Source organism: Balaenoptera musculus, chromosome X (genome assembly GCF_009873245.2).
Source record: "Balaenoptera musculus isolate JJ_BM4_2016_0621 chromosome X, mBalMus1.pri.v3, whole genome shotgun sequence".
Classification (NCBI taxonomy): domain Eukaryota; kingdom Metazoa; phylum Chordata; class Mammalia; order Artiodactyla; family Balaenopteridae; genus Balaenoptera; species Balaenoptera musculus.
The window spans coordinates 39341661-39413749 of NC_045806.1; the positions used below are offsets into that span (position 1 = coordinate 39341661).

The 72089-nt window shown below is 44.1% G+C and overlaps 1 protein-coding gene across 1 annotated transcript; it reads right to left on the reverse strand.

Annotated features, from left to right (window-relative positions):
- Positions 1-4391: 4391 nt before the first annotated feature.
- DIPK2B (divergent protein kinase domain 2B) lies at positions 4392-53218 on the reverse strand. Its single transcript, XM_036840940.1, has 5 exons — positions 52861-53218; positions 44613-44877; positions 12791-12964; positions 9346-9634; positions 4392-8213 (listed from the first exon to the last, which is right to left on the reverse strand). Exons 1-5 carry the CDS (start codon positions 53094-53096, stop codon positions 7873-7875), a joined length of 1305 nt encoding a protein of 434 aa, XP_036696835.1. The 5' UTR covers positions 53097-53218; the 3' UTR covers positions 4392-7872.
- Positions 53219-72089: the final 18871 nt, after the last annotated feature.

Consider the following 72089-nt stretch of genomic DNA (forward strand, 5'->3'; position numbering starts at 1 on the left):
CAAATTGTATACAGAGTTCCTCCATCCAACTTCCCCTAACGTTAACATCTTACATAACCATAGTACAATTGCTGCAGCTAAGAAATTAACATTGATAAAATACTACGTACTGATCTAATAGACCTTATTGGAATTTCAACAGTTGTCCCACTGAGAAAGAGAAACGTGGACCACTGTAGCTGGGAACTGGCCTGGCATCGTCAGGCCTTCCTCTTGGTGTTGCTCAGAGCTGGCCTGGGTCTCACAGCTGGGCCTTTGTGTTCTCCTTGAACCTAAACAATTTCTCAGATCGCTAACGCTAAACAAGGCCACTCTGTGACCACGATGAATCAAGACAAAAGAAGTCTACTAAGGTCTGAACACAAACAATGACATGAACATTGTTTAAACAAAAATGACCAAACATCCCCCTATCCTGGCTACTGTGAGTGACTGCTGCTTTCCTAACTATGGCATTACACTGCTTCATTCCTCCTGCTTTATAGATAAGATTTATTGAGATGTGCAATCATGGATTTACCCCTCTTCCTGATAGCATTCAATCTAGAGCAAAGCCCTGCTTCCTTGAACCCTCCCCCAAATCACCTAAAGAGCCCCAATCTTCTACGAAGTCCTTTCTAACCCCCTCTTACTGAGACACCTCATGTTGCTCCATGATGTGCGCTCTCCCTTGTTTTGATGAGCAATAACTCCATCTTGTCCAACTACAGCAGTGTTGCTGGTGAGTTTGGGCTGGTGGGTATCAACACCACTGATATCCTTTTTCTGCTCCAGGATCCAACTGAAGACCCCACATTGTATGTAGTTCTCACGTCTCCTTAGTCTCCTCCGATCTGTGACAATTCCTTAGTCTTTCTTGGTCTCTCATGGCTAGTGGTAGGTTGTCCCTCAATATGTCTGATGTTATCTCATGATTCAATTGAGGTTTTGCCTTTGGGGCAAGAATACCACCAAAGTGAAGCGGTGCCCTTCTCAGTGCATCATATCAGAGGGTACCTGATGTCTATGTGACTTATGACTAGTGACGTTGACCTTGATCACTTGGTAGAAGTTATGTCTGCCAGGTGTCTTCAGCATAAATTTACTATTTTTCCCTTTGTAATTATGAGTGTGTTGTGGCGAGATAACTTTCAGACGATGCAAACATCCTGCTTCTCATACTATGATCTACTAGTTTTAGCCTCACTGGTGATACTTGCCTGCAAGAATTATTACTGTGGTGTCTGCCAAGTGGTGATTTTCCATTCCCATCATTTCTTCTACATTTATTAATTAGAATTCTACCATAAGGAAGAGCTCTTGCCTCCTCCATTGATTTACTTATCTGTTTATTTATTTATATCAGTATGGTCTCATAAGAATTGATTTTATTCTATGTGTTATCACTATCATTATTTATTTGATACACAAATTGTCCCAAATTTGCCTCCTGGGAGCCCCTTCCTTTCTGGCAACACAAGAGTATTCCAGGCTCATCTTGTACTTTCCCTGTCTAGTCTTGGAATCAGCCAGTTCTCCAAAGAGCTCTGGTTTCTTTTACTGAAGAAACCAAGACCCAGGCACTAGGTACTGGGGTGTCACTGCTTATAGGCACTCTCAGAGACAGAGCTAAGAAATATATTTCTGTACACTCGCATCTTAGTGATGTGAGCGGTGGGATGGAAACATACATCCGGATGAGTTGATGAGCTCCAAGACTGACTAAGTCCACCAGTGTGCACCCAGACAAACTTCTCTTTTGAGCACGAAGTGCTATTTGGGCATTTTGCCAATTGGTTCTGATGTCTGTCTGCCATTGAGGACCGTTTGTGAGCACTGACTGCTATTTGGGCATTGTGCATATATATGAGAAATCCTTAGAGAGTGTCATACAGAGTGAAGTAAGTCAGAAAGAGAAAAGCAAATATCGTATAATAATGCATATATGTGGAATCTAGAAAAATGGTATAGATGATCTTAGTTGCAAAGCAGAAATGGAGACACAGACGTAGAGAACAAATGTATGGATACCGAGGGGGGAAGGGGGGGCGATGGGAGGAATTGGGAGACTGGGATTGACACATATACATTATTGGTACCATGTATAAAACAGACAACTGAGCAGAACATGCTGTATAGCACAGGGAACTCACCTAGTGCCCTGTGGTAACCTAAATGCGAGGGAAGTCCAAAGGGAGGGGATATCTGTATGTGTATGGCTGAATCATTTTGCTGTACAGTAGAAATTAACACAGCGTTGTAAAGCAGCTATACTCCAATAAAAATTAAAAACAAAAAAAAAGAAAGCCTGAGTTCATAGTGATACCTCCAGTTCCAGTCTAACATCACAGACTTCCGAATTGGAAGGAACACAAAATTCCCTCTTTCTTGACTTGTAACTCCTTTCTCGAGCTGTGAGAAGCCCGTCTCTCACCATCCACAACATATTTACTTACTTGCTCAAAACTTAAAGTAGTTTCGGAATTGCTAACCCAGATCCTCATGAGAAAAATATTTACTAACTAGAGCACAGATTTTGTGGATGGTTCTTTTTTTCCTCTCTCTTTTAAAATTGAGGTAAAATTCACATACCATAAAATTAACCGTTTTAAAGCGTGTGTACCCTTCTTGTTGTTTTTCGTCTTATACTATGTAGTCAAAAGGCTTAGTTTCCAAGTTACTTAAGTTAGTTCCTCTGTGTAGTTATTTTATTCATTTGTAATACAGTTGGGTCCATCTGTTATTCTTTGTATTTCATTTTAGTTCAACCCACCTCCTGGTTGATCTTAACTATTTATTTGTGGGTTGTGTGAGGTATTCCCATGGTTCTAAGAGTCAGAGTTATACAGAAAGGCATGCTCAGAAAAGTTTCACTCCCTCCTCATCCCTGCTGCCCCACTCCCATTCGTCTCTTCTTTCCACCGCATTGACACCCACCCCCTGTAGGGAACCAATCTCATTAGCTTCTGGTTTATTCTTTAGATCTATGTATCTATATACCCACACATGCATATACACACACACATACGTATGTGTGTATGTGTGTGTGTATATCTTTTTTTGCATCACAGGTGAACGGATACATAAGTGTTTTCTTATATCTTCTTCTTTCTTACATGAAAGGTAGCATCCTATAAATACCCTTGTGCGCTTTTTTTTTCCCCTCATGTCATACTATATCTTGCAAATCATCCCATATCAGTTCCTAGAGACCTTCCTTATTCATTTGTAGAACTGCATAGCACTCCTTTGTGTGGATGTGCTGCAGTTTATTCAACCACTCTCCCACGTACGGGCACTGAAGTTGTTTTCTGTATTTGCAATGACAAACAACGCTGCAATCAATAACTTTGACGTACTAATTTTGGTGAGAGGGGCTGACACAGGATCTGAAAGCAGACGAGTCTGCTTCCAGAGCTGCTGCTCTCTCTGCGCTGCCACAGACAGCTCAGGCCTGAGACGATGCCCTGCTCACCCTAGTGGGCTGGGGGTACTCCCTCTCCTTGTCTGCTTCTACAAAGAGCTCCAATGGGCGGGCCACTGGTTGCTCAGCTCCCCTTTGCTGGCCTATTCCTCTCAGTTGCCTCCTTAGAGGGTCATTGCATCTGCAAATTCAGGGCCCTCAGCCTGGGTGTTGACCATCCCGCACAGCCCGCAGATGCAACCATTTTTTAAAAATGACACGAAGAGCTGCGGACCGATCTGACTATACTTGTGTGCACGTGAGCTCAGCCGTGCCAATATATGTGAGCAACAGGCCTGAAGTGGGTAGGAAAGCCACATCACCACGCACAGGCAGCGAGCTGTGAGCTTTCAATGGGCCAAGAGGGATACTCGAACCCCTCGGATACTAAGCGCGGGTGGACTTCCCAAGGATCCCAACGTTACCTGCTCAAGGAGGATTCCCTCCTGAGCCTGGTGGAGACCTAGGCTGTGGAGGCGAGTCTAGTGGCTGCCCGGCTGCCATTCATGATCAACCCGGAGTCTGGAGAAGCGGGAGGGAAGAAAAATGGCCCCAGTCAGACTGTCCGGCAGCCTGCGGCATCCTGGTGGTTCCTTCGGTCTGGAGCAGAGCCTTGGGGCAGAGATCAGCGTCCCTTCGAAGAGGCTGCAGCACTCACCTTGGCTGTGTGAGGAGCCCCTTCGGCCAGGAAACCCTCTGTTCTTGCCCTACATTTACCATGAAATATAGAACGCCCGTATGTGCCAGGCTCTTGAGAAACAGTGTATTATTTAAATAGGATAATAACCCTGCAAGGGTAAATCTTTTTCTCATCTTTTTATGAGTGAGGCTCAGAGAGAGACTCAGAGAGGTCAAGCAGCTTGCCCAAGGTTACACAGTAACCAGCACAGTCATGATTTGAAGCCAGGTCTGGCTGATTCCAGGGCTCTAGACCTTTTCAAAATGAATGCAAATCCAACAAAGTATTTATTTTAGCTCTAGAGGAAACATTCAGGCTCATGCAATCACTTATAGGCAGAAGTTAGATGCTACAGGGGAGGACTAGGAAAGCAGGAGACCTCAAAATGGTCACTTTGAGCAGATCGCTTGAATCAGTTTCCTTGTTTGAAAAGTAGGACTTGCCCGCAGGGCTGTGGGGACGCCGAGCTGATAGCTGAAGCCAGTGGAGCCTGTTCTCCTATGTCAGTCCCTTTGCCATGATGGTTATTAAATATTTTATACCACCTCTGGCTCCACAGCTACTCCCCTTGCTTGTGGAGATCAAGTGAGACCCCAGTAAACCCCAAGAACCCTCTACACAGAGGTTAATTAGTATTCTCAGGCACCCAGGGCTGGCTTCGTGGGCATCAACATACAGTCGTACAGGGCCTGCACTCAGGTTAACACTCTGCTGGCCCCATCTTGCAATTCTCAGTGACAGGAGGCCCCACGTTTTCCTTTTGCAGGGGGTCCCACAAATTATGCAGCCGGTCCTGCAGGCAAAAAGACAGTGGCTGGCAAAACGCAGAAAAAATAATGCCTCCAATCAGATTGCAGGGGGCTGAGAACATAGTACGATGATTTTGTTCTGGCTAAGTCTCTTGAGTGTTGACTCACTTGTCTCCTGGCTCTTGAGGGGAAAGAGCTGTTCTCGAGGACGTGGCTGCGGCTTGCATATGTTCAGCACGGTGTCTTTGTCCGTTTGGGCTGCTATAACAATACCACAGACTGGATGACTTATAAGCAGCAATTATTTCTCCCAGTTCCGGTGGTTAGGAAGTTCAAGATCATGGGGCTGGCAGACTCAGTGTCTGGTGAGAGCAAGCTTCTTGGTTCATAGCCAGGACCTTCTTGCTGTGTCCTCACATGGTGGAAGGAGTGAGGGAGCTGTCTGGGGTCTCTTTTATGAGGGCATTCATGAGGGCTCCACCCCCACGACCTCCAAATACCATCACATTGGGGGTTAAGATCTCAACCTATGAATTTTTGCGGGGGACACAAAAAATCAGTCCAGAGCACATGGTGTATGAAAAGCACAGAACAAAAAGGATTGAAGAACACATCATTGTTCTCAGCAAGAATATTTTCCGAGCACGTGCTCTGTGCCTAGCCCTGTGCTGGCTGCTACGGGGAGTACAGAGAACTCTGTGCCACCAGCATCTTCAGGGAGCTCCCAGCTGGATGGGAAGGAGGAGCACAGATCTCTCTGGAATACCCTTGAGGTTAGCCTCAAATGGGTGCGGGCCTGGGGTTCAGGGGTACAGAGGTAGGATTCAGAAAAGGCTCGCTGGGAGCTGGGCTGTCAGGAAAACTTTGGGTCAAGGTAGGACTCAGGGTCTTAAATGATGCCCAGGACTTAGTCAGTGGAGGAACGGAACCGTCCAAGCCCCAGCCCTGGTTATGGACACATAACACACTCTTTCCTGGCGGGTCTGGCTTTTGAATCCATCACGATAGACTGGAGTTGGGGAGCATTGCAAGTTGGGTTCTCTGGAAGCAGACACTAAGAGTTCGGGGTATGTGTTTGTTTCCTGTGGCTACTGTAACAAATGACTCCACAGTGCGGGCTTAAAACAATAGAAATTTATCCTCTCCGAGTTCTGAAGGCCAGAAGTCTAAGATCAGTTTCACTGGGCTAAAAAAGCAAGGTGTTGGGAAGGGTGGTCAATCCTCTCTCTCCAGACCAAGCCAGGAAGCAACTGTCTCAAAGACTCTCAGGCAGCCCAAGCCTGCCCTCCCAGAAGCTCCGCCCGGCATCCTCACTGTTACGGTTGCCCCAGACGTAGTGCCTGGAGCAGTCAAAAGGGAACTCCCAACCGCACCGCAGGGTACCACAGAACAGGACTTTTCTTGGCTTCTCTTTAAATGTGAGTGAAGGGACCAGAATTGGGCAGGACAGAGGCTGAAGGGGAAGGCAAGAGGAGCCTGGACTCGTAGCAGGAGTTCTGGAACTATCCCAGCAAGTCACTCTTCCTCCCTGGGCCTCAGTTTCCCCGTCTGCGGCGTGAAGCCTATTAAGCCAGGCATTCTGACCTTAAAGGTGGCGATTCAGAGGTAGAAAAGAGGAGGCCGACTGAGAGGTCCCTGGGGGGTGGAGGGCTGGCAAGGCGGCTGGGCAAAGGTCCAAGGAAGCCCCACTAATGTTTGAGGGGCCCGGGCAGGAGTACACACGGAGACCCACATACCACGTGGCTAAACATTTTAAAGATATAAAGCAAACTGCTGAATAAAATATATTCCGTTGGCTGACCTTGAAAAAATATTTTTAGAATGACCTGTAAGGCCATGTTTGAATGAAAATTCTCAGACTCTTTAGAGTCCTGCCCTGGAGGCCACGGTGTGGAGAGAGCTGGCCCTGGTCCCCGGCTGTGGCTACAATGAGAATCTTCTAAATCACAGACCTTCGGCTCCAGGGAGCAGAACTGGCTAAGTGCCCTGCGCTGTGCTTTGAAATCCATCTTTGCGGTTGGGCTGAGGCCACGCTTCCCACGGGCTGTTCCCCGCCACAGGAATATAAGGGCTCTCCATTCTTGCGAAGCTCCTCTGATGGCTGGCTTTGCCTCGAGGTCGCCCTGACGGTCTCGCTGAACCTTCTTTCGGTTGCGCAGATGGCAGTCTGGGATGCCCCAAGCTGACCTTCTTGCCCTCACTTGGGGGAGGGAGGGGTCAACCTTACAGCGCGGCCTGATGGCTCTCCCAGCCGTCTCCGGCTCCCTCCTCCTTTCCCTCCCCCCAGGCATCTTCCTTAATATTGATACAATCCTTGCCCATTTAATCCTGTCTTGACACCTGGTTCTCAGAGGACCTGGACAAACACATTGGCCCCCAGCCCAGCCCTCTTCTCTTCTTACCCCTGGCTCCTTCCCACACCATGAAGTGCCTCTCTGGACACTTCTGGGACAGAAGGGCCTTCTGTCCACGTGTCCCCTTGTCCTGCAGTCCCCTCACCCTGTGGCAGTGTGGGGAGTGTGGCAGGAGGGCTATAGGGCAGGGGTACAGTCTTCCCTCCGTGCCAGCCTTTTGACCTCCACGGCTCTGTCACATTTGCCCTGGCCGTGCATGCTTCTGGAACATTCTTTGTAACCACCTGGGCTGGGGGGAGGGAGCACGTGTCCCTGGCCCTTCATATCTCTGTCTTTTTGCACTAACTCAAGAGTCTGGCGGAGAAGAGAGAAAAATGAGGCTCAAAGAGGCCGAGTGAGTGTCCACACCTGGTTCTTCCGATGCCCACCCTTGGGCTCTTCCACGATGACCCAGCCGGCGGGGGCAATCATGCCAGCCGATGACATGACTGCCCTCTGATGGTTGGCATGTTCCTTTCTCCCTGGGAAACAAAGGTACCTTTCTCCCAGTGTCTAAAAGGGAGCAGCTTCTTTCAACCGTGCAGCAAGCGAGCGGGCAGCGGAAGTTCCAAGGATGTGGTCCCCGGAGGCCAGCAAGGCTCCAGCCCCTCAGAACTTATCATTATACTTGCAGTCTGGGTAGCGGTAGGCAAATCTGGGGTCACAGGTTCTCAGGGGCCTCAAGATGTCCTTCAGCCGGCGGGCGGCTTGGAGGACCTCGGGGTCTGGCCGGGTTGCCTCCCCACAGCGAGCGAGCTCGGCGTCTATCTCCTCCTGCACCGGGGACGGGAACTTGGCCCGGAGAAGTGGGGGCAGCACCTGGCCACACACCAGTACCAGGTTCTGCTTCTCAGGGATGGTGTCGCAGGAGGGCAGCTCGGTCTGGCAGCCAGAGACCAGGCAGCTGAAGATGTCTTTATTCTCTCCTGCCCTGGAGGCCGCTTGGCTGCCTACAAGAGACATGGAAGACATCACACACCCTACAACCTGTTCTCCTTGCGGGGAGGCGTCACTAATGAGAATTGCTGGGCAAAGTGGTTCAGACTCCTAGCATCTCCTGTCACCAGGAGATTTAGGGCTCAGGGACACGATGGCCCCCATTGAGAGCGTGGAGGGAACTCTCTCGGCTACAATAAGGTGAGGCCTGGGACTTCCCTGGCGGTCCAGTGGTTAAGGCTCCGCGCTTCCACTGCAGGGGGCACGGATTTGATCCCTCGTCGGGGAACTAAGATCCTGCATGCCACGTGGCGTGCCCAAAAAATTAAAAAAAAAAAAAGATGAGGCCTGGGGATGGAAAACGCACTTCTTCCTACCAGAACTTGGGCTTCTAATTGTAAGGCTCCCATGCATATCGTGATTCTCCCATTATTATGACTGAATTAGGGAACTCAGGAAATCCCCAGCGCCGGTTTCATGTGCCCTCTTTAAATACAAAGTCGGGAGAAAGAACAGGTAATCCAGAATATGCCTTCAACGGGTTGTAGTGGGACTGATATTCAGTGGTTCACATATCCCGAATATTCTGGAATCAGCCCCACTTCTTCTCATTTGATTCTTCTTAATAAAGGCAAATCAGGAAGTGAGTAAGCGTGGTTTAATTGGGCTATCTTCGTAGGCCTTCTCATATAAACAAAATCAGAAATTGGAAATTAAAATCCTCTGTCCTACTATTGGGCTCAGAATATCTAGTCACCATCACAGACTGCGATGTTCAAAGCATCTGATGAGAAAGGCTCTGAGGGGGAGATGGATCCAGGGGCTTGTATGTGTGTGAGCAGGGGCGGGGCAGGTCCCCGCGCCACACAGACCCAGTCGGACAACGGCAGTGCCCTCAGAGGGTGAAGCTGGGGCCATAGCACAGTGCAAATCTCCTCCTCCTGCACTGACAAGGTCAAGTCCGGTTCCCCTTTGGAGCTGGAGCAGAGACTTAAAACGGGGAGAGGGACTCTCTCCAGTCCCAAACTTGGGCTGCTCTCACTATGACACAGGGAGACCCCACCCCCGGGCCCTGTCACCCCTCCCTAGCGCCTGTCACCCTGCCTTCCCCTCTGACAGCTGCTCAGCCAGGCCCATGCTGGGTACCTTCCTGCCTGTCGATGACGCCCAGTGCGCTGGCATCCCGGATGAACAGATGCCCGTTGTTGAAGATGCCAAACATGTCCACATCCACGTGGGTGAAGTAGAAGAAGTAGTTCAAATCGTTGCTCCTCAGAGACTCCAGGACACCCAGGAGCTGGTAGGCCAGGTCGGCCGCCTGGTCTGCGGGTGCGCCATAGAATTCCTGCAGTGGGCTGGTGCTGGTGCTGACCAGAAATCTGCCGCAGGAGCCCAGGTACTTGGGCAGTGGCCATCCCTCGGCGCCCGGGAAGATCTGCCAAGCGAGAGGAGGAGGCATTAGAGGATTAGAGAGAAAAACCTCCTGAGACAGTTCCCTCCCTCCCTGCCTCCCTCTCTCTCCCCCTCCCTCCCTCTCCCTCTCTCCCCCTCCCTCCCTCCCTCTCTCTCTCTCTCTCTCTCCCTCTGTCCCTCCCTCCATCCCTCTCTCTCTCTTTCTTTCTTTCTCCCTCTGTCCCTCCCTCCATCCCTCCCTCCCTCTCTCTCTCTCTCTCATTCTCTCTCTCTCTCTCCCCAAGAGCAGACAGAAAGATCAGCCTTACTCAGGTACCCAACGTCTCAAGACACGTCCGCAAAGCATCCCTTAACCTTGTTTATACCTCTTGGAACATGGCAATACCTTGCTCCCCCCATCCCTCCCCCCACCACTTTTTTATTCCATTGTTGATGGAGCGATTCAGAAAAGGGAGCTCTCCTTTCCATATTGTAGATTGCATTTCAACAAAGTTGCCCCAAGCGAGGTAAGAGAATGCCGATGCCTTTGCTACAATTTTAGAGGGTATTCAGGCTTCAGGGGAATGTGTTTATTTGAAGAGTTGTAGAGTTGAAAAAATATGACTAGCATTTCAGATTTCACAGATATCACGGCTTAGGAAGAGGCTATGGGGGAAAAAAAAGAGGGTCAACTTAAGGTTGATTTAAAGAAAATATTTAAAAAAATAACAGTGCAGGCAGTAGGTTCTGGGATAGGGCAAAAATTATGAAGGTGACCCTTGGGTGACTCAAGTTTTGGGAACTGCTGCACTGGCCCTGTGCGTGGCCCTGGGCGAATCTGCCTGGCTGGGGTAATTACACACTCACAGAGACTCCCCAACTGACTGGAACGTTCTGACAGCCTAACACTGGTCTAGGCAAGCACACAGCTCTACCCAGTTTCCCCTGCCTCCTTGTAAGAGCTCCAGGAGTTTTGGATTAACATATACACACTACTATATGTAAAATAGATAACCAACAAGGACCTACTGTACAGCACAGGAAACTCTACTCAATATTTTGTAATAACCTATAAGGGAAAAGGATCTGAAAAGAATATATATATATATATATATATATATAAAACTGAACCACTTTGCTGTATACTTGAAACTAACACAATGTTGTAAATTAACTATATCTCAATTTAAAAAAAAAGAGTGGAGGGAATATCCTAGCTTTTTTTTTTTGACTATTTATTGAGGCAGCTATATCTAGAATGGTGTTTCTTCATGGGAGAAATGACAGAAACTATAAATATTAACACTTTTTTTCCCTCATTTTCCTTCTTAAAAGAACAAAGTCATCCCCCTTTCTGATGATTTTCTGTGGCCTTCTGCCATTTTTACCCACTCGCCATGTTGTGAAGAACCTTTTCTTGTTCCCCCCCCTGCCCACTGGGACCTCTCCACTGTGTGCCATGGAGAGAGGCCCCCGGCTCTCTGGCGATGTCTAAATGTGCGGCCACGAGTCATCCCTGGGTTGGGGGCAGATCGACGCCGTGCCCTTCCTGGGCGGAGCTCAGGGTGGATGGAGAGTCCCAGCCCAGGCCTCTCAGGAGCCAGGGCTGGGAGTAGCCAGGTCACCTGCCTTGGCCACTAAGTGTAGGACGATTGGAGAAGAAGGCCTCTGAGCGTGCAGGGCAACCAGCAATTCCTTCTTCTCCTCTAGGATTTCAAATGCCAACGTTAGTAGGCAGCTTTTAGCAGGAAGAGCGTGGACCCTGAAGTCAGACAGCTCTGGGTTTGGGTTCCACCGCTGACACTGGCTAAGGGACTGTGGCCCAGTCACTTCACAGCTCTGAGCTCCACTTACCTCATCTGGAAGACGGGACAATAATAATATTCCCGTGGGGTTGTCGAGTTGTGAGCATTAAATGAGATAATGATGTAAAACATTTAACACAGTGCCTGGCACATAGCTAGTGCTCAAGAAATGAGTTGTTATTATGTACTTAGCCATCCTGCCTTTGGCCAGTAATATATCATTAGTATATTATATACAAAAAGGATATGTAATTATATATTATATAATATCTCATAAATAATTTCAATACTATAAATAATTAGAATTAAATATATTATAAATAATTAGAACAAAACAATATATTATAAATAATATTAAAATAATAATTATATTCTAAATAATATAATTATAAATAATTATATTTATATTTATTTATAAAGAAACATCATATAATAACTAATATAATTATTAATTAGAATTATTAATATTAATACAGTACTATAAATAATTAAAGTATAATCTCGATATAATTATTATAGTTATTAAAGTCGATACAATATAAATAATTATAATATAATTAATAACAACGCTAATTATTATTAACTGCTGTGGGGCTGCCTCCTCCTCCACCCCCTCCTCTTCCTGCACCTTCTCCTTCTCCTCTTTCTCCTCCCTCTCTTCCTCTCCCGCCTCCCCTTATTCCTCTTCCTCCTGCTTCTCCTCCTCTCTCTTCCACCCTCCTTTTTCTGCTCCTCCCTCTCACTTCCTAGTTTCCTTTGTGCCCATTAAGTAAGCGTCCTGACTCTTGGGATCCGGGAGAAATGGGTGTGATGGGGCCCCGTGAGTTAGCTGACTTGTTAAGGGGTTGTCTCTACCACTGGAGTGGAAGCTGCATGAAGGCAGGGGCCATCGCGCCTGTCTCGTGGACCAGTGTTCCAGAACATCCTTACCTATTTGACCATCCCCTTTTTGATGGACATTTAGGTGACTTCCATTTTTTTCTCCTTTCCAAGCACAGCTGCAGAGCACCTCTCCGGGTGGGTCATTCTTTGGTTTTTTCCCCACCTCCTGAGCTTGCTCAGCTCATATCGTACTGATCTTTGAGACACCTGGTCAAAGCTGCCCTCCTCCACAAAGCCCTTCCGGGCTGCCTCTGGCCGCGAAAGTGGCCATTCCCCGCCGCCCCTCCTCCCCAGCTCCCACACCTCTTTCCTCTGCAGTAACCACAGCACTTCCCCACTGCAGAAGCCAACACATATTTACTGAATGCCACAAAGGTGCTAATGTGGGCTGGTGGCCCCAAGGTGTGCAGTGATGGCAGAGAGAGCTCAACCCAGGGCCTGCTCCCTCGCAGCCGGAAGTGAACCCGCTCCATGGACGGGCTTTCCCGGGGGGGGGGGGGGTCCCTGCATACCTGTAGGAGGATGGGATGGGCGTTGACAGCTAGCGTGTAGAGGAGACGCAGCTTGTCGCGGTCCGTGAAGTGGTCCATGAAGATGCTGCCAGCGTCGGCCACCTCCGCATAGCGCCGGACCACGCGATCCAGGAGTCGCTGTGACGGGCAGCGCAGGAGGGGGCTGGGCAGGCCCTGCAGCGGGTGGGAGAGATTCCGGGAGGAGGAAAGCGTGCTGAGTGCTCGTGGGCGATGGCAGGACCGGCACGGGCAGGCCCTGCTATTGGGGGAGATCGCGGGGTTGCGGGGGACCAAGTAGGCCCTGAGGGGGTCGGGGGTGGGTTATGGAGCACAGTACCCCTGGGGGGCGTGGTGGGAGGGGCCTGAGCAGGCTATGTGGGGGAGGGCGGGAGTCGAGAAGGGACTGAGCCGTCCTGGGGTCAGGGTAGGCGGGCACTGGGCAGGCAGTGCATCCCTAGCAAGCAGCTGGAGCCTTGGAGACCCTGTGTCTCCACACGCATTTTGCAACTGAGGAACTGGAAGTCTGCAGAGTGTAGGTAAGTGTTGGAAGGGCTGGATTCAGGATTTGAACCTGATATGAGCTGCATGTTTGCCCTCCCCCCACCCCACCCCATTCATATGTTGAAACCCTAATCCCCAATGTGATGGTATTAGGAGGTGGGGCCTTTGGGAGGTCACTAGGTCATGAGAGATTAAGTGAGTTCCCCAAGTCACACATACCTAGTATTTGTACTAAGGCAGTACACCAGGTGAGAAGTAGGTAGGTGGAGCCAGACAGGACCTGCATCCTTATCTTTACTGGGGTTGTAACCCTGTAGCTGGGTGAGCTCAGAGCACTCATTCATTCATTCACCCACCAACGTTTGCAGGGAGTCTACCAAAGACCAGACTGTATTTGAGGCACTGCAGATGCAAAGGGGACCACAATCGACACTGCCCTCCCAGGCCTGTCGGGCGGGGGAGACCATCAAATGCCCAGCAGTTACGACGTGGTGCAGAGGGAGCTATGACTGGTGTGAGGTCAGGGAGCTATGGGAGCCCACAGGAGCAGGACCACACCAGAACTTTTGGAGGCACTGGCACCTCCAAAATCCTTTGCCTTCATGGGCCCCTTCCTCCATAAAAAATATTAAAAATGATCTTTTACAACTGCATTGGTACAAAAACAAATACCTTAATATTATATATTCAAACATGTTCTTGGATCTAAAAGATCGATTTTTTCTTCTGATTTTAAAAGAAATCAAAACATATTTGTGGGCCCCTCAAAGGCTTCTTGGAAGACAGTGAAGTCTAAGCGGAGGCCTGAAGCAAGGGTAGAGTGAGCGTGCAAAGAGGGTGGGAGGGTATCTGTGCAGAGGGAACAAGCTGTACAAAAACCTTAGTGACGCATATGACTGCCCAGAATAAAGATTCCATTCTCAGCTTCCTTTGCAGCTAGGTGTGGTAACGTGACTAAGTGCTGGTCAATGAGATATAAGTAGAAATTTCTGAGAAAGGTCCTTAAAGGGAGCGGGTGTATCCTTCTTTACTCCTTCTTCCTTCCTGACTGGAATGTGGAAGTGATGGCTGGTGCTTGGGCAGCCATCTTGGACCAGGGCATGCTAAGGGTTGTGGAGCAGAAAAATGAAAGTAGCCTGGATCCCTGACAATCACAGAGTCACTATATCAGCCCTGGACAGCTATGTATCAGTTTCTTTTATATAAAAGAAAAGTATATTTTGATCTTGCTTAAGCCACTGTTACTTGGATTTTTTTGTCACATGCAGCTGAACCGAATCCTAAATATCACAGAAGAAAAGAATGGAGGCAGGAAGGTCAGTTAAGAAGATGCAATGGTCCAGGTGTGAGATGAGAGAATGAAAGGATTTGAGGGTAGTAGAATCTACAAGTCTTGGTGATCGGCTGAATGGGGGAGGGGGGCGAAGGAAAAAGGAGGTGTCAGAGCTAGTACCCAACATGAGTGTGGACACCAGAGATATCATTTGTGGAGGTGATTTTAAAACATGTTCACAAACTCCTTGACACTCCTCCCGTCGAGGGTGGAGTCTAATTCCCCTCCCCTGGAGTATGGAGTGGCTTTGGTGACTCACTTCTAGTGACTGGAATGCTTACGGGAGTGATGCTGTATGACTTCTGAGCCTTGGCCATAAAAGGAGATACAGCTTCTACTTGGCTCTCTCTTGTACCCAGCCACCGTGCTGTAAAGAAACCCAGGCTACATGGAGGGAAAGCAAGACCCTTAGCTCTCACCCAGCTGAGTGCCTAGTTGACAGCCAACCCCCAACTTGCCAGACACACGACTCGGCCATTTTGGGAATGGGTCCTCCGGTGCTGTATTGAACCACCCCAGCTGATGCCACGTGGAGCCTCGTGAGCCTTCCTACCAAGCCCTGCCCAAATTGAATATTTGTGAGCAAAACTGATGATTCCTGTTGTTTTAAGCCCCTAGTTTTGAAGTGGTTTGTTACTCAGCGATAAATAACTGGTATATTTGCTGAGGAGGTTCTGGGCCATCTCTAGAACTATAGCCGGAAGAGGCTCTAAACCCATCTTGTACCCCAATCTCCCTTTATGGTGGAGGCAGCTGCTTCCCAAGGTCCCACTCACAGAGTGGGGCTGCACCTACTCCTGTTTGCTTTGCGCTGGCCAAGTGCAAGCCCACAGTGATATTGGCCAATGGCAAACGGAATTAGGAAACCAAACGTGTCCAATAAAATAATGATTCATTATTTTATTGGAAATACACACTTTCTGGGGCTTGCCCATTGCTTTGGAGTTTCCAAATCACTACTCCCTTCTCTGTACATGGGCAATAGGGCTAACTCACCATCTTCCAATGAAAGGCAAAAGGAAAACCAAACACTGGCCTTCTGTTGCCCCTCCCCCTCTCATGCCCGGTTTCCTCATCCTTGCATTTCCTGTCTGGTGCCAGCCCTAGGGAACCAGCCAGTGGGTCAAGGTCTTCACAGTGTGGTGCAAGTGACCGGGTTTTTGCTCTGCTGCACTGTCATCTCAGAGGGGGCTTCAGTGCAGGGTGGTACTGAGAGCGATTGTCACGCCTCTCCACCTCAATCTCCAATAGTTTATAAAACAGTCAATGAAATGTAATGGGTACATCATTGTGATGGTCAGTTTTATGTGTCAACTTGGCTAGGCTATGGTGCCCTGTTCAATCAAACACTAATCTAGGTGTTGCTGTGAAGGTATTTTGTAGAGGTGGTTAACATCTACAGTCAGTTGACTTTAAGTAAAGGAGATTATCTTTGATAATGTGGATGGGCCCGATCCAAGAAGTTGAAAGGCCTTAAGAGCAAAACTGAGGTTTCCCTGAGGAGGAAGAAATTCCACCTGTGCACTATAACATCAGGTCCTGCACAAGGTTCTCCAGCCTGCTGGCCTGTCCTATGGATTTTGGACTTGCCAGTCCCCCAATCTCATAAGCCAATTCCTTGAAATAAATCTGTTTTATATATATATATATGCATATATATATGCACACATATATATCATATAATATTATATGTTATGTATAATTATATTATATTGCATATTATTATTTTATATAAAATTTATTATATTAACATTTATACTATATTTATTAATATTGGTTAATAAATTAATAATATTGTATATTTTGTGTAATATATTATCATAATACAATATGTACATTACATATATATACTATATACACACACATACACTGGTGCCAAGGGAAAAGCACTTGTTCTGTGCGGAAACAACAGCAACTGAGATGGAAATCTAGATTTGCTTTCACTTTTGAAGCTTCTAGTGTAATCTGAGTACACGAGAAGTAACTTCCCCAATGAGCTGTTTGACCTTCGGTTGGCTTTTATCCACATCCTGTCATGTGTTTGCTCAAAAAAAAATCACCAGCAATCAGCGGTGTCCCCATTTAAAGTGTTCTTACCGGGACAGAAGCATGAAAGTTAAATTGTCTAGACAAATGATTCTGTGACTCTGATGGAGAAAGCTGTGCTTGTTGTTCCTCCCTAGAAGCCAGAGATAAGAGAGTTCAAGAGAGCAGGAGGGGGCTTTCCTCAGAGCAGACCACAACTTAGAAGTCATGTGGATCTTCAATAACCTACCCAGAACTGCCCTAGTCCTTCTCAAGTTCCATGCCATGGGTGAGATCTGCCCAGCTTGAGGGTCCCGTTGGAAGTGGAAGATGGCAGCAGGGGGATAACATCTCGGTTGGGGTTTGACCGCCTGCCATCACAGAACGTGGGGCACACGCAGCCCATTCCCAGTGGTCCTGTGTGTTGGTGAATTCCGCAGGGTGGCAAGGGAGCTGCATGTGGAGGACTGACGCAGAAGCCTCTGTGGTGATCACTATTTGAAACCATGGTTGGCAGGACACAGTTGGGGAAAGGAGGGTAACATTTTCTGGAAGTTCTAATTGTCAGGTCATATGGCGAGCCTTTCACAGACATTATCCCAGCATACACAGGGACTTTTAGCTTTTAGTTTTCTCTTGCCCTGTGACTCTCCTGGAAATTTAAAGTGATTGATTTTAAAAAAGCTTAAACAGTTTGTGGAAAATGCAGTGACATTAAATTTCGCAGCTCGTGCTGGCCAATGCAAATGGTAGACTGCATTATCAAGTGATCTAGTAAAATGCTCCCGTTTTCCGGATGAGAATACTAAGGTAGGGACCAGGAAAGGGAGGTGGCTTGTTAAAGATCATGCTGCTTATTGGTGCACGTTATCCTCAAGTTCATTTTCCATATTAATGATCCCACTTGGTTCTGGGTGACTTTTAGCTGTTTCCGCAAAGCAAATGCTACTCGAAAGGCAAAAGATTTATGAAGCAACCTAAATGTCCATCAACAGATGAATGGATAAAGAAGTGGTATATATATATATACATATATACACACACACACACACACACACACACACAGAGACAATGGATTACTGCTCAGCCATAAAAAAGAAAGAAATTTTGCCATTTGCAGCAACATGGATGAACTTGGAGGGCATTATGCTAGTGAAATAAGTCAAACAGAGAAAGACAAATATTATATGATTTATCACTTATATGTGGAATCTAAAAAAACACAACAAACTAGTGAATATAACAAAAAAGGAGACTCACAGATATAGAGAACAAACTAGCAGTTACCAGTGGGGAGAGGGAAGGAGGGAGGGGCAATATAGGGGTAGGGGATTAAGAGGTACAAACTATTAGGTATAAAATAAGCTACAAGGGTACATTGCACACCACAGGGAATATAGCCTATATTATTTAAGAAAAGCAAAGCAAAGATTTACCACCACTGAATACACTTTTTCTGATGGAAATAAATGTGTAGAAGAAAGAACACTAGCTGCTCTTAGAAAGAGAAATCTAAGACAAGGAGTTGACTTTCCTTTAAGATTGGAAGTCAGCAAGCTGAGGTCACAGTGCTAACTGAAGGCACGGTTTGGTTCAGGAATCTGACCTTCTTTCCAAGGACATATCCAACTAATGGAGAGCTTCATGCTGAAATGAGAATTAATTTTCACTTCTCAGATAGAATCTGTTCTTTTGTTCTAAGGCTTTAAAGAACATAAAAACTAGGCAAATAAAAATTATGTTTGCAAATTATGGCACACCTCTAAAGATAGCAGATGTGCTAACTCCAGTAACTTTATTCCCCTCCTTACCCTTTCCAAGGGCTACCACCATCTTCCCCATCAGCGGATCAGGACACAGGCGGTGCCCACACTGACTGTAGAGAATGGTTAGCCCGTGTACTTTTTTCCATGCACCGAGAGGATAGACGTTTCCAAAGCTGGCCATCGTGGGCGTGTTCATTGTGAGATATTCAAATACTATGGAAGTGTACAGTGTGAAAGTAAAAAAAAAAAGTTCATGTTGCTGCCCACAGAGGCCACCATTGTTCTATGTGGGGATGTACGAATACACACATGTAGTGATGCCAGAAGAAAAAAAAAGATTGGAAGTTAGCTTTTCCACTAAGAAGGTTGCCCTGGCCAACTCAATTTGGAAAGCTGAGGGAAACCTTGAACAAATGAGTTTTTACTTTTAGTGAATTTACTTTTATCAAGCTCTCCTAGCACCCAGGGAGAAGAGAAAGTTCTAGTGCTAATAAACCTGTGAGTTGTCTTTCTGGTTGCACACCTCAACACTTTTCATATGATTTAGTTGTTAAATATGCTTGTGAAGCAGGGTTTAGGTTAATTATGTATCCTAGTTAATCAGTGTGTCCAGGGTTTAGGTTAATTATGTGTCCTAGTTAATCAATGTGTCCTAATTAGAACAATGACGATTCAGTAACTGTATCCGTTGTGGATAATTAACCCAAAAGTTCCCAAATATTTCTTCAAGCTGCATTGTATTCAAAACCATGAAAATCCCTGTTTGGTTTATGTTATTAAGAGAAACAGCTCACGGTTCTTTTCCAACTTCAGTAGATGGATTTTTTTCCCCCTCTTTTATTAAAGTTCTTTCTGTTTTTTTTTTTTTTTTTTAATCTGAAACCTAGACTCAGTGTGGTTTGTTAACTTTTCATTCTACAAATGCTGGCCACCACAGTGATTATTTTGGAGAAACCATCTGGATGATTTTCAAAGTTCAGACATCCAAAAATGTCCTCATAAATCTCAGTCTTTTGTGTTACTTTATGACGCAGCTAATCTCAGCCGCCGTTACGAGGTACCATAAGATACTGTAGCCTTATGACAGGCCCCTTGCCCCACTGGGAAGTTTCTCTCTGGTACCGTTCGCCTCGGCTGAGCAGTTTAGGTTCCCTGCAACTTAGTCTCTGATGGAAAGTTAGTCACAAAGGGTAGAAGCAAGGACAGGAAGTCAGCCAAGAGTGGGTCCAGAATTTGGAGTTTGCCTTGGATCATCTCAGAGTGGATAACATACCCTGCAGCGTTGACTAGATGTTAAAACAACATTAAATCAAAAACTAAACAGATTTGGTTGGGCGGGGTGAGGGATATAAAATGTTTCCCTCGCACCGGAAGGCCTGTCTCTGACAGAGCTCCCATTTCCACATGAAACAGAGCCTCTAGCTCTGTGACATCCTTTCTTTGGGCGGGGTTTCTGTTTGTTTAGATTCTTGATACTCCGCAGAGTTTCTGGGTTGAGCCCTGATAGAATGTTCGAGAAGTTCTGTTTAAATCGATGGGGAGGTCTCCCAGGAGAGGAGTAATGAAGAGCCCCCGTGAACGGGTGGAGTTATGTGGTTTATCCTTTCTCCTGCCTCTACCAGCACCTCCTGGTGGATCTTCTTCACGTCTAACCTCTCCAGGCCACTGCCTGCCTCCATTCCATCTTGGAATCCATTGGCCTGGGGTGGAGTCTTTGCCTGGATAGGTGGGCAGCCTTCACCCACCCCCCCCCCAGCTGCAAAGGTGAAAAATTGGATTCAATACCAACTTCGAGAGGCAGTATGACAAAGTAGTTACAAGCCTGTCCTTTGGAGGCAAGCTACCTGGGTTCAAATCCCAGCTCTGTCACTTAACAACAGCCTGACCTGGGGCAAGCTCTTCAGTTGATCGGTGCCTTAGTTTCCTCGTGTGTAACTGAGGGATAATAACGAAGGGGAGACTCTGTGACTTATCTTCTAAACCTGGATAGTTTTGAGAGTGAAAGGGATGATATTAATAATTAAATCAGGACAGCTGGCATATGCTGGAACTGTCTCAAGCAAACTTGAATGTATGGTTACCCTAATAATTGTGGTACCCACCTCATCAGGGTGTTGGGTGGGTCAAATCTGCAGGAAAAGTGTCTGGTACATTGTTGGGGAGGCTAGTAAAGTAGTCTTATTCAGGCTTCAGAGGTGGCGCTAGGCCAGCAGGGGTGGCGCCGGCACACACTGTAAACCGTTAGATAAGACAGGGAGTAAGTCGCGGGACTTCTTGCACCTTGAGGGCCTGGCCAGCCCCCAGGGATCAAGAACATTCCAAGACTCACGAGTTAAGACCAAGGCATTTACGACAACAACCAGAGCTACAAACTTGCACGTAGGCTGATTGTTATCAGCGTGCGGCCTGGTGCTAAAAGCTGGGCTCCTTTGTGTGACAAACGGAAGTCTCACCCATGGGGTGGACGCACCACCGGGGACCTCCCCAACTGTGACTCCAGATTGCTGTTCAAGGCACTTCCCAGTGCTTCTTGGATCTGGATGTAGGTGCTTCCCCAATTCGGTGATGTATGAACCTCTGTCTTTACTATTCTTTCTTAGTTAGTTATACTATTCTTTTCTTTTTTTTTTTTTTTTTTTTATAAATTTATTTTATTAATTAATTTATTTTTTGGGTGTGTTGGGTCTTCGTTTCTGTGCGAGGGCTTTCTCTAAGTTGCGGCGAGTGGGGGCCACTCTTCATCGCGATGCGCGGGCCTTCTCACTGTCGCGGCCTCTCTTGTTGCGGAGCACAGGCTCCAGACGCGCAGGCTCAGTAGTTGTGGCTCACGGGCCCGGTTGCTCCGCGGCATGTGGGATCTTCCCAGACCAGGGCTCGAACCCGTGTCCCCTGCATTGGCAGGCAGGTTGTCAACCACTGCGCCACCAGGGAAGCCCCTATTCTTTTCTTAATTAGTATACTGACTGTAATCTTTGTTAATTCAATAAACTCTCTCTAAATTCTTGTTTAACTGAGTGTAGAGTGATTATTTTGCCAGCGAATCCTACGAACCTTGAAACCTAAAGTAAGGCTTTCGGCAAAACATACATGGGAAGGGCTCTATGAGTATTTGCTATTATTTGCCCTAAAGATAGCACCTTTCCCAATTTTCCCGCTTCTGTAAGTGACCTTACCATTCTCCTAGTCTTCCAGGTTAGAATATCTGGAGCTGTTTTCAACTTCCTTATCTTAATTGGTGATCTCTCTCATCTTTGATTCCCTGTGTCAAGTTGTGCTGTCATCGTTGTGATCTCTAGCATTGTGTTGTGTCCATTTGTGTCATCAGTCACCTCTCCCCCAGCTTGTGCTCCCCCTGGGCTTAGCTGGCCTGGAGGGGTGCCTTTAGGCAAGCCCCTTTCCCTTTCTGAGGCCGTTTCCTCATCTCTCACGTGGGCATTATGGTAGATGGTTGGTTTACACCAGGTACGTCACTCAGTTGCCCGGCTCTAGCTGGCTCTCTGGACATTGTAGGTACCTGATACTACTTTCCTGGATGCACGATAAACAACTCACTGTGCTTTACACACTGTGGAGTGCTTTGTGAACACAAGGTAGTGTTGTCAGTTCCAAGGGTCAATGGGGGTCAATGGTAATATGCCCCCTCCCCAAATTTCACAATAAAATGGATCTCTGGGTAGGAAAAAAGGTTGCCTTTGGAGGATCAAACAAGTGTACTCCCCATCGTGACTATGTTGACCCAGGACTGTCTTTAAATTTGGAAAAAACAGTTGGGAACCTCAGGAAACCCTAGTCAGGGAGCTCAGTAACTTCAGAGAGAAGGGTTGGGGAATGAGTGTTATCGTCTTGTCCCCTATTTGGAGTGGCCAAGTAGACATAGGGGTTGGTAAGACTGGGCATCCAGACAGGAAAATCCGAGGGTCAGGAGTTGGCTTTGGGGTCTGGGGAAAAGGGCACCCAGCCCGTGGTCTCCAGCAGCCCGTGGGCAGGTGGCCAGGCCACTGAGGATCGCTTGGTTGACTTCCCTCTTGGATCAGTGCTCACCCAACAGGCTTCTGACTACGACTTGTCTTCCACTGAGGAACCCTCCTTAGTGGTGGAGCCAGGATTTGAACCCAGGCCTGAGTCCCAGGCCAGACTGTACTGCTTTCTTGCATTGAAACTCAGCCTCTCCTCCCTACTTTCTTCACCAGTAGCTGTGTTTTGGGGGGCCCTGTCCTACTTTTGCTACACAGCCTCGCTGACCTCACTCCCTTGCCCATCCACCCTGCATACCACTTTTAGGTCCCATTTGTGGAAAGATCCACAGTCTTCAAATCACTTTTCTTTAGAAATGTAAATTCTCAGACTCTGCCTCAGACCTGCACAGTCAGAAGCTCTGGGGCTGCGACTCAGCATTGCCAGTGTTAACCAGCCCTCCAGGGAATTCTGATGCCCGCTCAAGTGTGAGAACCACTGTCTTATAGAATAAAATTTAGCCCCCCACCCCCCTGCCCCAGTCCTACTATTGCAACATCTATCCACTGCTCTCGACCCATACTATAACCAGGGGGCATGACACTTGCCACTTCCCACAATTACATCTTATTCTCATTTTCATGGCTTTGCCCAGCACACTCTTCTTTTATTCCCTGGAAGATATGCCCTGGTCAGGGCTACCTCCCCTTTTCTACCTGTGCCCCTTACTGTCAAACCTTTAGAAGCCAGAGGCTCACTTGGTGGCGATCCTGGCCCCTTCTTCCATGGGGTAGTCAACATCTTGGGTGACCCTGCTGGTGGAAGTGGCAGCTAGCTTTCTCCTCCTATTGGAGTCTATCTCTTTCTTCCCACCTCGTCCATCATCCATCTCCCTCCATTCAGGGGCCCCAGAGGCTTTGCCATTGAAGCATTTGTGGGCTGCTCCAAGATTTTCACTGTGGCAGATGAAATAATCATTGTGGCAGGCAATTCAGCTGACAGTTGGGACAGGCAGGGCAGCTGACACAGAGTAAGACACGTTATTTCATGGTCTGTCATTTTGATTCAGGTATGCCAAGGTTGGTCATAATTCTCCACTGGGCCATTTCATTTTATAGGCTGCTGTTTTTTTTTTTCTCTCTTTGTTTCTTTTTAAATCAAAAGACAGGAAGCCAAGTGCTTCTGACAACTCATTTGTGCATGCAAAGTTGCAGAAACTTCCAATGAAACTCAGTAGCTTCTGCAAAGGTCCTGCGGTCCAGGAGGCTCAGAACGAATCCTGATTGTCAGGAAAACCTTCAAACCAGCCCCGAGTTTGCCTGGGGGGAGGGACTACCAGGCTTCTTTTTATCCCCACCCCCTCTCTTGAGGTTGTACCACCTGTATCAGTCACGGTTCAATCAGAGAAGCAGAATCACTAGATTTTTTTCAAAAACAGGATTTGAACTTATACAATTGTACAAGCAGGTTAAGTAGTCTCTGTAAGGCTGTTGATCCCCCATACGATGCTGGAGCTTGAAGTCCATAGGCAGGCAGTTGAGAAAGGAAGACAGATGCAAAATGGGGGAAGATCAAGGACAACATGGAACCCACAAGCACAAGATGGAGCTCATGACAATGGACTGAAGCCCATGTCAGTTCTTATTGCCTCTGAGCGTGATGGTGTGGAGACCTGCAGAAGCTGGGGCCCTTTGGCATGAAGCTAACCCTAGCCTGGGAGCCAGAGAAGCTGAAGGAGGAGCCAAGGGGAAGGCAGAGCAGACATGCAATACCGTGTGTGAGCCACAAAATGGCCACTGTTGCCCTTCCGCCCACCCAAACTCCCAGCAGAATCTCTCTGTGGCCTACTCTAACCGGAAACGTAAGGGAAGGGAAGTCTGGGAAATGTAGTTCAGCCTGGTCACGTTGACACATTCCAAACCTACCACATCACCTTTGGCTCCTTTGCTTCTCTCTTGGTGACTTTTCTGCAACCTGACTGAAGTATCTCACTGGACCCCAACCACCCTAAGTATGTATTTGGGGAGTGGCGGTTTGTCGTTCTGAGGGAAGGCTGGATAGAGGCGCAGGCTCGGATAGGCAGCTCTGGGCCAGGGTTGTGGGTGAGGAGTTCTCTGTCAGATGGCTGTCGCCAACCCCAACCCCTATTTCCCCCACCTTTAGTGCCCTCACTCCCCTGCACCCTGGGTATCTTCACAGGGTACCGTCTACCAGGTCCTTTCTGGGATGGAGGGTAGGGTTAGGAGAGAGAGAAAAGCAGCCACTTCCTAGAGAATGGGTATGAGAAAGTAGAACAAGAGGCTCTGGAGAGAGAGGCTGCAAAGCCCAGAATGGCCAGAGCTGAGTGTTTATCCTGACAAGGAAGGACCGACTAAGGTCGGTCACTAGACTCAATGGTTCTTTGGACTGCATTGCAGGGAGAACCAAAAGGAATTTGGGGAGTCTTCCCCCAGCTCAAATATACTGTCGTAACCACTCATGTGGGTTAGGAAACTTGTCAAACTCCCCCGAGGCTGTTGCAAGTCATTTATCAAACAAAAATTCATCAAGCCCCTACTTTATATAAGGCATTGTGCTAAGCACGGGAGTCACACATTTAAATAAGAGAGGGTCCTGACCTCCAAAGAACTGGTACTCTGGTGGGGCAGAGTGACATGTATACTCCAAAGTTCAGTACAGGGCAGGATGAGACAAATGCTACAAGAGGTGTAAACAAAGTGCTGTGAGAATACAGAGGAGAGAGCAGTAGGGGAATCCAGGAAGGCTTCACAGACGAGGTGGCATGAACATGGTCTTGAAGAATGAGTAGGCTTTTGTCAGGTGGACCTCTAACGTCAATGCATTTCAAGCTGAAGGATCAGAATTGAGCAAAAGCAAGGAACAGACTTAAAGTTCATATCTGGCCAATGGAATCATCGGGAAAGAAAGCTGGGACCAAACTGTGAGGCTCTTGAAAACCATATTTAGGAATTTAGGTTTTATTCTACAGATATCATACATAATCTTAGAGGCAAAGCTTATTGGTCATGAAGATGCCATGAACACCCTCAAAAACTGCTGGTGGGAGTTGAATTCAGTTTGGTAATTTAAAAGATTTAAAAAGATTAAATTAAAAAGATTTAAAAATGTTCGTACCCTTAGACCCAGTAATTCCACCACAGAAAGTAAGGAAGCAGCAAAGCATAGTACTTAAGGGTATGACTTCTGGAATCAGGAGACAGACCTGTGTTCAAATCCCAGTTCCAAAATTTTCTAGCCAGGTGATCTTGGGCCAGGTATATAAATAAATCTCTCTAAGCCTCAGATTCCCCATCTGTAAAATGGGAACAAGGATATCTCATAGGTTGTGAAGATTAACTGTGACAAATGTGTATGAAATGCACCTGGCCCATAGAAAGTAGTCAGTATGTGGTAGTTTTGAAAAGGAAACTTGTCTCAAGAATATAATATAAAGTTCAGGCAAAGATGTTGCAGAAAGATGGTCATCAAAGTATTATTTATAATAATGACATCAAATGATATAAACACTAGTCAATAACATTATGGTATACCCATGTGATGAAATGGGGCTTATAAAGAACTTTAATGATATGGGGAATAGTATGTGATATAACATTAAGCCATAGAGAAATATGCAACATGAAACATACAACTTATTTTTTCTTAAGTTAAATCTGACTAGAAAAAAGACTAGAAGTAAAAACACCAGTGTGTTAACGGTGATTGCCTCCGGGTGGTGGCTTATAAGCAATTTTTCCCCCTACTTCCTTTAGAGTTTTTAAAAAATATACTTTATAAATTTTTATAATAAGTATATGTTATTTAATAATAAAAAGAAGGGAATTCCCTGGTGGTCCAGTGGTTAGGACTTGGTGCTTTCACTGCCAGGTCCCGGGTTCAATCCCTGGTTGGGGAACTAAGATCCCACAAGCCGCGAGGCATGCCCCCCCACCCAAAAAAAAAAAGTTAAACATTGAACTGGGAAGGGAAAGATCTGTTTTTTGAGAGTGTCGCAGGTGGCCAGGTTGAGGATGTGTCTGAGAAAGGAAAAGTGAGAGGCAAGGAGACAATTGATGGGAAGAGTTGAGGGTGCTGCGTAGGAGAAGGACTTGGTTGGAGGTGTTCTCTGTGCACAGCCAGGAGGTCTGTGTCAAGGGAAGGAGGTCTGTCATGGGGGAACTCTTGCAGGAAAACGTGCTCAGGCAATATGGTGGCCTCCTGAGCTGTGAGGGCTTGAGGTATTAAGGTGAAACAGTCAGCTAAAAGGGGAAGCCCTAGATTGTTCACCACTGAGTAATGGGCAGGACTTCAAGGAGGACAGAGAGATCAGATGGACCCAAGAATGATGAATATCAAGAATGAGGTAAGCCCCATGACTGTAGATGTCTGATACTATAAAAATCAGATAGCTTCACATATAGGGTTCTTTAGACCCAGAACTGTGAGGAAAGGACTATAGTTTTAGGGTGAAAAGAAGGTGCCAATCTCAAGATGCTAGAAGGCAGTTATATTGGTTGGTTAATTAAAAAGTCATTTGTAGGGAATTCCCTGGTGGTCCAGTGGTTAGGACTCGGCGCTTTCACTGCTGGAGCCCGGGTTCAATCCCTAGCCGGGGAAGTAATATCCCACAAGCCGTGCGGAGTGGCCAAAAAAAAAAAAAAAAAGAAGAAAAAAGTCATTTATATTCTAGGGGCACCCCCCAAAAACAATGGCATATATACTGTCCACTGTCTTGTCCCCAGAACTGGAAAGTGCCACAGGTAAATAACCACCTACTGAATCTGAATACATGATGTTGTACAGAAAGTCTCCACCACAGCCAATGCCATTTGGGAGGCCCTAGATGCCGGGTTAGCCTGAATCACTGACCTTCCCAGAAGCCTCTTGGTAGGAGGCAGTGCTTACCTAGAGAAAGTGGTGGAGGGGCAATTGGTTCTTGCTTTTCACCTTTCCTTTTGGTGTCTTATCTTCCCTTTGAGGTGCTGTGCTCAGAAGTGCTTGGGCCAGCTTACCAGGCAAGCCCTTGGAGGAATCACCCCTCCTCCTCCTGAGCAAGAGACCCCCCCATCTATTTCTTCCTCCCCTGCCCTGGGTCAAAATGCCTCAGCCGTCTCTCTTCCAAGATAACTATGGAGAGATCAAGCCCTGGAGAAGCTAATGGATAACTGTGTCACCATCCCTCTCACCCAAATTAGGTAGACATTTCTGGTATCAAGAGTCATATTCCAAGGATTAGAAACCATGGGACTTTCAAGCTTGTTAACACCTGAGTCATGCCAGTAAAGATGCTCTCTTGGGGAAAGACGGGACTTTCAGAGACTCTGAAATCTGACAGCCTCCAGAGATGACCGGAGAGTTAGCACAGGTGTGGATCAAGAGTCACCCTGAAGCCATGAATAGTGAGTGGTGAATGATGTCCTCTTCATTCACTCATTCGATCACTCCTTCATTTCCCAAAGATTTACGAAGTGTCTACACCATGTCAGACATGTGTGAGGGAAGACATTGATGAATAAGATGCAGTGCCTCCCCTCAAGTAGCTCCCTGTCTGGTTGGAGAGTCAAAAACAGAAAGAGAGAGGGAGGAGAGAGAGGAAGGAAGAAAGAAAGGAAGGAAAGAAAGAAAGGAAGGAAAGAAAGAAAGAAGGAAGGAAGGAGGAAGGGAGGGAGGAGGGAAGGAAGGAGAGAAGGAAAGAAAGAAAAAGAAAGAAAGGAAGGAAAGAAAGAAAGAAAACAATGCCATGTACTCTATAGAAAGTGCTTTTCTGGTCTGCTGTAAGTGTGTTATTAAGTCAGATTCTCCTCTGGCTCTCATGCCAGGCTTGATTCCTTTCATATGTGCTGGGCTGAAAGCCACAGGTATTCCCCACACTTTCCTCAGCCTTGAAATAGTATCCAAAATGCCAAAGCCTTTTAGAATGAGGTGAGAGTTTCAAAAGCAAGAAAGATGGCTTTCATAGCTATATTTAGGATTTGCATATATGAATGCAATAGCACCACTTTTTTTCTCTCCTGGACAGTAGATCATTTTGAGATTTCTAGTGCTGGCCATAACAGAGTAACTGGTATCAGGCTTACCCTTCTGATGCAAATAGCTATAAACCCACACAAAACATATAAAACAACTGTTTGTGGGCATTGGACCACCACCCACATAGGGCAACAATCCTTGAGAGAAAGGATGTGCATGAGCTGAGCCCCATATTCACACTGTCTTTTCCCCCAAGGACATTTTCCAAGCTGCAGTGCAAGGTCTTGCTGGGTAGAGGAAACAGCAGTTAGGATTTGGGGCTGCCTGAGTAGCTGGGATTTGGGGGGCAGGGTCCTATAAAGGAAAAGCCACAGAGAAGGAGAGCCCAAAACATATGTGAAAGTTTCCCTCAGATCTTTGGCCAACTCCTAAGCTGCATAAGAGCAGGGTGGGACTCTAGAGCCCTAGCAGAGAACCACATTAGAAGGCTATATCACTGAGCAGAGATTTCAGAGGCCACATAGCACTGGAGAGATGGGGGTCTGGGCTAGACATCTTAGTGAGCACCCTGGGCTTGTGATTGGACCTCAGAAAGTCCACATTCCAGTGGTAAGGCTCATGTCCTACCAGCAAGGACCATGTCCTGGGAGTAAGGGCAAAACTGAAAGAGACCTGCACTAACAAAGTCTTAATCCCAGCCTCAACAGGATTAAGGCAGTGGTTCTAGACTGGGGGCAATTTTGCTCCCCAGAGGACATTTTGGACAACATCTGGAAACAGTTTGGGTTGTCACAGTTGGAGGTTGTAATGCTACTGGCATCTAGTGGGTGAGGGCTGGGGCATGCTGCTAAGCGTCTTAACAAATGCACAGGACAGCCCCCATCCCAATCCCCTAACAAAGAATGATCCAGCCGCAAATGTCAATAGTCACGAGACTGAGAAACCCTGGATTTAGGTGAGCAATTTCATTGGCTGCTAGAGCAAAGCTCAACCATCTTTAGGATAAGATAATTTAATTTCAAACCTCTACCATGTGTTATCCTTAAAATCCAGCACACAGTTAAAAATTACCAAAAAATGTGCAGAAGCAAGAAAAACTAATTGATAATCAAGAAAAAAGAAAACAACCAACAAAAGCAGAAGTAGAATCAGAGATAATCTGGATTTTAGAATTAGCAAGTATAGAATTCAAAGTAACTGTGATTAAGATTTCAAGAGAATAGAAGAAAAGACAGGCAAAATTAATGAAAGGGAGAGAATTTCAACAGAGAATTGGAATCCACACAAAAAATTAGGTTGACATTTAGAAATACAAAATGCAATATCTGAAATTAAGAAGTTACTACTGGATTTAACACCAAACTGGGCACAGCAGAACATAAGATTAATGAGCTATGTATGAGAGAGAATACATGAAAGCTTCTAGAAGTAAACAGGGGGATACCTTTGTGACCATGGGATAATCGGGATATTTAAAAGAAAATAATTAATAAACTGGACTTCATTGAAATTAAGAATGTCAGTTTATCAAAAGATACCATTAAGACAGTGAAAGGGCAAGCCATGGTCTGGGAGAAGATATTTGTAATACATATATTCAACAAAGAACTCATATCCAGAATATAAATGAAACTTTTACAAATCAGTGAGACAGACAACCCAATAAAAAATGGACAAACAGGTTATGCCAGCACTTTACAAAAGATGAAATCAAAACAGCCAATAAATATATGAAAAGGGCCCTTATATTGTAAATCATGAGAAAAATACAAATTCAAACCACACAATGAGATATTGCTAGACACCCACCAAGATGACTAAAATGAAAGACTAAATATCAAGTGTTGATGAAAATGTGGAACAACAGAACCCTCTCTTCTGTTGCTTATAGGAGGAAATCAGTACAACTACTTTGGAAAACTGTTTGGCAGTATTGACTAAATCTGTCCATAAGTACAGTTATGACCTAGAAACTTCACTTCTGCATGCTTACGTTCACCAACTGACATAAATAAGAATGTTTGTTCATCAATGGTAGGATGAATAAATTGTGACATCATCATACACATCAGTGGAATATTCTACTGCAATGAAAAAACAAACTACTGATCATGCAACAACATGGTTAAATAGCATAACATGTTGAGGACATACTGTGTGATTCCATTTAAATGCAGTTCAAAACCAAGTAAAAGTAATTTATGGTGATTTAGGTCGAAATGGTGGTTACCATTGGGAGGGGGTGAGGTGATCAACTCTTCCAGCTTGCCTGGGACTGAGGGGTTTCCCAGGATGTGGGACTTTCAGTGCTAAAACAAGGATAGTCTCAAGAAAATCAGATGGTTGGTCACCCTAGAGGCGGTCTTTTTAGGGAGGGCACATGAAAGAGCCTTCTGAGGGGCCGGAAATGTTCAGTATCTTGATGTGGATGGTGGTTACATGAATGAATACATGTATAAAAATTTATCTAGCTCTGCATGTTAGATTTGTGCATTTAAGTATGTAACTTATCCTTTGAAAAACTTTGAAAAGAACTCTATTTTACAAAGAATAGAGTGAAAAGAAACTAAAGACGTTTTGAGTAGGGCCATGGGGAGAATCTTGGTGGGTAACAAAATGAAGGCCCAATTTTCATTCTTAATGTTTGCTTGTCTTCTTTGACAGGTATTGGGAGTTTGATCTGAAAAGGGTGGAGCAAAACGGTGGTGAACAGGTATGGGAAGCCAGAACGCGTAAAGGAAGCTTCCATTGTTTGGAATGAGTTTTCCCACCTGGAAGATTCACAGAGACCTTGCAAACAATATCACTGAATCTTGGGCAGTGAAAGTAGAGAACAGAAAAGGCATGAAAATCCATTTCTGATATTCAAAGGAGCAAAAGGGTAGATTTTACAAATTACTGGATCATAGGAAATATTCTAAGACAGGGTATTAATAGGATGATTTGTGCACCTCTAGAAGAGGAAGTGATATCTTTAGTTACTGAGGATTCATTTAACTGAATCATTCTAGACTAACTTTTTTTCTTTGACATGGTTATTTGATTTTTAACCATAGAAATGCAATAGACTTAGAATATATAGACTTTAGTGAGGAATTCAATGGTAAGTCTTATGATAACTCTTTTTTTTTTTTTTTTTTTTGTCTGGATTGGGTCTCCATTGCTGTGCGCGGGCTTTTCTCTAGTTTCAGTGAGCGGGGGCTACTCTTCATTGCAGTGCGCAGGCTTCTCATTGCGGTGGCTTCTCTTGTGGAGCACGGGTTCTAAGCGCGTGGGCTTCAGTAGCTGTGGCATGTGGGCTCAGTAGTTGTGGATCGAGGGCTCTAGAGCGCAAACTCAGTAGTTGTGGCACACGGGCTTAGTTGCTCCGCGGCATGTGGGATCTTCCTGGCCCAGGGATCAAACCGTGTCCCCTGCATTGGCAGGCGGATTCTTAACCACTAGGAAGTGGTTATCAGGGAAGTCCCTCATGATAACTCTTAAAGGAGATGGTGAATTAAGATTTTGATGGCATAGAAAATTAAGATGATTAGTAATTGGTTAACAGAGTTTACCTAACAGTGAATAGGTTCATCCACATAGAGTAAGAAGGCTTTCTTTTTGGCCCTGTTCTATTTAATATTTTTATGAATGACTAGGACCTAGATAAAAGTCGTGTTCATCAAAATTGAAGGTGATATGTAGTTGGGTTGGTAGTGACTCTAAGTAACACAATCAAGGTGACAGGCTGGAGTAATGGATTTAATCTGAGAAGATCATATTTAACGGGATAAATAAAAGGTTCTGTTCTTGAAAACTAAAATCTAGCTGCAGAAGGGGTTTTGGCTGACACAACTTTTCACACGTACCAGTAGGAGGGGAATGACCAAGATAGCAAAGAGAATTGGGAATGTTTAGATTGGGAAACCAGGATTTAGGAGGTGAATGTATGGGAGGGGGAAGTGTTACATTTAACTCCAAGGAGTAGAAATAACTTAATAGTTGAAATGAGTGAAAGCTACAAGAAGACAGATTTGAGATGCACTTCCTAATGATCCATTTGATTCAAAGAAGGAACAGATTGTTTCTGAAGGTAGTGAGTTTCCTGTCACTGTATGGTAAGACAAAGGATGCAAATAGTTTGAGAATTTGAATTGGTGGGCTTTCGAGGTTCTGTCAACTCCAAGAATCTATGACATATGTGTGGTTCAGTGGGTAGAAATCTATTTTGATCTTTAACAAATTGACCTATTGCTCTGTGGTCTGCTGTCTCATGTTAGGACCAAATTGACATGCAACTCCCCATTTTTATGTCTTTTTGTCTTACTCTTCCCCATTAATGACCAAATTTGTATTGATAGCTGCCTGACACAACACTGGATTGGTTTTCAGTTATCCTCTGAGCAGTGATTTGGCAAAGCAAATCACAGACTGGGGATACGTAGAATTTTTAATCATTGTTATTTTCTTTTTTGTGTGTGTGTGTGTTAGTTTCTGCTTTATAACAAAGCGACATTGTTATTTTCTTGATACGATTACTATTTCAGTTTTTTGCTCTGTGGTTCAAAAGATAATGTTTTTAAATGCCAGGTTTGGTAGGTTTTGGGGCTTCCCTGTTTTATTATTGTTTATGTCTGACTTTATTGCCTTTTAATCAGAGAAAAAAGCCTTCGGTATTTCTACTTTTTAAAATGTATTGAATGTTTTTGTGGCCTAATAAACAGTTTTTAGAATGTGACCAATATATCAATTATTTCTATCATTAATTTTTTCAAGTGAATATCTTTATAGACATATATACCATATAGTTTAACCTCTGCTTACTGCATATTACGTGGACACACGTAGAGGTGTAGCCAAACCCCAGGACTCCAAGCCAAGTCACGCTATAGCAAAAGCATTTGTCCCAGAGTACATCACGATTGGGATAGTGAGAGAGCAAGGAAAGAAATCATAGAACAAAGGATGGCTTGATTTATTTAAGAAGGCGCTTGGTTGGCTAACATCTACATTCAGGGGAAAGTGGAGAGCCCTGTGAAGACAAAGTCTGCTCTGGATGGACCATCTTGGTGACTGCCCAGGCTTCAGTAATGCTTTGGCTGGGAGCTGCCTCTCTTCTGCATTTGAGACTCATTGGGAAGGAACCACTGGCAACTCATCTCATGTATACCTTCCCTGAGTCTTCCCTTGCCTCCTTTTTCTTTTCCAACTTGTCTATGTCAAGGCTGGGGAAACCTTTCATTGTCTCCTTTTCACTCGTGAGATCCACCAAGAATAATTTAGGAGTCATTTTCGAGGACAGGCTGGGTGATCTATGAGTCATTTTTCTATGAGCCTATGATACAATGGAGACCTGGAGATTAATAATTTAGTCACTGCCCTCTTCCAAAGAATCCCTTTGCCACAAATGCTGAGGCGACGAAGTCTCGGTGGTTTTAACTCTAAACATATCCCGTGATTCAAAGTCTTATTTGTTGCAACTCTCAACGATTATATGATGGAAAGGAGAAAGTGGACTATGGGTGGGTGGGTTGGCTCCAGAAACTCGCATGGGCAACAAAAGAGAAGCACCGTTACTACATCCCCACGGTCGCGGAGAACAAAGTCTCGTGATCTTATAGTCACAAAGGGGCCCTGCTTTCCGAAGACCGTTCAGCCAGAGAGTGTGCACTGATTTCCTGGGAATATTGCTCTGTGTGAGGGCATTTTTAGTTGCTTAACTTTCCTCTTCCATTTCAGCTTTGATTTCCATTTCAGTTAGATAAGTATGAAAATGGTACATCTACCCATCAGCTGTTTTCCTTTCGGCATCAATATAGCCATGTAATTAAAAAAAAAAATGAATGCAACTTTTTGGAAGGGTCTTTGACCTGGTAGTTTGTGAAGGATTAAAATATTTATAGTCTGAAAACTAGCTGTGACTTCAATATAAAATTTCCATCTTCATTCAAACACTTTATCATAACCTGTCTTGTATCAGAACTAATCAAATATGGTCTGTCTCCCCCACTGGGGTGTCATCTCTCAGAGCGCAGGGACCTTGTCTTGACAGCCTTATACCCTCCTAGGGCATAGCATATGTCCTGCAAATACCCCTTAAATATTTTTGAATTAAATTCAAACCAAAGGGGAATTTGATTATTCGTTTAGCAGTTACCTCTAAAACTATATTCTGATTAAATGGTTAGCGTGCATTTTGGTTACTTTGCTTACTTCCCTTATTATATTTATGTGAATGAGACCAAGGAAGTAAAATTGCCAGGCATCCTGGTTTAAACAAAGCTCCCTGAACACTCTATACCACCATCTAGTGGGAGGAAAATCTCCATGGTCAGCAAGCCTGTTCCCACTTGAGGAAGAAACAGGATCTGTGTATAGAACAATGTCAATAGCAGCTGGCAGTTGAGGGGATGGGAGGGGTTCTATTTGTGGGCTAGTAATTTAGGCTGTGAGATATTCCCATCAGAACAATGTAGCTTTTAGAGGAGAAAAGTCATGGTTTTATTAGGGTAAGTGTTCACACACACACACACACACACACACACACATGCACACACACTGCATTGTTTCACCTTCTTGCTGACTCCTGGTCCTGTCCCACTTCCTTGGCAGCCCTTTGCTACAGTGTATTGCCTGTGGCTCAAGAGAGTGTCCTTAATACAAAGCTGCACTTGGCCCTGCAAAAGGGGAGCCATGGTCTGGCTGGCTCAGCTTCTGATGGTGATCACTGGGGCTTCTCATCCAAGTTGACTTTCTTTATTCATAAGCAGGACCGACAGTCAACGTTCTGAGGCCCCTGCACCAGTCTGATCCCTCCTTCCTTCAACTTTCTTTTATTTTTTTTGATTGTTTCTCCTTCCTTCCCTGCCTGGCCAGTTCTCTGAGCCAACCTGTGAGCTCCGTGTGGCCCCTTTTGCCTCTTCCAGGCACACATCAGCACATCCACACTCAAATACGCACACTTGAGGGCCCTGGCCTCGATCCCTGTTGGAAAGTGGCTCTTGAGAAAATCAGAGAAAGCTCACTTAAGCCACTCGCCAGAGAGGATCCCCAGGGCTGGCCCAGCTGGTAGGCGGAGTTGACATCGGGCCATTTGTTATGAGTTGAAGGATGAGGTGACTCTGCGTACCATCCAGCCTACAATCTCTCTCCACTTGGCTCCTGAAACTCCCATATGAAAAGAGAAATATCATAATTTCCGAATTAAAAATCAGGACTTCATGGCTGACAAGTGATCAGAAAAACAGGGCAGAGCTATTTGGCCAAATCTGGAATGAATCTTCACTCAAATAGATCCCACCTCACAGTTCAGCTGAAATCACGGCGGAGGCTGCTTGCTTGGAACACTGTTGAGAAGGATTCTGGGGCCACATCTGGGTTTCGTCGGGGAATAATGCAGGGATGTATTAGGAAGGTCTGAGATAGTCATGGGATGGGCTAGTGGGAGCATTACAAATATTGGCTTTACACACAAATGGGTTCTCGGAGGGCTACCAGTGAAATGCTATTAGCTGTTGTTAACATGCTTACATGAATTAAATTATTAGATCAGCTGCCTGTCACCTCTCAGGGCTTTAAGGGAATGGAGTCACAGGATTGATGAAGTTTTTTTTTAATGACTTATTCTTCCTTTTTTTTTTTTATTAAGGTAAAATTTACATCACACAGAATTCACCATTTGGACCATTTTAAGGTGAACAATTCAGTGGCTTTTAGTACACGCACAAGGTTGTACAACTATCACCATTATCTAATTCCAGAATTTTTTCATCACCCCAAAAGATACCCTGTCTCCATTAAACAGTCACTCTTAATTCTCCCCTCCCCTCAGCCCCTGGCAACCACTCATCTGCCTTTTGTCTCTGTGGATTTGCCTATCCTGGATATTTCCTATAAATGGAATCACACAATATTTGTCCTTTTGCATCTGGCTTCTTTCACTCAGCACAATGTTTTCAAGGTTCATCCATGTTGTAGCATGTATCATTTCTTTTAATGGCTCAATAGTATTCCACTGTATAAATATAACGCATTATGTGTGTTCATTCATCAGTTGATGGACATTTGGGATTTTCACCTTTTGGCTATTATGAATAATAATGCTATAAACATTGACATACAAGTTTTTGTTTGAGCACTTGTTTTCATCTCTCTTGATTGGATGGGTGACTTTTTTTTCTCCCCACCTTTGGTGATGATGGGTCCATTTGAAAGCATTTGACAGGTGAGTTTTGCTAAGAAGAAAAAAGCAGGAGTTTGGGTACTGCCTGGATAAGGTCTGGGAGGGAAAGGATACAGAGCACGTTGTGCTTGCTGTGGGATCCTAAGGGCAAAGGGTCTCTGGAAAGGACAGGAGAGTGAAGAGACGGTGCCATAATTGGATGGCAGTGACCTTGAGCTTGGTGGATGAAAGAAGCATGGGTTTGTCCAGAGTTTATAAAATGGCTGCTGATATTTTTCTGGATTTTATAAGGAAAGGAAAACTCTCTGGTGGGGATGAAAAGATGGACTAAGAGAGCCCCCCCTCAAAAAAATGAGAAGAAAGAAAATGGTTATGACTTTGGCTGTGTCTAAACAAGGTGCTGTTAATGGATGCCTTTTTAGCAGAAAAAAGGAAAAGGAGGACCCTCAAGATGGCGGAAGAGTAAGACGCGGAGATCACCTTCCTCCCCACAAATACATCAGAAATACATCTACATGTGGAACAACTCCTACAGAACACCTACTGAACGCTGGCAGAAGACCTCAGACCTCCCAAAAGGCAAGAAACTCCCCACGTACTTGGGTAGGGCAAAAGAAAAAAGAAAAAACAGAGACAAAAGAATAGGGATGGGACCTGCACCAGTGGGAGGGAGCCGTGAAGGAGGAAAGGTTTCCACGCACTAGGAAGCCCCTTCGCGGGCGGAGACTGCGGGTGGCGGAGGGGGGGAGCTTCGGAGCCACGGAGGAGAGCGCAGCCACAGGGGTGCGGAGGGCAAAGCGGAGAGATTCCCACACAGAGGCTCGGTGCCGACCAGCACTCACTCGCCCGAGAGGCTTGTCTGCTCACCCGCCGGGGCGGGCGGGGCTGGGAGCTGAGGCTTGGGCTTTGGTTGGATCCCAGGGAGAGGGCTGGGGTTGGCGGCGTGAACATAGTCTGAAGGGGCTAGTGCACCACAGCTAGCCGGGAGGGAGTCCGGGAAAAGTCTGGAGCTGCTGAAGAGGCCAGAGACTTTTTCTTGCCTCTTTGTTTCCTGGTGCGCGAGGAGAGGGGATTCAGGGCGCTGCTTAAACGAGCTCCAGAGATGGGCGCGAGCTGCGGCTATCAGCACGGGCCCCAGAGATGGGCATGAGACGCTAAGGCTGCTGCTGCTGCCACCAAGAAGCCTGTGTGCGAGCACAGGTCACTCTCCACACCTCCCCTCCCGGGAGCCGGTGCAACCCGCCACTGCCAAGGTCCCGTGATCCAGGGACACTTACCCGGGAGAACACACAGCGCGCCTCAGGCTGGTGCAACGTCATGCTGGCCTCTGCTGCCGCAGGCTCACCCTGCATTCCAATTATAACTACAATACCCCTCCCCTTCCCCGGCCTGAATGAGCAAGAGCCCCCTAATCAGCTGCTGCTTTAACCCCGTCCTGTCTGGGCAGGAACAGATGCCTGAGGGTGACCTACACGCAGAGGCAGGGCCAAAACCAAAGCTGAACCCCAGGAGCTGGGCAAACAAAGAAGAGAAAGGGAAACTTCTCCATGCAGCCTCAGGAGCAGCAGATTAAATTCCACAATCAATCTGATGTACCTGCATCTGTGGAATACCTGACTAGACAACGAATCATCCCAAAATTGAGGTGGTGGACTTTGGGAGCAACTGTAGACTTGGGGTTTGCTGTCTGTGACTGATTTGTTTCTGATTTTTAAATTTATCTTAGTTTAGTGTTTAGTGCTTGTTATCATTGGTGGATTTGTTTATTGGATTGGTTGCTCTCTTCTTTTTTTATTATTATTTTTATTTTAATAATTTTTTTAATTAAAAAATTTTTTTAAATTTATTATTATTATATTTTTTCTTTCTTTTTTTCTTGTTTTTCTTCTGAGCTGTGTGGCTGACAAGGTCTTGGTACTCCGGCCTTGTGCCAGGCATGAGCCTCTGAGGTGGGAGAGCTGAGTTCAGGACATTGGACCACCAGAGACCTCCCAGCCCCATGTAATATCAGTCGGCAAGAGCTCTACCAGAGATCTCCATCTCAACGCTAAGACCCAGCTCCACCCAACAGCCAGCAAGCTCCAGTGCTGGATGCCCCATGCCCAACAACTAGCAAGACAGGATCACAACCCCACCCATTAACAGAGAGGCTGCCTAAAATCATAACAAGGTCACAGACACCCAAAAACACACCAATGGACATGGTCCTGCCCACCAGAAAGACAAGATCCAGCCCCACCCACCAAAACACAGGCACCAGTCCCCTCCACCAGGAAGCCTACACAAGCCACCGAACCAACCTCACCCACTGGGGGCAGACACCAAAAACAACGGGAAGTACAAACCTGCAGCCTGTGAAAAGCAGACCCCAAACACAGTAAGTTAAACAAAATGAGAAGACAGACATACACAGCAGATGAAGGAGCAAGGTAAAAAACCACCAGACCAAACAAATGAAGAGGAAATAGGCAGTCTACCTGAAAAAGAATTCAGAGTAATGATAGTAAAGATGATCCAAAATCTTGGAAACAGAATAAAGAAAATACAAGAAACGTTTAACAAGGAACTAGAAGAACTAAAGAGCAAACAAACAGTGATGAACAACACAATAAATGAAATTAAAAATTCTCTAGAAGGGATCAATAGCAGAATAACTGAGGCAGAAGGATGGATAAGTGACCTGGAAGATAAAACAGTGGAAATAACTACAGCAGAGCACAATAAAGAAAAAAGAATGAAAAGAATTGAGGACAGTCTCGGAGACCTCTGGGACAATATTAAATGCACCAACATTCCAATTATAGGGGTCCCAGAAGAAGAAGAGAAAAAGAAACGGTCTGAGAAAATACTTGAAGAGATTATGGTTGAAAATTTCCCTAACATGAGAAAGGAAATAGTCAATCAAGTCCAGGAAGCCCAGAGAGTCCCATACAGGATAAATCCAAGGAGAAAAATGCCAAGACACATATTAATCAAACTATCAAAAATTAAATACAAAGAAAAAATATTAAAAGCAGCAAGGGAAAAACAACAAATAACATACAAGGGAATCTCCATAAGGTTAACAGCTGATCTTTCAGCAGAAACTCTGCAAGCCAGAAGGGAGTGGCGGGACATATTTAAAGTGATGAAAGGGAAAAACCTACAACCAAGATTACTCTACCCAGCAAGGATCTCATTCAGATTCGATGAAGAAATTAAAACCTTTACAGAAAGCAAAAGTTAAGAGATTTCAGTACCACCAAACCAGCTTTACAACAAATGCTAAAGGAACTTCTCTAGTCAGGAAACACAAGAGAAGGAGAAGACGTAGAAAAACAAACCCAAAACAATTAGGAAAATGGTAATAGGAACATACATATCGATAATTAGCTTAAATGTAAATGGATTAAATGCTCCAACCAAAAGACATAGACTGGGTGAACAGATACAAAAACAAGACCTGTATATATGCTGTCTACAAGAGACCCACTTCAGACCTAGGGACACATACAGACTGAAAATAAGGGGATGGAAAAAGATACTTCATGCAAATGGAAATCAAAGAAAGCTGGAGTAACAATTCTCATATCACACAGAATAGACGTTTAAATAGAGACTATTACAAGAGACAAAGAAGGACACTACATAATGATCAAGGGATCAATCCAAGAAGAAGATATAACAATTGTAAATATTTATGCATCCAACATAGGAGCACCTCAACACATAAGGCAATGGCTAACGGCCATAAAAGGAGAAATCAACAGTAACACAGTCATAATAGGAGACTTTAACACCCCACTTTCACCAATGGACAGATCATCCAAAATGAAAATAAATAAGGAAACACAAGCTGTAAATGATACATTAAACAAGATGGACTTAATTGATATTTATAGGACATTCCATCCAAAAACAACAGAATACTCTTTCTTCTCAAGTGCTCATGGAACATTCTTCAGGAGAGATCATATCTTGGGTCACAAATGAAGCCTTGGGAAATTTAAGGAAATTGAAATCGTTTCAAGTATCTTTTCGGACCAGAACGCTATGAGACTAGATATCAATTACAGGAAAAAATCTGTAAGAAATACAAACACATGGAGGCTAAACATACACTACTTAATAACCAAGAGATCACTGAAGAAATCAAAGAGGAAATCAAAAAATACCTAGAAACAAATGACAATGAAACCACAATGACCCAAAACCTATGGGAAGCTACAAAAGCAGTTCTAAGAGGGAAGTTTATAGCAATACAATCCTGCCTCAAGAAAGAAGAAACATCTCAAATAAACAACCTAATTTTACACCTAAAGCAATTAGAGAAAGAAGAACAAAAAAACCCCAAAGTTAGCAGAAGGAAAGAAATCATAAAGATCAGATCAGAAATAAATGAAAAAGAAACGAATGAAACAATAGCAAAGATGAATAAAACTAAAAGCTGGTTCTTTGAGAAGATAAACAAAATTGATAAACCATTAGCCAGACTCATCAAGAAAAAAAGGGAGAAGACTCAAATCAATAGAATTAGAAATGAAAAAGGAGAAGTAACAACGACACTGCAGAAATACAAAGGATCATGAGAGATTACTACAAGTAACTATATGGCAATAAAATGGACAACCTGGAAGAAATGGACAAATTCTTAGAAAAGCACAACGTTCTGAGACTGAACCAGAAAGAAATAGAAAATATAAACAGAGCAATCACAAGCACTGAAATTGAAACTGTGATTAAAAATCTTCCAACAAACAAAAACCCAGGACCAGATGGCTTCTTGGGCAAATTCTATCAAACATTTAGAGAAGAGCTAACACCTATCCTTCTCAAACTCCTCCAGAATAGAGCAGAGGGAGGAACACTCCCAAACTCATTCTACGAGGCCACCATCACACTGATACCAAAACCAGACCAAGATGTCACAAAAAAAGATAACTACAGGTCAATATCACTGATGAACTTAAGTGCAAAATTCCTCAACAAAATACTAGCAAAGAGAATCCAACAGCACATTAAAAGGATCATACACCATGATCAAGTGGGGTTTATCCCAGGAATGCAAGGATTCTTCAATATACAGAAATCAATCAATGTGATACACCATATTAACAAATTGAAGGAGAAAAACCATTTGATAATCTCAATAGATGCAGAAAAAGCTTTTGACAAAATTCAACACCCATGTATGATAAAAAAAAAGGTTCTGAAGAACCTATGGGCAGAACAGGAATAAAGACACAGACGTAGAGAGTGGACTTGAGGACACGGGGAGGGGGAAGGGTAAGCTGGGACAAAGTGAGAGAGTGGCATGGACATATATACACTACCAAATGTAAAATAGATAGCTAGTGGGAAGCAACTGCATAGCACAGGGAGATCAGCTCGGTGCTTTGTGACCACCTAGAAGGGTGGGATAGGAAGGGTGGGAGGGAGACGCAAGTGGGAGGGGATATGGAGATATATGTATACATATAGCAGATTCACTTTGTTATACAGCAGAAACTAACACAACATTGTAAAGCAATTATACTCTAATAAAGATGTTAAAAAAAGAAAAGGAAAGCTTTTTTAGCTGTATGTTAATGCACGTTGACAAAATTGGTAGAGCAAGTTTTAGCACAAGAAATTGAAGAAGGGGACCCACTTATTACAACAACACTGCCATACTTCTATGGTGATGGACTTTTTCTAAAATATCTTCATATCTATAAGCTCACTAGGATGAATGAATCCGGTAAAGCAGGCACTATTTGCTGCCTTTTGAGAAACAGGGAATCAAGGCACCCAGCACAGTGTCTGGTGATAGTAGGCATTCAATTAGGATTTCTTATCTAAGTGAAGTAGAGTCGTGTGAAATCAAAGAATATCAGAACTGGGAGGGCCTTTGAGATCATCCAGACACCTCCCCCCAGCACAGTTTTGGAGGAGGAATGTCAGAGCAGAGTGGGGAAGTCCTAGACTTAAATGCAAGGTCAACTGGTCAGTGAGTGAAGGATCCAAGTCAATAGTCTGTCCTTTGTCCCCATACAGGCTGTTATCATAACATCCACTACAACACTTTGTGGTGGTTTGTGTTCTTGTCTGTCCTCACCATTGGGCCACATGATCCTGGGGGGCAGAGCTTGTGTCTGATTCATCTTTGTCACATGGATGAACAGGAACTAGAAGCTCTCTGCTCTTCCTGGGTCTCTGAGCTCCTTCGTGTTCTGCCACAGCTGTTAGTGGCAGAGTTAGGACTCAACCACAGTTTCCAGACCCCAGGGATCTTTTGCACCTACCACAACGTCTATACTCATCAAGGTAGGTGGCATTAGATGTACTGGGCAGGTTGCTTTGGACTTCCTAGGCCTCCTGGGATAATCCCCACTGTATTATGGAAGTGTCTAGAAAATGAGGGAAAGAAGGAGTCTTCCTTAGTTCAAAGCCCAAGGCCAGTTTAGCCACTTTCTGTGAATCTCAAGTGTATCTTGTGCACCAGGATGTTCTGTCCTTTGGTACATTTGCTAGGTCCCAGGTGGAGTTAGTCTGGGGCCGGTGCCTTGGGGGAACTGTGCCTGTCAGCGTGGGACCAGACAGCAATGGGGGCAGGAAGAAGTGATGGGATTTTCACGGGGTTCTGAAACAAACCCTTGCGTATCTTGTTTTGCTCTTCCTGGGGCCTTCTATTTGTTCCTGAGCACATATTTGAGGCAAAGCAGAGGAGGTCTCATATTGGTCCTTCCCATGCCTCAGTATTAGTTGTGGTCAGCCTGAGAATGGCAGATGGTGGGTACCCAGGCCAGTGCATGGAGGCTCTGTCTGCAGGCACAGAAAGAGAGGCACAGGGGCATTACACCTAGGGTGTGTACCATGGTGTGGGCTTTGATATCTATCCTCTGTCTTCCGGTTCTGCCCAGTGTTGAGCAGCTCCCATAAGCTTCTTTCCACCTGAGCCTCCACTTCCAGTTTCCCACACCAACTCCAAGACCCTTAGGTTGGGTCTTGCCACCACCTCCCCAACCTGGCAATAGTTTGACTTCCTCTGGCTTATTTTCTCCCCACTCCATGCCAGTGAGATTCATAAAGTGCAGAGTACAAAAGGACCACATTGGAAAGCTCCGTATCAGATGATGGCCATGTCACCAGCAGCTCGATTCCTCTTGATTTCAAAGCAGTTTCCACACGACTTTAGAGTAAAGCCACATGGTCTTGCCACGTGGTCGAGATATGCAGGGACCAGTGACTGCTTCGTTCTGGGTTGCTCATCTCGAAGAGACCAAGGGGAAGGTCTGTTTGTTAGGGTCAGAAGTTACCCAGGCAGCCTTATGTGCCCCTATGAAGGGGCTAGTGGCCTGGGGAATTCAAGAAACAGACTTGGCGTGCCCCTGAGGGATGCCAAAGCCTCCAGCCTCATCATGACAGGGAGATTGAGGTGAGCCTCTCCTCTCCCATCTTTGCTGAAGGTGAGCGGCTCCTCAATCCTTTGAGGCGGCATCTTCTGCCCCAGGGGGCCAGCTGGATGTGTGTGGAGTTACATGACTGTGCTGGTTCGGATGAAAAACACGATACCAGTGGCGATAGTGCAGGAGGGGACCAATGCAGGATAAGATGGCACTGGCAACGTGCTGAAGTTCTGAAGGCAGCCTACCCGTGGGAGTGGGTGGGAGCTCTCAGATGGGAGGAGGGAGCTGTGTTATCAGAGTCTGCTTTTGCAGTGACTCAGGTTTGGTTCTTCTTTATGGTGGGAGATCAAAGAGGAAGCCGATTTTCAAAGTGGGGTCTCTGGATCATGAAACGGGATGCGTATGTATGGGAGCTTCTAAGAACGGTCACTGTTTAGGGGTTGGCAAACATTGTGGTGAGGGGGGGAAGGCTGGTGAGGGTCATCCGTCCTTCAGACCAGAGGTGGGAGCTAGGAACTGTTTCCCAAAGAGTCGCTGGGGGTCATATCAGAGAGAATGGAGAATGACAATGGGAAGGGTCCCTATAACTAAACCTGTTTAGTTCCTGTCTTGTCACAAGCCATGCTGTTTCATGACATTGTTTTGTCCCACTTTAGACAGACTACAATTCCTTTTGCCCAGACTGAGATGTGAGCTGGGAATGGATTCGGCCCCCTCTCCCCACCCCCACGGCCAGTACTCTCACCTGCACCAGGTCCGGTGTGAGGCGCTTGGCCTGCAGCCATTTCTGGAACCTCCCTGTTTTCCGCAGGACGCGCTCAATGCTGCAGGTCTTTGGGGCAGCTGCGGAGGCACAGATTCTCCTGTCCGAGATCTCGTTTTGGTGTTTGCTGACCAGCCTTGAGATCTCCACGGGGCGCCAGGTTTTGAAATCATCCGAGTAATTTACAGGGTAAGAAGGCAAGTCGTCGGGAGACAGTCCAAGGTGTGAGGCCAGCCAGTTGTCAAACCTGGAAGAATAGCCCTTTGGGGATCAGCCTGGGAGCTGGAGAGAGGGAGCAGGGACTAAGCAGGGACCAGCCACACTGCCAGGGCCAGCAGAGCCCGGGGACAGGGAGATGGGGGAGAGCATCTGTTCTGATCCATTTCTTCTCCTTAGACTGGGAAGCTCCAAGCTCTTCCTGTGAGAGGACTATTTGTGTTTCCTCAAGCTTAGGGAAGTGTATATGTGATGTCAGAAAAGGTGAGGGATCTGCATACCAAAACCAAACTTTTATCTTCTTCATCCAAATGGCACAGAAGGACTAGCCATGGCTTTCTGAACTTCTACTCCACGTGAAGGCAGCAGCTTTACACATGCTGGTACCTTTGATTCTCCTAATACCCCATCCCCACTTTACAGATGTGGAAACTGAGGCTTGCGGAGCTTAAGTGCCTTGCAAGGTCAGATAATATGTTGCTAAGCAGGGATGCAAACTCAGGTCTGTCTGTCAGAAAAACCCATGATCTTTCTCCTTCGCTACACTGGTTCTAGCAGCGGCCCACTCTGTGAACAACGGCTGGATCTTGAAACCACAGTTCTTGAAGAGGCTTCTGGTCCTGCACTGGGGAGGGCACTGTCTCTTCATATCCAACCCCCAAAAGCCCCATCAATTTTGCTTTCAGTCCACAGATGAGTACCAACCAAGTGTCAGGGAACAGTGGCTGCTAAAGGGTCACCAAATTCAAAGCTATGTGGGATCCAGGAGGTGTGTGATTCCACACAATGGAATCCTCCCCAGGGGAGAGGCACTGGCCTATTACCATCTGCTGATTTTCTAGGCACCACCTTGACCCTTTTCTCCAGTCATTCCTCCAGCTGTGTGCCGACAGTTCCATCAGGGAAGAATGTTCAATCTCCTTCTGACTAATGTATGAAAAATTACTAAGAAAAGGTGTCTCTTCATTATTATTAATAATTGAGGGTTATACTGCAAGTGAAAATTAGGCTTATATGTTATATATTGAATTTCTTTTTTTAAAAAATTATTTTATTGTAGTATAGTTGATTTACAATGTTGTGTTAATTTCTACTGTACAGCAAAGTGATTCGGTTATACGTATATATACATTCTTTTCCATATTCTTTTCTATTATGGTTCATCACAGGATATTGAATATAGTTCCCTGTGCTATACACTAGGACCTTGTTGTTTTTAATTTAATTTCAATAAGAATCTTTAAATTCTTATTATTGCACATTACTGGGCAACCTCATGATAATGAGTTTTGGAGGAACTAGCTCCAAACCCTACGTTGTATTGTTTTCTCACCTATATGATACAGTTACCCTCTTAGGGTAACTAAGACTCTTAGACTGAAAGCTTTTCAAAGAAGGTGCTCTAAGGAACTGTCAGTAAGTGCCTTCTGCAATGCAGGACCATTCAAACTGCAGTGGAAGTAGGCACAAAGAATTCCATTCAAGGACATCGCCACAGATCTGTTTAAAAAGACCAGACACCGAAAACTTGCAAGGAATCAACTCTATTGGAATTTTTAGGACAACCATGGGAAATGATCCTCCCCACTGGGAGAATAAGGAAGGGCCTAGGCCCCCGAGACAGGCCTGTTTCCTGTAGCTACTCTTATTCATGCGGGTTCAAACCACCCCTCCGCAAGGGCCTGTGACTAAGGATTTACAACTAGGTGGCTCTCTTAGATAACAATAACAGCGATACACATTTATGAATCACTTTAGCGGTCACTTTGTTGAACACTTTATGTGCATTAAGTCAGTTAAACCTTTCAACAAACCTATGAGGTCAGCACTGCTATTACCATGCAGATGAGGAAACTGAGGCACAGAGAAGTTCAGTGATTTGCTCCAAGTCACACAGCCAGGAACTGGAGGAAGTAGCCTTCAGGGCTCCAGACCTTGTACTCTAAACCACTTTGCTGCTACTTAGTCCTCTATCATCTATTTTATGAATTTGCGCTTGGTAACAGGTGGGTAACATTATTAGGAGTTATAGCTAGCAGGGTCCTTAAAGATGATTCTGTCCCTGTCCCCCTTCCATTATATATATATATTTTTTTTTTAAAAAAATTCTTTTCCAGATTCTTTTTCCTTATAGGTTATTAGTTCCCTGCACTATACAGTGGGTCCTTGTTGGTTATCTATTTTTTTTAACACCTTTATTGGAGTATAATTGCTTTACAATGGTGTGTTAGTTTCTGCTTTATAACAAAGTGAATCAGCTATACATATACATATATCCCCATATCTCCTCCCTCTTGCGTCTCCCTCCCTCCCATCCTCCCTATCCCACCCCTCTAAGTGGTCACAAAGCACCGAGCTGATCTCCCTGTGTTATGCAGTTGCTTCCCACTAGCTATCTATTTTACATTTGGTAGTGTATATATGTCCATGCCACTCTCTCACTTTGTCAATTATATTTTGAGGATGAGAAAATTGAAGATGACTTATCTGAAGAATCATAGAAAATTAGTGGCAGGGGAGGACAGATCTCAGGGGGCTTTGTCTCCCGGTTTGTGGGGATGGCATGGGGAGGGATGCCCTACCCTGTGGGGTAACCTCATTGTCCTCTTTTTCTGTCCCCACCTTCCGAGGAAGCTGTACCGAGAGGGCAGCACTGACTTGGCAGGTGACTGTCATGGATCCCGGTGCATGTCCAGCCATGGCTTGAGGTGTCCCATGAGGACCAATTGAGGACAAATAAACAGGTTTACAGGCCACACTTCTCCCCCTTTCCAAATGGTAATAACTTTAGGATGCTGAATGGGAAAAAAATGAATATTCTTACCACTTTGATTACCTACTTTATTGAACTGAAGAATGTCAGTGAGAAAATGGGCCCTGCTGTTTATTGACTAAAATGTTAATATCCTAGAATTTGGAAAACAACAAAATAGAGGCAGAGTTCTAATCTTCCTTCTGAACTGACATCATGGGCATGTTTGTAGTGAGCCTGGCCGAGTTCCTCACTGGGTTGAAAGATGGAAAAGCAAGATCATAGTTTCCCAGAGCTGGAAGGAAGAATAAATGTCATGTGGTCCCATCCCTGCAAGCCCCTCGACATGGAGAGCAGGCTGGGGGTGTAGGGGAGAGTGACAACATTGGAACGAGAATGTATACTTCTTGTGCTTGCATCCAGTCAAACACTAAGTTTGTAGCCATGCCTTCCTAAATATTTCGTGCCTCTCTTCCCTCTTCTCCATCCCTCAGCTCTGCACAGGACACTTAAAACATCCAGCATCTTGCCAAAGCTCTCAGGATACAGTTCATACTTAGAGCAGTTCACAATGCTCTTCCTAAGCCCATCTCCTGCTGCTCTCCTTACAAGCTTGCTTTGGTCTCACCAAACCACTGACCATCCTTGGCTAAGCCGTATTGTTTTGGGCCTCTGGGCTTCCACTCACCTTGTTATATGCTGATCCCTTTATCTGAGACACTTACTCTTTCTTCCCTGGATAATCCCTACCCAACCCATTAAAACCCAGACAGGTATCATCTCTTCTGATTCTCACTCCCTCATCCCCCCCAGTCTGAGACAGGTTCCCTCCCACATGCTCCCATGACATCCTGTGTAGGACATTTTGTATAGTCCTCACACTCTGCTTTAATCATTGGTTCATGTCTCTGTCTTCCTTCAGGGCCAGGACTGGGCCTCCTTCAACTTTGTAACTAAGTGCCTAGCAGAGTGCTTGGTTCCAAGTTAGTACCCAATAATTTTAGTTGGATGGATGGATGGATGGTTGGGTGGGTATTTGAATGAACAGATGGTTAAATGAGTAGAGGAATACATGGAGGGCTGGATGAATGGGATGCACAGAGTGAAGGTTGGGTGGATGAATGGGTGAATGGATGGATGGATGGATGTGTGTATGGATGATTGAATGTGTAGATGGATATTTTTGCCCTAAGCTCTGGGGCCCTGAAGCTCCCAAGACCTCTGAATTCATTTGAGGAAGTGAGTTAAAGCAGTAATTACTATCACCTTCTGAGGTGAAGGAGAAAGACAAGGGCAAGGGAGAAGGGAAGGCAAAATAAAACTTAATGATTTACTTATTTTGCTGTGAGTCCTCCACCACTCAGAAGTATTTAAACATTCTTTAAGACTTTGGGAATGGGGGGTGAGGATGTAAGGCCATGTGGGTACAGTAAGGAAGGCAAGGTAAGACGTCCATCCTCGTAAGAGCCGAGGAATCCTTAGGAGTGATTCTGATCAGAAATACTGCCATTAAGTACCCCATACCCCACACTTTCACCTTACCTGTTACTTGCACATATGCAAATACTGATCAATCAGATCCTGGTAGAACTTGCCAGTTGGGGTGGTCACTTCGGATTTTATATATAGGGATATATTCAGTAGGAAGAATATGTAAATCAGGATGACTCATTTTTCTAGCTTCCCTTAACTTTTTCATTCATGATTTGAAAGTCAACATATAATGCATGGAAAACTGGTACTGAAAACATTCTAATGGTCAAAGATCATTGGTTGTGTATGGGAAGCATCAGATTCATCATTACCATTCTTGCCAAAGAAAAGATAGGGAAAGAAGGAAAGGTGACATCCTTCCACCAACCATGTGTCTTCAGCCTACCCAGCCAGCCCGGGGAGCTCACCCTCTGTTTGTTGTTGAACAACAAGCATTGTCCAATCCTTAATGAGGACCAGGACTGGAGTACTAATGCTTGCCTGGCTATAGCATTTCAGCCTAATATCTGAAAGTTTTGGATGGGCTTTCTCCTAAGGTAGCATTATGATCAGTTTTAAAAGTGGAGAAATGTTTGGAGATGAACAAAAACAAGATGAGCAAACACACCATTGGAAAGAGAGGCAAAGGATGTGAACTTGTAGACAATTTAGCAAAGAAGAAATACAAATGGGCAAGAAGCCTGCAAAAAGGGCTCAACTGAGAAGAAATCCATAATAAAAATAATAGTAATAGTAAACATTTCTGAGTGTGCAAAAAGTAAAATCTATAGGTAGAAGTCTCCATTTGGAGATTATATATATATATATATCTCAAAATCCTAAAAATTCACTGTATTTTTTGACCCAGAAATTTCACCTTTAGGAATTTGTTACAGGAATTAATCATTGATGTGCATAAAAATCTAGCCACAGGGATGTTCAACATAGCACTGTTTATAACAATGAAAAGTGAAAAAAAAAACCTAGTTATCCCACAATAGTTGATTAGTTAAATAAATTATGGTTGATTGATGCAATCGAATACCACGAAACCACTAAAAATAAAATTGTGGAGAAGAATAGTTAATGTGGAAAGGTGTTCCGATACATGATTAAGTAAAAGTTTCCAAAAGAGTATGCATAGTATGATCACATTTTTGTTGAAAAAATTTTAATCCATACTTAGAAAAAAGGTGGTAAGGATCATATACCAAAATGTTAACTAAACGCTGATCTCTTGGTGAGGAATTGTCTGTGATTTTTATTTTGTGCTTTCTTTAATCAATATTTCCTGAAAATTCTAAAATAAAGAGACATCACTTTTAAAATAAGGAAAATACTATTTACAATGTAGAGAAAAGGACTATAAACAAGTCCACGTTCCCAGAGCCACTCACTACCTCTCGCTGCTTCCTTGCGCTGAGGATGTGATTTCTCAACGTGAAGCATTCCAAACCTCAACCTGCCCCGCCTGGTGTTTTCCTGCTTGGATCTGCACACTTCCCTTTCAGGCGGGCGCACGTGGAAAATGAATTCTGAGGGAGCTGAAGTAATATCCTGAACTCAACTGGAACACAAACCTATTTGGGGAAATGCTTCCTGAATTTGGTCATTACCTGACTGATGAGAAAAACCTCATTTCTTTCCACTTGAAGAGTCGACTGTAATATTCATACACTCTTGTTTACTTATCTGGAGGAGGATATGAATCTGGAGCTCTTCCTCAGTTGAATCCCTTAATTTCCCTCGCTCCTATCTTAAAATATGCCCATATTCTCACTGCCTTCTTTCTCCAAGGAATCAGTCCCACTCCCCCTGTGTTTTTGGTCCTCTCCATCCCATTTCTTAGGTGGGAAATCTTGAGTTCATTTCCAACATCTTCATTTCCTGTCACATCGAGTTGATCAACAAAATGATTCTCTAGCTGAACTGACTTGCATCCTTCCTGCCCTGCTTTGTTCCCAATGATCTTTCTCTTGGACTAGGAGAACTGGTCTGGCAGCCCCTGCCAGCATCACCAGGCCGTTCTGCACACTGCTTTCCAGAAGATCTTTCCAAAATACAGGCCTCATCTTGTCCCCACCCTACTCAACATCCTCACCATTGCCTGCAGTAGAGCTTCCCCAATTGGAGGTCTTTCAACTTTTTAACATTCAAAATGCCTTAAAAAATGGTCTAATAGGACATGTACACACTACTATATATAAAACAGATAACTAATAAGGACCTACTGTATAGCACAGGGAACTCAATGCTCTGTAATGGCCTATATGGGAAAAGAATCTAAAAAAGAGTGGATATATGTATATGTATAACTGATTCACTTTGCTGGACACCTGAAACTAACACAACATTGTACATCAACTATACTCCAATAAAAATTTTTAAAAAATGGTCTAATAGGAAAAGTTCACATCCACTCCCTATAATATCTACCATCTCACAAAAGAAGTTCAACATTTTTGTTGGTATTTTCTATTTGTTATTTCTGTTTAGTAACTTGGTTGAATACTCAAATACATCTTTGGTTAATACAGATTGGAAATAAAATTATTGTAAATGAATGCCTTCTGCTTGGTCTTCAAATCTTACAAGCCAGAGGCAGGACCTTGGGGGAAGGCACAAGAGAAGAGGCCTATTACAAATGTTCTATTGAAAAGGGTGGAGACCACTGGCTCACAGGTTAAGTCCCAATTCCTTGGTATGGCATTCAAGGCCCCTGGCCCCATCTGACCCTTCCAACCTCCTCCTGCTGCCATGCCTCCACACGTGCCACATGCTCCAGCCACTAAGACTTCTCACCTCTTCCCACACCTCTGGGCCTTTGCTCAAGCTGATCCTTCTAACTTAAGCCCCTCTCCTCCCGCTAAATTTCAAGGTCTTGCTCAGAACACCTTCCCCTGGAGAAGGCTTTCTCCAGTCCCCATTTGGAATTAATATCCTCTCCCTGGAGCTCCCCAAGGTCCTTTACACTTCACTTCTGGCCTGCATCGGATCAGGCCTTATTATTGTTATTTGTAACACCGTTCCCCTGTCCTGATACCCCGGAGGGCAATGACCAGAGTTATAGCAATGCCATTACAGCACGTGCTGCGTCTTGGCCATAGTAAAGGCCAAGTAAAGGCCAACACATTGACCGTGTGTTGACAGGCCTGAATTCCAGAGTGTGGTACTATTCTTTGGTGAGAGCCAGGTGCATTGAGATTTACTAAACTTAGGTTTTCCTCTGACCAAGGCAACATCTCACAGCAGAAAACTTGTTCAGAAACTTTGGAGCAAACTGCCTCGGTTTGAATTCCAGATCTGCCACTTATTAGGCGGTGACCTTGGGCAAGTCACTGAACCTTGCTAGGTCTCAGTTCACTATCTGAATCATGAGTGCAAAACACTAACTCCCAGGATTGTTGTGAGGAGAAAATAAAAACAGCTTTAAATTGTCTGTCACATAGTAAGCTTTCTATAAATTTTATTTCCTTCCCACTATGAGAAATGAACTTGGTAAACTCAATAGTCCCAGGCTACTCCATTCCTAGAAAACTTTAAAACTTTAAGCTCCCACTTCCAAAGGAAACTTTGGACTTAGCATTTAGAGCTGGAGTTTGGCTTCACACCTTACCCCCTTCCCATCCCAACTTTAACTCATTCCCCCTGTGATTAAATGGCTTTGCTTCAGCTCCCACCCATAAATTCATAAATTACATCCTGACTTGATTTCAAGAAGCTCCTGGACATCATGACATGAAGGGAACAGAATGTTGCCCCTCAGAGTTATCTGATTGAGATTCTGACCTTATTTCTTCTTTAAAGAACTTCTTGCAAATAGATGTCCCGATGCAGGCATTACATTTATCAAGACCGAGGAAAGTCCTTCCAAAATTGTAGCTGGTTCTGACTCGGGGCACCAGAGAAGGAGAGGGAGAAGCCGGCGAGGAGACAGAGTAGCTCAGGCCTGAGACCCACAGCAGCAGGGCTGGCCAGCCCGGGTGGAGGGCTGCAGCCTCAGGCCCCAGCCGCGGCTCCATCATGGGCTCGGGACTCCAGCTGCAGCCCTCGGTTGCCCACTTAGGGCTGTGCAGAGGCAGGTCTTGGCAAAAGAGAGAGGGCTGGCTTCAGGGCGCTGACCCCATCCCAGCTTCCCAGGTTTCTGTTTGAGGATGTTAAGGGGCTTGGGGCTAACGAGGATGGGGAGGAGGTGAGGAAGTCCATGGAGGATGCTGATAACACCGTTTCCAGAGTTACTCTTCCTCTGCTGCAGCCTGGGGAGGGGCTGACTAGCAGATTTCGGGAAGGACAATGGCCAGGGCCTCCCTGTGCAGTCCTTTTGACAAACACAGGATATCCTGGCTGGGCAGGAAAGGTCCATGCAGGATGCATGTCCGACCTGGTTTCCACCTGGGAGTGTCAAAGGATCCTGAAGGTCTCCGCCCTCCACTGTTTTAATTCTGGGTGTATCTGTCCCTATGGATCACACACACACACAGACACACGCACACCAACCCCTCCCCGGCCCCCTGCGGTGGATAATTTGGCCTGCCCCTTAACCAGCCATATTTGGCTGTGAAATAACTAGAAGTCATTTTGCCGGCCATTAAGGGGCACATCTGATACTGATTTGAAAGGTGCAGCCTTTTTACTGCTTAGGGAACAGACAAACGCAAGTGAGTCTATGCTTCAGCCCCTCTTGCCAATCTGAGAAGAAAGGAGGGGAAAGGACCCGGTGGCCTCTGGCACGATGAGGGGAACACCAGAAAGATCCTTCTGCCTGCACCCAGCTGTGTCTGTCCTTTTCCCCCTTGCCTGAAAGTCCCTCTTCCTTTACTGCCCGACCTCCCTTCTCGGTGGCCGGCCTGACTTGGTGGGATATGACTGCCCCAGGATGGCCTTCCTCCTGACATCAAGAAAAGGTCCATAGCATGGAGCAGATGGCAGTACTAATTAAGGAATATGTAGAGAGGACCAAATCAGGGAAGGCAGGCTTGGGTTGGGAGAAGGAAAAAAAGCTGGGCGTGGCCTCAGGAGAATTGGGGAGTTTTGCTAAAGATTGATGGGAAGAGCAGGGTAAGGGCGGTTCTCTGACGGTTAAGCATGTGCTTATTAGCTAACTGTATATCCTCCTCAGTGAAATGTCATGCTTTTTTTGTTTTTTATCGTGGAGTTGTGAGAATTCTTTATATATTCTAGATACTAGTTCTGTGTTGCTTATGTGGCTTGCAAATATTTTCTCCCAGGTGGTAACTTGTCTTTCATCTTCTTAGCAGGGTCTTTTTTTTTTTTTTAAAGTATTTGTTTATTTATTTATTTACGGCTGTGTTGGGTCTTCGTTTCTGTGCGAGGGCTTTCTCTAGTTGCGGCAAGCGGGGGCCACTCCTCATCGCGGTGCGCGGGCCACTCACTGTCGCGGCCTCTCTTGTTGCGGAGCACAGGCTCCAGACGCGCAGGCTCAGTAGCTGTGGCTCACGGGCCCAGCTGCTCCGTGGCACGTGGGATCTTCCCAGACCAGGGCTCGAACCCGTGTCCCCTGCATTGGCAGGCAGGTTCTCAACCACTGTGCCACCAGGGAAGCCCAGCAGGGTCTTTTGCATTGATAAAAAGTACAGAAATATTGAAAAAAGGTACAGGGCTAAGTACAGATCCCTGGGGAAAGTGCTGCAAATGGTGTTCCAGATTCAATGTGATTTAACAAAATATATATTGTACTTACTGTTACCTCAAGGTTTTATTTTAGGCCCTGCAGGTGGTCTCAGCAGCAGGGGAGCTAAGAGCCCAGGCAGGTTGCTCATGGACAGTACAGCAGGACAGTGTAGGAAGGGCACTGACTAAAGTTACTAACTGTCCCAGTTTGCCAGGGCTGTTGATGTTAGTCCTGGAATCTCAGGTAACCCCTTAATCTTGGGAAAACTTGAATGATTGGTCACCCATATGAGGACCTGATAGACCTCCCATAAGAGTTGTATGAGATGAGATCTCAGGTGTGCCATTTGGCTATTAGGTTGAAGGACAACATTAAAGGTTGGAGGGCTTGAGAGACACCTTGGAGGCAGACCTGTAGATCACACACACACACACACACACACACACACACACAGGTTTTTTTAAAACTTAGTTAACTTTAACTTTTTCTCATGTCATTAAATATTCTTCCATGAGACCATTTATAAGTACTGCATTCCATTATATAGATGTAGTACGATTTATTTAACAAATCCCTTATTTTTGACACTTTGGTTGCTGACGGGTAGGATTTTGACAGCTGAAACTCCTGAAAATGATGAAAAACAGATTTTTTACCTCACTTCCAAAATGCCATGAATTGTAAGATCCACCATCAATTTAAATAGCAGCTTTTTAGAGGAAAAATATAAGAAACACTATATCAAGTATCCATTAAAAAGTGCTCTAAATGATCCCTATAACTTTAAATATATGCTACTTCCCTTTTTTGAATCATGACCAAATTTTGGATGTGTTTTTCACATTCAGAGTCTGAACGTATACTGAGTTGCTCATTTCAGGGGACTTGCTGCTTTTCATAATGTTCTTATGATTCTTAGTCTCTTTGGTACATTTAATTTAGTGATACGGCAAGTAAAGCAGGTAAGATTTTCAGTCTATACGTTCAGATGTGAAGACATACAACTTTACATTTTATAATTCAACCTAATTTTTATTTTGAGCCTTCCATTCTGGATTGGTGGGAAGTCTTAGCATGGTTATTTCTTGAGTTCTTCCCTTCTCTTCTGGAATTTCATTGTGGTTCGGTGAGATTTACTCAACATTCAGCCACTGGGTGGAGATGTTTGGTACCACTGCCCGCCATGGGGCCTGTTATGATTAGTCCAAGTTGCTTCTTAATCCCTTCAAACTCTACTTGGGGCTCATGCTTCAGCCCGCAAGACTGCCCACCACGCCTTTAGATGAACCTTGAGTGTCACTTCCTTTCTGGGGTTTTGCCAATCCCCTACTCTTGTGTTCCTAGCCCACCAAGAGGCCATATTTACTTTCTAACTTGCCACATTCTCCCCCTGAGGAAATGAGAAAGGGACTAACTGTCTGCTTGAATTGGTAGGGGATGGGAGGGGCAGAAAGAGGAAAATACAAGGGTAAAAAAACACAGGTTACTGTCTTCAAATGCTTTTCTGCCACACAAAGTATATCAGGTTTTGCTTGCATGACTTATTTGGTTGGAACCATAGTTTCACTTTTTCCTGTAATTGAGTTATTTGTCACTAGAAGTTAAAGAGCTTCCTTAAAAGTCAACCAGCCCCTGTGACAGATTTTTCAGAACCTAGCAACAATTCTTCATGATGTATACTCCACCAGGGCAGAGACTTTTTATCTCTTTTGCCTCAAGCCTCCAGAGCAGTTTATAGCATATGCTGCCTCATTTTAAGTAAAAATTAGGGATCCAAGTTAATATACAGCTGCAATGACAATTAGATGAACTAATCCCTTCTACACATTGCAAAATTCTCAGTTGCAGGCAGCAAGGAGCCTTTTATGACTTCTTCTTTAATTCTGAGGCTGACAGTTTTCTTGTGACTTTGAGTATAAGGGGCTTCCTAATTTCAGAAACATTGAAGATTAAAAAAAATGTGTGGCTCAGCATTGAAGAAATCTGCAAGGCAGCCGACTGCCAGGAGGAGGATCAATAAAAGCAGTATTTTGATTTGTTTGATCCCAGGGGTGGGACACATGGGCAAATGGTGAGGCATAAATGAAGGACCCCACTGAAGGGGCCTTGGCTAGCAGGCCAATGGTTTGGAGTGGCAGGGAAGGTCAATGTGAATGGTGTGGGATGGATTAATGTGTGAAGGACACTGGGCATGACATGGAGTCGGTTTGAAGAAATGGTGCCCAAGGCCAAGGACATGGCAGTAGGAATGAAAGCAAAGGGATAAATGTGAGGGGTAATAAGAAGCGTAGTCTCCATGACTTGGAAACTGAGTCAATGAAGAGAATAAGGGAGAAGCAAAAATCCACGGAAACTCAGAGTTTTCAAATCTGGATGTCTAGGAAAATATAATACCATTGATAGGTGCCGAGAATGAGGAAGAGGAGCTGGTGTTGGAAGAAGACAAAAATCCTGGTTTTGGATCTTTGAATTTAAAACATTAACTGCTAACATAGGTCTTTTAATTGATCTCCATGGATATGATTGCTTTAGAATATCAGACTGTGTCCAACTAAACTATTACCCAGTTCTCATATTTCCATCTTGGTGATAAGGCTATAGCCTTAGATTTTGATAAATATCTTACTGAAATCTGGTACTATATCATCAGCGTTCTCCTGATGTGTGTATGCCAGACTAGTAATGTAAAAAACAGTAAGTGAGATGAGCTATCATGGGATTTTCTTGGTGAACCCCTACTGGCCCTTACTGATCTCCACTGCCCGTTGTAAGTGCTCACAAACAGTAGTTTTGCTCAGTAGTCCAGTCTAGACTTTCTAGAGGTCACCTTAAAAAAACCCTAGTATATCTGAACATCTTCAGTCTTCTGGCATCTCCCTTATTCAATATTGTAGCAGCTGTGGCGGTGTGCTGCTCTATCTCCTTTCATGAAGAAGGTGCGGATCAACCGTGAAGAGTGCAGTTAGCTGATGTTCCCCAACTGTTAGCGCTTCAGGATCCAGCTCAGCTTTTGAGCTGAGGCCACACTGTTCCTGGGCAGCCCCTAGCCAATGACTGAGCATAGTGGAAGTAGTAAGGTTTGGCCATCCCTGCTCATCAGAATTCCTTTAATGAGGAATCTGTGGTCCAGAGCTCTCTGCTGGGTTGGCTGAGGCTTTGTCAGATCTGCATCGTGGTTTGAGGTGCTCCCTGCCCCAAACTGCTTCCTCTCCCCAGGCATCTGCAAATCTATAAACCTCTTGCACTCCTAACTGCATCTCAAGAGTCTGATTCCTGGAGGGCCCAAATGATACAAACATGATTCTTCTAAGCTCTCCTGACATTGGTCCTAGGATCAGATGTCTAAGTTTTTTTTTGGAGGGGGGCTGAGAAATAATTTGTTTAACATGAAGTCCCAAGGAAGAGATCTCATAATTCCCTCAGCTCTCTTGGGCTTTGATTCTTTCTCAAAAATACTAACCCTACTCTTTAATATTTAAAAATTGTTCCCCTTGATATAAAAGGTGGCAACCTGATAGGGTTCAGCTTTCTCTCTGTCCGCACCATCTTATTCAAGGGGGTAGATCTATTCTTTTGTGGTTCTTCTTTAGATGAGCATGGTTAAAAAAATTTGCCCTTAGCATGTTTACCATCTCTAGTTCCTCACTTTAAAATTTTCCTGACCAGGACTTCAAAATCTCTAATAATACCTTACAATGTGGAGACTTCTGTAGTTTTATAAAGCACTTTCACATTTATTATTCCACTAGATTCTTATAAGAAACTTGTGAAGGAGGAGGATGCAAAGCTAATAATTATTATTATAGATGAGGAAACTGAGGTTTAGAGATGTTTAATGGACAACAAATGTCACACAGCTAGTATGCACCAGACCTGAGGCTTGAACTCAGCTCCTCTGAAGCGTAACACAGGGCACCATCTACTCTACCACAGTGCCTCTCAAGATGTGGCGTGAGTTTGTACTGGTGGTTTCATGGAGTCTACTTTGCATCCCCAGATGTGCAGAAGTGGCTCTGGGTTCTCAGAAGGCTTTCCACATATTTTGGCAACATACCCAAGGAACATGGCATCCTTCTGAATCAGTCACATGGAACTAACCTGTGCCCTCTTTGCTCTGCTCATCAGGGACCAACACATGAATTGCTGGTGCCTGTGAAGATCTGTATGTTGTCATGAAGTGCCAGCAACTTCAGATGTCCAGGACTCACCTAGGAGAGGTTGCCAGCCATTGGGCTTCTTGGTACTGTTTCTCTTCCTCCTTAACCCTGTGTTATTTTTCTCTATTCACCATCACCCTTGTGATGCTGGGTTTGATTTCTCTCTGCTTTCTTTCTTTCTTTTTTTTTTAAAACATCTTTATTGGAGTATAATTGCTTTACAATGGTGTGTTAGTTTCTGCTTTATAACAAAGTGAATCAGCTATATATATACCTATATCCCCATATCTCCTCCCTCTTGCGTCTCCCTCCCACCCTCCCTATCCGACCCCTCTAGGTGGTCACAAAGCACTGAGCTGATCTCCCTGTGCCATGCGTCTGCTTCACACTCGCTGTCTATTTTACATTTGGTGGTTTATATAAGTCCATGCCACTCTCTCACTTCTTCTCACCTTACCCTTCCCCCGCCCCATGTCCTCAAGTCCATTCTCTACGTCTGTGTCTTTATTCCTGTCCTGCCCCTAGGTTCTTCAGACCATTTTTTCTTTTTTTTTAGATTCCACATATATCTGTTAGCATACGGTATTTGTTTTTCACTTTCTGACTTCACACTATATGATAGACTCTAGGTCCATCTGCCTCACTACAAATAACTCAATTTCATTTCTTTTTATGGCTGAGTAATATTCCATTGTATATATGTGCCATATCTTCTTTATCCATTCAACTGTTGATGGGCACTTAGGTTGCTTCCATGTCCTGGCTATTGTAAATAGAGCTGCAATGAACATTGTGGTACATGACTCTTTTTGAATTATGGTATTCTCAGGGTATATGCCCAGTAGTGGGATTGCTGGGTCATATGGTAGTTCTATTTTTAGTTTTTTAAGGAACCTGCAAACTGTGCTCCATAGGGGCTGTATCAATTTACATCCCCACCAACAGTGCAAGAGTGTTCCCTTTTCTCCACACCCTCTCCAGCACTTATTGTTTGTAGATTTTTCGATGATGGCCATTCTGACTGGTGTGAGGTGATACCTCATTGTAGCTTTGATTTGCATTTCTCTAATGATTAGTGATGTTGAGCATCCTTTCATGTGTTTGTTGGCAATCTGTATATCTTCTTTGGAGAAATGTCTATTTAGGTCTTCTGCCCATTTTTGGATTGGGTTGCTTGTTTTTTGTTATTGAGCTGCATGAGCTGCTTGTAAAGTTTGGAGGTTAATCCTTTGTCAGTTGCTTCATTTGCAAATATTTTCTCCCATTCTGAGGGTTGTCTTTTTGTCTTGTTTATGGTTTCCTTTGCTGTGCAAAAGCTTTTAAGTTTCATTAGGTCCCATTTGTTTATTTTTGTTTTTACTTCCCTTTCTCTAGGAGGTGAGTCAAAAAGGATCTTGCTGTGATTTATGTCATAGAGTGTTCTGCCTATGTTTTCCTCTAAGAGTTTGATAGTGTCTGACTTACATTTAGGTCGTTAATCCATTTTGAGTTTATTTTTGTGTATGGTGTTAGGGAGTTCTAATTTCATTCTTTTACATGTAGCTGTCCAGTTTTCCCAGCACCACTTATTGAAGAGGCTGTCTTTTCTCCATTGTATATTCTTGCCTCCTTTACCAGAAATAAGGTGACCATATGTGCGTGGGTTTATCTCTGGGCTTTCTATCCTGTTCCATGGATCTATATTTCTGTTTTTGTGCCAATACCATACTGTCTTGATTACTGTAGCTTTGTAGTATAGTCTGAAGTCCAGGAGCCTGATTCCTCCAGCTCCGTTTTTCTTTCTCAAGATTGCTTTGGCTATTCGGGGTCTTTTGTGTTTCCATACAAACTGTGCAATTTTTTGTTCTAGTTCTGTGAAAAATGCCAGTGGTAGTTTGATAGGGAATCTGTAGATTGCTTTGGGTAGTATAGTCATTTTCACAATGTGATTCTTCAAATCCAAGAACATGGTATATTTCTCCTTCTGTTGGTATCATCTTTAATTTCTTTCATCAGTGTCTTATAGTTTTCTGCATACAAGTCTTTTGCCTCCTTAGGTAGGTTTATTCCTAGGCATTTTATTCTTTTCGTTGCAATGGTAAACAGCAGTGTTTTCTTAATTTCTCTTCCAGATTTTTCATCATTATTGTATAGGAATGCAAGACATTTCTGTGCATTATTTTGTATCCTGCTATTTTACAAAATTCATTGATTAGCTCCCATATTTTTCTGGTAGTGTCTTTAGGATTCTCTATGTATAGTATCATGTCATCTGCCAACAGTGACAGCTTTACTTCTTCTTTTCTGATTTGGATTCCTTTTTTTTCTTTTTCTTCTCTGATTGCTGTGGCTAAAACTTCCAAATCTATGTTGAATAATAGTGGTGAGAGTGGGCAACCTTGTCTTGTTCCTGATCTTAGAGGAAATGGTTTCAGTTTTTCACCATTGAGAACGATGTTGGCTGTGGGTTTGTCATATATGGCCTTTATTATGTTGAGGTAAGTTCCCTCTATGCCTACTTTCTGGAGGGTTTTTGTCATAAATGGGTGTTGAATTTTGCAGAAAGCTTTTTCTGCATCTATTGAGATGATCATATGGTTTTTCTCCTTCCATTTGTTAATATGGTGTATCACATTGATTGATTTCTGTATATTGAAGAATCCTTGCATTCCTGGGATAAACCCCACTTCATCATGGTGTATGATCCTTTTAATGGGCTATTGGATTCTGTTTGCTAGTATTTTGTTGACGATTTTGCATCTAGGTTCATCAGTGATATTGGCCTGTAGTTTTCTTTCTTTGTGACATCTTTGTCTGGTTTTGGTATCAGGGTGATGGTGGCCTTGTAGAATGAGTTTGGGAGTGTTCCTCCCTCTGCTATATTTTGGAAGAGTTTGAGAAGGATAAGCGTTAGCTGTTCTCTAAATGTTTGATAGAATTCGCCTGTGAAGCCATCTGGTCCTGGGCTTTTGTTTGCTGGAAGACTATTAATCACAGTTTCAATTTCAGTGCTTGTGATTGCTCTGTTTATATTTTCTATTTCTTCCTGGTTCAGTCTCAGAAGGTTGTGCTTTTCTAAGAATTTGTCCATTTCTTCCAGGTTGTCCATTTTATTGGCATATAGTTGCTTGTAGTAATCTCTCATGATCCTTTGTGTTTGTGCAGTGTCAGTTGTTACTTCTCCTTTTCCATTTCTAATTCTATTGATTTGAATCTTCTCCCTTTTTTTCTTGATGAGTCTGGCTAATGGTTTATCAATTTTTTTTTACCTTCTCAAAGAACCAGCTTTTAGTTTTATTGATCTTTGCTATTGTTTCCTTCATTTCTTTTTCATTTATTTCTGTTCTGATCTTTATGATTTCTTTCCTTCTGCTAACTTTGGGGTTTTTTTGTTCTTCTTTCTCTAATTGCTTTAGGCGTAAGGTTAGGTTGTTTATTTGAGATGTTTCTTTTTTCCTGAGGTAGGATTGTATTGCTATAAACTTCCCTCTTAGAACTGCTTTTGTAGCTTCCCATAGGTTTTGGGTCGTCGTGTTTTCATTGTCATTTTTTTCTAGGTATTTTTTGATTTCCTCTTTGATTTCTTCAGTGATCTCTTGGTTATTAAGTAGTGTATGTTTAGCCTCCATGTGTTTGTATTTTTTACGGATTTTTTCCTGTGATTGATATCTAGTCTCATAGCGTTCTGGTCGGAAAAGATACTTGATAAGATTTCAATTTTCTTAAATTCCCCAAGGCTTGATTTGTGACCCAAGATATGATCTCTCCTGAAGAATGTTCCATGAGCACTTGAGAAGAAAGAGTATTCTGTTGTTTTTGGATGGAATGTCCTATAAATATCAATTAAGTCCATCTTGTTTAATGTATCATTTACAGCTTGTGGTTCCTTATTTATTTTCATTTTGGATGATCTGTCCCTTGGTGCAACTGGGGTGTTACGTCCCCTACTATGATTGTGTTACTGTTGATTTCTCCTTTTATGGCTGTTAGCATTTGCCTTATGTGTTGAGGTGCTCCTATGTTGGGTGCATAAATATTTACAATTGTTATATCTTCTCCTTGGTTTGATGCCCTGATTATTATGCAGTGTCCTTCTTTGTCTCTTGTAATAGTCTTTATTTCAAAGTCCATTTTGTCTGATATGAGGATTGCTACTCCAGCTTTCTTTTGATTTCCATTTGCATCGAATATCTTTTTCCATTCCCTTATTTTCAGTCTGTATGTGTCCCTAGGCCTCAAGTGGGTCTCTTGTAGACAGCATATATACGGCTCTTGTTCTTGGATCCATTCAGCCAGTCTATGTCTTTTGGTTGGAGCATTTAATCCATTTAAATATAAGCTAATTACCGATATGTATGTTCCTTTTACCATTTTCTTTTTTTTTTTCACACACACACACTGTATTTTATTTTTACAAGAGATAAATAGACTGACACAAAGCATTGTACATGGATGACCACAACAAAAGCAACAATGATTGCAATTACCAAACCTGAAACACACTCATACTATGTCATAATATTGACATTCAGTCCAGTAATCCTCCACTGTAACAGCTCCTTTACTTTGCAGTGAAAATTGATTTGTATATTCTTTGCCTCTGAGTCCTTGTGGGATTTTTTTTTTAAATTCAGGCAGAAAGTCACAAAAATTATACTCATCCTCATCAGTTCACTCAGTCCCATGTAATTAAAATTTTTTTTCATCTTGATCTTTTGTTAGCACTTTTTTGAGTTCATCAGTTTTTCATTAGAGTTCTGAAAATGCTTATTCATTCAGTTCAGCAGTACAGTCAGTTACCAGAAACCTGTACTTGTCAGAGTCTTTTCCATGAATTTCTTGAAGATGAAACCCTTTTATAGGAACATATTCGCAAAATATGTTTACCATTTTCTTAATTGTTTTGGGTCTGTTTTTCTACGTCTTTTCCTTCTCTTGTGTTTCCTGCCTAGAGAAGTTCCTTTAGCATTTGTTGTAAAGCTGGTTTGGTGGTACTGAATTCTCTTAGCTTTCGCTTGTCTGTAAAGGTTTTAATTTCTCTGTCAAATCTGAATGAGATTCTTGCTGGGTAGAGTAATCTTGGTTGTAGGTTTTTCTCCTTCATCTCTTTAAATATGTCCTGCCACTCCTTTCTGGCTTGCAGTGTTTCTGCTGAAAGATCAGCTGTTAACCTTATGGGTATTCCCTTGTGTGTTATTTGTTGTTTTTCCCTTGCTGCTTTTAATATTTTTTCTTTGTATTTAATTTTTGATAGTTTGATTAATATGTGTCTTGGTGTGTTCCTCCTTGGATTTATCCTGTATGCGACTCTCTGTCCTTCCTGGACTTGATTAACAATTTCCTTTCCCATATTAGGGAACTTTTCAACTATAATCTCTTCAAATATTTTCTCAGTCCCTTTGTTTTTCTCTTCTTCTTCTGAGACCCCTATAATTTGAATGTTGGTGCGTTTAATGTTGTCCCAGAGGTCTCTGAGACTGTCCTCAATTCTTTTCATTCTTTTTTCTTTATTCTGCTCTGCAGTAGTTATTTCCACTATATTTTTTCTAGGTCACTTATCCGTTCTTCTGCCTCAGTTATTCTGCTATTGATTCCTTCTAGTGAATTTTAAATTTCATTTATTGTGTTGTTCATCATTGTTTGTTTGCTCCTTAGTTCTTCTAGTTCCTTGTTAAACGTTTCTTGTATTTTCTCCATTCTATTTCCAAGATTTTGGATCACTGTTACTATCATTACTCTGAATTATTTTTCAGGTAGAGTGCCTATTTCCTCTTCATTTGTTTGGTCTGGTGGGTTTTTACCTTGCTCCTTCATTTTCTGCGTGTTTCTCTGTCTTCTCATTTTGCTTAACCTACTGTGTTTGGGGTCTCCTTTTTGCAGCCTGCAGGTTCATAGTTCCCGTTGTTTTTGGTGTCTGTCCCCAATGGCTAAGGTTGGTTCAGTGGGTTGTGTAGGCTTCCTGGTGGAGGGGACTAGTTGCCTGTGTTCTGGTGGATGATGCTGGATCTTGTCTTTCTGGTGGGCAGGACCGCATTTGTTGGTGTGTTTTGGGGGTGTCTGTGGCCTTATTATGATTTTAGGCAGCCTCTCTGCTAATGGGTGGGGTTGTGTTCCTGTCTTGCTAGTTGTTTGGCATAGGGTGTCCAGCACTGTAGCTTGCTGGTCGTTGAGTGCAGCTGGGTCTTAGCATTGAGATTGAGATCTCTGGGACAGCTTTCACTGTTTGATATTATGTGGAGCTGGGAGGTCTCTGGTGGACCAATGTCTTGAACTCAGCTCTCCCACCTCAGAGGCACTGGCTTCACACCTGGCCGGAGCACCAAGACCCTGTGAGCCACACGGCTCAGAAGAAAAGGGAGAAAAAAAGAAAGAAAGCAAGAAAGCAAGAAAGAAAAAAAATAAAATAAAGTTATTAAAATAAAAAATAATTATTAAAAATAAAAAAATTAAAAAATAATATGAAAAAGAAGAAAAAAAAGAAAGAAAAAAAGAAGAGAGCAACCAAACCAAAAGACAAATCCACCAATGATAACAAGTGCTAAAAACTATTCGAAAGAAAACTGGAAAAAAACGGACAGACAGAACCCTAGGACAAATGGTAAAAGCAAAGCTATACAGCCAAAATCACACAAAGAAGCATACACATACACACTCACAAAAAGAGAAAAAGGGGAAAAAAATATATGTCGTTGCTCCCAAAGTCCACCTCCTCAATTTGGGATGATTCGTTGTCTACTCAGGTATTCCACAGATGCAGGGTACATCAAGTTGATTGTGGAGATTTAATCCACTGCTCCTGAGGCTGCTGGGAGAAATTTCCCTTTCTCTTCTTTGTTCGCACAGCTCCCAGGGTTCAGCTTTGGATTTAGACCCGCCTCTGTGTTTAGGTTGCCTGAGGGTGTCTGTTCTTCGCTCAGACAGGACGGGGTTAAAGGAGCAGCTGATTGGGGGCTCTGGCTCACTCAGGCCGGGGGGAGGGAGGGGTATGGATGTGGGGCAAGCCTGCGGCGGCAGAGGCCGGCGTGACGTTGCAGCAGCCTGAGGCGCACCTTGTGTTCTCCTGGGGAAGTTGTCCCTGGATCACGGGACCCTGGCAGTGGCGGGCTGCACAGGCTCCCGGGAGGGGAGGTGTGGAGAGTGACCTGTGCTCGCACACAGCCTTCTTGGTGGTGGCAGCAGCCGCCTTAGGGTCTCATGCCCGTCTTTGGGGCCCGCGCTGATAGCCGCGGCTTGCACCCGTCTCTGGAGCTCATTTAGGTGGCGCTCTGAATCCCCTCTCCTTGCGGACCCCGTAACAATGGTCTCTTGCCTCTTCGGCAGCTCCAGACTTTTACCCGGATTCCCTCCCGGCTAGCTGTGGTGCACTAGCCCCTTCAGGCTGTGTTCACGCAGCCAACCCCAGTCCTCTCCCTGGGATCTGACCTCCGAAGCCCGAGCCTCAGCTCCCAGCCCCCGGCCGCCCCGGCGGGTGAGCAGACAAGCCTCTCGGGCTGGTGAGTGCTGGTTGGCATGGATCCTCTGTGTGGGAATCTCTCTGCTTTGCCCTCCACACCCATGTGGCTGCGCTCTCCTCCGTGGCTCCGAAGCTCCCCCCTCTGCCACCCACAGTCTCCTCCTGCAAAGGGGCTTCCTAGTGTGTGGAAACCTTTCCTCCTTCACAGTTCCCTCCCACTGGTGGAGGTCCCATCCCTATTCTTTTGTCTCTGTTTTTTCTTTTTTCTTTTGCCCTACCCAGGTACGTGGGGAGAGTCTTGCCTTTTGGGAGGTCTGAGGTCTTCTGCCAGCGTTCAGTAGGTGTTCTGTAGGAGTTGTTCCACATGTACATGTATTTCTGATGTATTTGTGGGGAGGAAGGTGATCTCCATGTCTTACTCTTCTGCTGTCTTGAAGGTCTCTCCTCTCTGCTTTCTTATTCTAGTTTCCCTTTTGGATAATTTTCTTCCATCTTGCAAAAAAAACAAAAACAAACAAACAAACAAAACCAAAAAAACACCCCTACTTCCTCTCCAGTAAATTAGCTCCTAGAAGATGGTCCTCAAACCCTGCCACCTCTCCTGAAACCAGGAGACTAGTTATTTTTCATCTTCTGTTATCCCAATGGTCAGTGTCTCAGGCAGGAAGGCAAATGTAGATATGCCCATCAGGCAATCGGACACCTTCTTACATTGCCCGTAACACTTGAGTAGCAAAAGAAATGGTTATCTTTTATGGCTTCTGTGAAAGCTCTGCCCTGAACACCTCATGAAGCTGACCTTTTGAAACTTAGGCTGCTGCAGAGCTCTGGATACTTTCTGCCCCTCAGTGTGTCCTTTGATGCTGGACATTTGGTTCCTCCCCTGACAGAGAGGAAAGAGAAGGAACACTTGAAGGAGCCTAGGTTACTTTTTCAAATATTGTGTCCTTTTATTTTTTAAATAATAAAAGCAGTACATCTTCTTCATAGAAAACTTGTTAGATGAAAAAAAATTAAAGTGAACATTAATGGTTCTGGGTATGAACTTTAATATTTTTTTCAATGCATTTATACCATACTTGCTTTTTAACTTAAAAATACACTGAAATAATTTTCTGTGTCATTATTTTTCCTAAAGGGGAATTTTTCATGGATGTATAATATGTGCCATAATTAATTGAACCAGTCCCTATTATTAAGACATCTGCTAAAAATTATTCAGGATTTAATTTCTCAAGTGGCAAAGTTTCAAAACAAACATTTTGGTTTTATTCCTGAAATCTTGGAAGGTATATCAGATAGGATATCTGTAACTGCAGATAACAGAATATTCCTACTGATATTTGTCTAAATACTACAAAATCTATTATCTCATGTATGAAGTCCAGAGATTTAGTGGGCTCCAGCAGCTCAAATACATCATCAAAGAGACAGGATCTTCAGTGGTTAGGACTCCGTGCTTTCACTGCCAAGGGCACGGGTTCAATCTCTGGTCAGGGAACTAAAATAATAATTAATAATAATAATAATAATAATAATAATAATAATAATAATAATAATAATAATAATAGAGACAGGATCTTGCCATCTCTCCACTTTGCATGTTAAGTCAGTCAGTTTTCCCTCCAGGCTGGCTCCCCTGTTCATAAATTGGTGGCTGCACTTTGGGGCCTCACATTCAGACATGTCAACTCCTAGTGGAAGAAGAGGAGACATCTCTTTTCCTGGAGCAAGAAACTGTTTCCCAGAAGTCTCTCTTCAGATCTCATTGGCTAGAATTGGATAAAATCCTACCCCATCACTGTGAAGAGGACTGAGATTGCCATGTAGGAGTACATTGTCTTGCAGGGTGGACAGCTAAACCAAAACAAGGTGTGGTTAGGGAGGAAAAAATAGAAAAATGAATGCTGGCTAGTAGTGTCTTGGTTTGGGTTCCCCAGAAACGAACTCTGAAACAAGGATTTGAGGATTGAGAGGAGATCTCAGGAAATACTGGTAGGGGAGGAGGGAGCTAAGAGAGGGAAATGAAAGAAGCCAAGAAAGAGTACATTGCCAAGCCAGCTACCACTGTGGACAACTGGGGTTCAGTCCTGCTGGGGAATTCTGGGAGATAGTGGAGAGCACACACATTGGAGTTATTCCAACTGAGGGGCAGGGAGCTGGGGTATTACAGACCAACTCTCATCCGCCATTGGTTGAAGGCTTCTCTGGGGGATATTAACTCCATGGTAGTTCCAGCCTGCCCCACATAGGCTGTCAATAGTCAGAGGAAGATCTCAGGCAAAGTGTTGCACTGTTTGAAGTTGGAAGCCATCAGTCAGGATGGGAATGAAGGAAGTACCGAGGGCAGGTGGGCTGAACATCCACAGTTTCCACCAAGGTGAGAAGCCGGCAGTGTGTCCTACCGTAGGCACCTAGGGAATTGCTTCGGGAAACACTTTCATCCTCCAATGTCGGGACTAGTTAATACAGCAGGAAGAATCACAGAACTTTAGAGCTGGAAGTAATCGTAGCAATTATCTAGTTTAACCTCCTATGCCATTTTAACTGGGGCCAAAAGAGGTCAATTGATGAGCTTGGGGTCAACGAATGGCAGATCCTGGGGTAGGAATGCTGGCAGGACTAGTGTTTAGGGCACTGGCAGAGCAGGAGTATTAATTTTTTGGCAAGAATTTATTTCAAATATTGAAGTTGTTATTATGGAACCATTCAGAATTCTGTTATGCTTCCTTATATTTATTTTACAATTTGAGTTGAGTTTATTTTCAATTATAGTATATATGGGGTGGGGCATATAATATTTTTAAGGCTTCTTCTGAAGTTCCTGATCTAGACTTAAACCCAGGGATTTGGGTTCAGTCTAGTGAGCACCGCCCTACATACACCAGGCTGCTCCTCCCAAGGGAAGGGCTTTCACTGCTCTGCCCTGGGGCTGATGTCAACATCAGGCTCAAATGGGCCTGGGGCCACCTTGATCTTCTGAGAGTATTGTCCTCCAGATAGACTCAGCATCAAGAACTGAGCTGTTCCATAAAAAAAGAATGAAATGATGCCACTTGCAGCAACATGGATGGACCAGAGATTATCATATTAAGTGAAGTAAGTCAGAAAGAGAAAGACAAATACCATATGATATGTGGAATCTAAAATATGACACAAGTGAACTTATCTATGAAACAGAAACAGAATCAGAGACATAGAGAATAGACTTGTGGTTGCCAAGGGGGAGAGGGGGGTGGGGGAGGGGTGGACTGAGAGTTTGGGGTTAGCAGATGCAAACTATTATATATAGAGTGGATAAACAGCAAGGTCTTACGGTACAGCACAGGGAACTATATTCAGTATCCTATGATAAAACATAATGAAAAAGAATATGAAAAAGAACATATATATAATCACTTTGCTGTATGGCAGAAATTAATACAACATTGTAAATCAACTATACTTCAATAAAATAAATTATAAAAAAAAAAGAATGGAGCTGCTAGCGGGAAGATACATGTGGATGAGCCTTGGTGTTTCTTGAATTGTGTTCCATGGGAAAACAAATCTGTAAGAATGCTCATAGGTTTTACAAGAATAAAGGCTTCTCTGGTTGTATAAATGTGGTTTTGCTGCTGTTGTGTTTAACTGCAGGGCTTTTTAGAGCTCTTAAAATGTCAAAATGTTCTATGAAATTCCAAGAGAAGGGAATAGTACTCAATGTTTCCTACAAGTTTTTGAACAAGGAACACTTTCTAGCAGAAACTTTCACAAGCTAGTGTCCCTCACATCCCCTCAGAAATGCTAAGATGATCTCTACCTAACCAGTCTTCCTGTGAAAGTCTTAGCTTGCCTGATTCCTCTTATAGTATGGAAAGCTCTGGATGGGGAATTGAGGCCTGGGCTATGTTTTCTTTCCTAGCGGGACATGGTATTATTGATGCTGTCATAAAGTATATTTGTGCTTAGTTTTCCAGGAGTGGTTGAGGGTTTGTGTCAATCCAGCTGTAGTTGCTTACTCTGCCTGTCTTGTGATCAAAACCAGATGACTTGCACCAGACAAAATGTGAAATCAGATGAGCCACAGCAGTTATGTTCCAACCAGTGGAACAAACTTCAATGGCCCCTGAGGACCTGGGACTGGGGACAATCCTTCCGGTTTCTTTTTAATTGTGTTTCCTTACTGTCTTCTCTTGGAAAAGGCTTCTGTGGTCTGCATGAGATCAATCAGTTAGTGTCTTCTATTTGCAAGGTCTTTTGCTCAGCAAAGAGATGAGAGCCAACAGGCAAACTCTTTGCACAGTTGCCAAGGATGGTTGAAATATGATCCTTAACAGCAGACCAGCAGGCTAGGATGGGCCCTCAGTGCTTTTCTTCAGAAGTCTTCTCATTCCCAAACCCTTTTCAAACTGTAGTTTCCTTTCCTTTCTTGTGAAACAGTCAAAAGAGGCAGCTTTTTGTTGTGGAGGAGCAAATCTGAGTTCTGTGCCTTGACTGTTTGTTGGAAGAGAAAGAGTTGGGGTGAATTGGGCTGCCCCAACCAGCTCCTCATAGGCCTGAACTAACAGATACACAAACTGTCTGGGGGTCCCCTGGCTAATGATCACAAGTACATGCTCCCAACGTGGCTTATTATCATCTGTAGATTTGGCCAATACTATAGCTGGAAAAATCTTTGTACCCTGAGGCACTTCTGTTAGTCACGAGCATTAAACTTGGCAAAAAGATTCTACAACATGAGAGAAGGGAGATGTGGCATTTCATGTGGTAGCTTTGGTTCTTTTTTTTTTTTTTGATGTACAACATAATGATTTGACTTACATACGTCATGAAATGGTTACCACAATAGGTTTAGTGAACATCCATCATCTCATACACATACAAGTTTAAAGAAATAGAGAAAAAAAAACTTGATAGTTTCCTTCACTGTGTAAAAGCTTTTTAGTTTGATGTAGTCCCATTTGTTTATTTTTGCTTTTGTTTCTGTTGCCTGAGGAGACATATCCAAAAAAAATATTGCTAAGACCAATGTCAAAAAGCATATGTCTATGTTTCCTTCTAGAAGTTTTAGGATTTCAAGTGTTACATTTAAGTATTTAATCCAGTTTGAGTTTATTTTTGTATATTGTGTGAAAAAGTAGTCCAGTTTGGTTCATGCAGCTGTTCTACCATTTATTGAAAAGACTGTCTTTCCCCCATTGTATATTTTTGCCTCTTTTGTTGTAGATTAATTGCCCATGTAAGTTGGAGTTCAATTCTGGGCTCCCTATTCTGTTCCATTGATCTATGTGTCTGTTTTTGTGCCAGTACTATACTGTTTTGATTACTGTAGCTTTGTAGTATAGTTTGAAACCAGGGAGCATGATACCTCCAGCTTTGTTATTTTTTCCCAGGATTGCTTTGGCTATTCAGGGTGTTTTGTGTTTCCATACAGATTTTAGAATTATTTGTTCCAGTCCTGTGAAAAATGCCAGTGGTATTTTGATAGAGATTGTATTGAATCTGTAGATTGCCTTGGGTAGTATGGTCATAGTAACAATATTAATTCTTCCAATCCATGAGCATGGTATATCTTCCCATCTGTTTGTGTCATCTTCAATTTCTTTCATCAGTGACTTATAGTTTTCCAAGTACAGGTCTTTTACCTCCTTAGTTAGATTTATTCCCAGGTATTTTATTCTTTTTGATGATTGTGAATGGGATTGGTTTTTAATTTCTATTTCTGATAGTTTGTTGTTGGTGTATAGAAACACAAAAGATTTCTACATATTAATTTTGTATCTTGCAATGTTACCAAATTCATTGAGTTCTAGTA

Excerpts from the sequence above, each read along its gene's own strand:
- DIPK2B (XM_036840940.1), bottom strand. The coding sequence starts at position 53,096 with ATGATGGAGCCGCGGCTGGGGCCTGAGGCTGCAGCCCTCCACCCGGGC. Across the intron at positions 12,965-44,612 it reads TCACACCGGACCTGGTGCAG|GGCCTGCCCAGCCCCCTCCT; the intron begins GTGAGAGTACTG and ends CACCCGCTGCAG. Across the intron at positions 9,635-12,790 it reads CCCATCCCATCCTCCTACAG|ATCTTCCCGGGCGCCGAGGG; the intron begins GTATGCAGGGAC and ends CTCGCTTGGCAG.